General features: G+C 36.1%; 6 protein-coding genes across 9 annotated transcripts; 2 read left to right on the forward strand and 4 right to left on the reverse strand.

The window, feature by feature from the left end:
- The first annotated feature begins 12,581 nt into the window (after nt 1-12,581).
- Nucleotides 12,582-17,479, forward strand: CBTS3 (germacrene C synthase-like). Of its 2 annotated transcripts, none has more exons than XM_070155717.1 (7): nt 12,582-12,905; nt 14,821-14,860; nt 15,012-15,384; nt 15,619-15,837; nt 15,957-16,095; nt 16,209-16,457; nt 16,865-17,479. In XM_070155717.1, the coding sequence occupies exons 1-7, from the start codon at nt 12,660-12,662 to the stop codon at nt 17,156-17,158; spliced, it is 1,560 nt and encodes a 519-aa protein (XP_070011818.1). In that variant the 5' UTR covers nt 12,582-12,659; the 3' UTR covers nt 17,159-17,479.
- Nucleotides 17,480-18,214: 735 nt separating this feature from the next.
- LOC104224253 (transcription factor UNE12-like) lies at nt 18,215-20,583 on the reverse strand. Of its 2 annotated transcripts, none has more exons than XM_070156308.1 (4): nt 20,263-20,583; nt 19,012-19,131; nt 18,824-18,889; nt 18,215-18,431 (listed from the first exon to the last, which is right to left on the reverse strand). In XM_070156308.1, exons 1-4 carry the CDS (start codon nt 20,503-20,505, stop codon nt 18,357-18,359), a joined length of 504 nt encoding a protein of 167 aa, XP_070012409.1. In that variant the 5' UTR covers nt 20,506-20,583; the 3' UTR covers nt 18,215-18,356. The 2 variants fall into 2 exon arrangements, with proteins under 2 accessions (XP_070012409.1, XP_070012408.1); XM_070156307.1 differs by having other exon boundaries at nt 20,254-20,567.
- Nucleotides 20,584-22,033: 1,450 nt separating this feature from the next.
- Nucleotides 22,034-34,355, forward strand: LOC104224252 (acylamino-acid-releasing enzyme-like). 2 transcript variants are annotated; one of them, XM_009775860.2, is made up of 18 exons: nt 22,034-22,213; nt 23,693-23,868; nt 24,024-24,330; nt 24,415-24,636; nt 24,893-25,105; nt 25,257-25,331; nt 25,794-25,932; nt 26,046-26,197; nt 26,301-26,383; nt 26,470-26,591; nt 26,714-26,792; nt 27,266-27,443; nt 27,754-27,814; nt 27,946-28,068; nt 28,419-28,616; nt 28,741-28,809; nt 33,614-33,690; nt 33,796-34,355. In XM_009775860.2, the coding sequence occupies exons 1-18, from the start codon at nt 22,071-22,073 to the stop codon at nt 33,857-33,859; spliced, it is 2,481 nt and encodes an 826-aa protein (XP_009774162.2). In that variant the 5' UTR covers nt 22,034-22,070; the 3' UTR covers nt 33,860-34,355. The 2 variants fall into 2 exon arrangements, with proteins under 2 accessions (XP_009774162.2, XP_009774163.2); XM_009775861.2 differs by having other exon boundaries at nt 24,027-24,330.
- Nucleotides 34,356-36,056: 1,701 nt separating this feature from the next.
- LOC104224251 (CBL-interacting serine/threonine-protein kinase 7-like) lies at nt 36,057-37,623 on the reverse strand. The gene has a single exon (XM_009775858.2). It carries the CDS (start codon nt 37,558-37,560, stop codon nt 36,208-36,210), a length of 1,353 nt encoding a protein of 450 aa, XP_009774160.1. The 5' UTR covers nt 37,561-37,623; the 3' UTR covers nt 36,057-36,207.
- Nucleotides 37,624-44,090: 6,467 nt separating this feature from the next.
- LOC138878762 (uncharacterized) lies at nt 44,091-45,512 on the reverse strand. The gene is made up of 2 exons (XM_070158455.1): nt 44,580-45,512; nt 44,091-44,234 (listed from the first exon to the last, which is right to left on the reverse strand). Exons 1-2 carry the CDS (start codon nt 45,510-45,512, stop codon nt 44,091-44,093), a joined length of 1,077 nt encoding a protein of 358 aa, XP_070014556.1.
- An 18,273-nt stretch (nt 45,513-63,785) lies between these two features.
- LOC138878763 (uncharacterized) lies at nt 63,786-64,223 on the reverse strand. Its single transcript, XM_070158456.1, has one exon. The coding sequence runs from the start codon at nt 64,221-64,223 to the stop codon at nt 63,786-63,788; it is 438 nt and encodes a 145-aa protein (XP_070014557.1).
- Between the last annotated feature and the right edge of the window lie 7,866 nt (nt 64,224-72,089).

The following is a 72,089-nucleotide window of genomic DNA, read 5'->3' on the forward strand; positions in this document are numbered from 1 at the left end:
ATATTTGACCGCGTCGCATGTATAATTCATGAGCGGGTTAATAGATGCATCTATGGCTCTTGTCGTTCGACCCTCGGCAGCGCACAATTTAAATATTGTTGGATCGGGTCGTACGACCTCAGCATTATTTGCGCATGCTTGTATTGTTTGCCTTGAGATATATTGATATTGATATTTGCTCTCCCCGACTTGAGATAATTGAAAACTAATGGATTATGAATTCGGAGACCTTTAATATTAAAAGGAACTTTTACCTGTTCGTGACTTATTTGAAATTACTGTCATTCCTAATAAATCCATGATTATTCGCATTAATAATATATCATTATTGGACCACTAGTAAGTGTCGATGTCGACCTCTCGTCTCTACTTCTTCAAGATTAGACGGGATACTCATTGGGTACACGTTGTTTTCGTACTCATACTACACTTCTATGCATTTTTGTTGCACAGGCACATGAATCTCTAGTGGCCTAGTGAGCGTAGCAGTATGGTTGATACGGAGATTTAGGTGAGCTGCATTTCCGAGATAACCTGCAGCCAGCAAGTCTCTTTCAGATTACTGTATTTATTTTCTGACCAATATTGTATTCCGACGGTTGTTGTATTACATTATTTCTTAGAAATTGCTTATGCACTTGTGATACCGGATTCTGAGATATCTATGGGTTTATTGAGAAATTTTAAAAATTGTTAAATGTTTCATTATTTATTCAGAGGAATTTGCGATGTACTGTTTAAACGTGTAAAAGAAGCGATTTCAGAATATTTTAATTGAGAATTTAATTAAGTATTTTGGTTGGCTTGCCTGATAGCGGTGTCCAGCGCCATCACGACCCTCAGTGGATTTTGGGTTGTGACAGTTATGGTGAAGAAGTTCTTCAAAAATCGCTCAAGAGGTGTGGAGAAGAAGAAGTTTGTGAAAAAATAGGTTAAATCCCGTAATGCATTCTGTTTCTGGACTTTTAAAATAATTGGGCGGATTTGGTCATCGAGTCCGCGATGAGTTAGGTCTGACAGACCTTCGCGTTCACGGAAGATGGCTCGCATTCGCGGAGAAGCAACTCCTCGAGCTTTTGCGTTCGCGTCCAGGTGGTCGCGTTCGCGTAGGTATAAGTTTCCCTCGCCCTTGACCAGGCCATAAGCCTTCGCGTTCGCGATACCAGGCCCACGTTTGCAAAGGGAAACCCCCCAAAGCTTCGTGTTCGCGACCTGGGTCTCACGTTCGCGTAGAAAGAATTTTCCTTCAGCACAATTAACTCATCGCGTTCACAAGGGTCCTCCCGCGAACGCGAAGAAGAAAATACCAGAATACCAGCAACTGAAAACCTGCAACTTTTTAAGAGTTTAAAACCTTTCGAAACACATCTGAAACTCACCGGAGCTCTCGGGTCTCCAAACCAAACATACACACTAACTCAAAAACATTACATGAACTTATCCGTGCGATCAAATCGCCAAAATAACCCCTTAAACAACGAATTAAACCTCAAAATCAATGAAATATTTCCAAACTTCTTAAAACATCAAATTTTGCATTTAAGGTCTGAATCCCGTCAAACGGATTCTGTTTCTTACCAAACTTCATAGAATTATCTTAAATCACATATAAGACCTGTACCGAGTGTCGGAACCAAAATACGAGCATGATACCAACATGTTCTAATTAAAATTCATTTCCAATTCCTTTAAACAATTTTAGAAAATAATTTTCTTCAAAAATTTATTTCTCGGGTTTGGGACCTCAAAATTCGATTCCGGGCATACGCCCAAGTCCCGTATTTTCCTACGGACCCTCCGGGACCGTCAAATTATGGGTCCGGGTCCGATTACCTAAAACATTGACCGAAGTCAAATTAATTCATTTTATAGTCAAAACTTATTATTTTTCATAAATTTTCACATATAAGCTTTTCGGCTATGTGCCCGTACTGCGCACGTAAATCGAGGTGATGCTAAAAGAGGCTTTTAAGGCCTCGGAATACAGAATTCAATTTAAACGCAAGTGATGACCTTTTGGGTCATCACACTTTCCTAGCAATTTCATAGGGTTCTAAGGTCTTTCATGAGAAATCTCCATATTCCACTGGAATCTTCTCACATGTGTTAGTCTATTTCATATGTACACTTTCAATATATATATATATATATATATATATATATATATATATATATATATATATATATATATATATATATGCCAAGTGGCACCTACCCAGCATGATTATGTAGCGGACCATGACAATTAGCTACAAAACTCGGGATTCTTTGTGCGGCGTTTCTCGGATCCTACTTGAACGCGGGATATTTTGTATGTAAGATTATTAATTAGAAGCCCTAGTAAAGACTAAAACACCATCCACAATCAATCTTGAGTTATAGTCTAAGGAAGCATAACGTTCAACTCCATTGACACATGTACAACCCGAAGAATTGGACTGATGGGACGCCTACCGCTACCATATATTCAAGAGGCAGAGGTTTTCTAATAGCTAGGGAAAAGGGGATTGGCCTCTATTTATCAAGAATACATTCCCATCATATGTCAATTGTTATTCGGCCTCACTTATCATTACACATAATATTTAATATTAGGTCTTTTATTTATCTACCATTTGGACTACGTCACAGTCTTTTTAAGCTACTAGCTTTAGTGTACGTGCGTTGCACGTTTTTTTTGCACCTCTTAATAAAAATGTATAAAATTTGGAATAAGAATAAATTATGTGTATATAGAAAGTGACCAAGAGATACATAATTCAACATTCATTTAAATTTAAAATAAATATTACATTGATAAAATGGTCAAATGCAGAGCTATTGAAATCTATCTTTATAGGGGGGGGGAAACGAACGATATTTCGCTAAAGGCTTCAGGCTTTTAATATAGTATAGTATAGATAGATAGATTGATAGATAGATAGATAGATAGATAGATAGATAGATAGATAGATAGATAGATAGATAGATAGATAGATAGGTGTAAATACGAAAAAGAATTAGGCTATGTGCTTTATGCGTGTATGCATATCAATAATTATAAAATTTTTAATATTATATAAACATTATAATGCAATCATCGATTATCTTTTTGAAAGTTTTTCTAGAATTTGATATTAGGTTGTGCATTTACATTTTTATACGTAAATTCTTCAGATCTAATGGTAGAATTTAAATGGGAATCTACAACCTTTATATAAACTAAACATAAAATAATGTAAAATAAATCAAAAATAACGAAATCAACCTAACGAAAACAAATTAATTATGAAATAAATAAGGAAAAAATTATTTAAGTAAAGTCTTACTCAGTTCTAAATTCCTAAATATTAGGAGTTTTATATAATTCAAATAAGGAAGAATTTTATAACCAAAACTTTTGTTGATTTTAAAATAACAAATATTAGGAAAATAAATTAATTACAATTTTTTCCAATGAGAAATCTACTTTTAAGGGGTAAAAAAAGCGAACGACATTTTGCTAAGAGCTTTCGTGCTTTTAATATAGTATAGTATAGATAGATAGATATAAATATTAAAATTTCTTAATATATATGTACGTGCACGTGTACTTAGTTTGTTTGATCTATACTAGTACCTAAATAGCTGCCAAACTCCTGCAGGTAGCCGTGTCTATTAACTAGTCTATTTAATATAGTATAGATTAATATACTAGTCTTTAGTATAAGTAATAAAATTTTGTGTTTAGGGGCTAGTTTGTACCTCAATCAAACAGTTATATGAGCAATAAATTAAATATATTAAAACAATTCTATACAAGTAGAAAGAACCATTGTAAAGTAATTTACATGGATAAAGTTCAATAATTTTTTAAGTAGTAAAAATCAATATTATTGTAGTATATAGTACTTGAATTTAAAATGATTCAACACCGATTGAACCTACAAAGATGATCAATTTAGCTAAATTAGATAATATTTGTTTTTGTAGCATAGAGATGTGCAACTTTGTCATATCTTGCCTACTATTTCTTTGTGAACAATATCTTGGTGTATCTTCATTTAATTTTGTGTCACTTTAATTTAACTGCTCTGTGGGACATAATTTTAACCGATTTGGCTGCTATCTCTTCTAGTGCATTTTCTTCTAATAAATCAGAACTAGGACATGCAGATTCTTTATTCAATGTTATTGTCCAAGTAAAATTAGTATTACACGATCACTAATATTACGATTTCATCCTTTAGGGATGATTCCTTTTAAAATTAATTTAGCTTTCAAAGGGTGTAAAAGTCGAGTAATATTTTGAGGATTTTGGTCGTTCAATATTTAGTGTTCTTACATTCGTGCTTTTATAATAATATAGATATAAATATAGATATAGGTCGAAGACGACGAGCTCAATTCAGGGACAGTCGTACAACTCATGAGGTCGGTAGTTGAAGAAGATCACGCCGAAATAAACTCTACAAGCTTGACTTGGGATTGGAGAAACAAATATGTAGAATATTTGAATACTGGAAAACTGCCCTCAGATCCAAAAGAATTGAGGACCTTGCGCACAAAGGCAGCCCGATTCAGCTTGTCCGAAGATGGGACATTGTTCAGAAGAATGTTCGATAGCCCACTAGCAATATATTTGGGACCAGGAGATACCGAGTACATTCTAAGGGAAGTCCATGAGGGCACCTGCAGAAATCATTCAGGCACCAAATCATTGGTTCGAAAGGTAATCAGAGCTGGCTATTACTGGATCGATATGGAAAAAGATGCCAAGGAGTTCGTACGAAAATGTGATGAATGCCAAAGACATGCTCTGATGATTCACTAACCCAAGGAGTTGTTGTATTCAGTCTTGTCACTATGGCCGTTCATGAAATGCGGAATGGAAATCGTTGGCCCTCTTCCATGGGCACTCGGTATGGCTCAATTTATATTGTTTATGACTGATCATTTTTCCAAGTGGGTTGAATCCCAGGCTTAAGAGAAGGAAGTCATCGACTTCATTTGGGACCACATCATATTTCTGTTCAGAATGTCATCCGAAATCGTATGTGACAACGGGAAACAATTTATTGGCAACAAAGTGACCAAATTTCATGAAGACCATAAGATCAAAAGGATCCTGTCAATGCCTTATGACCCTAGTGGGAACGGACAAGCAGAATCGACCAACAAAACGATACTCCAAAACCTCAAAAAGAGGTTAACCGACGCCAAAGGAAAATGGAAGGAAATCCTACCCGAAGTCCTATGGGCATACTGCACGACCTCAAAGTCCAATACCGGGGTCACCCCATTCTCATTGGTTTACAGTGCCGAAGCTCTAATAACGGTCGAAGTACAGTACCGGGGCCACCCTAATCTCACTGGAATATAACCCACTTGAAGCGATACTACAGCTAAGGTACGACCCCATTCATATCTTTTTTACTTATTTTTGAACTAACACTTGCAGGTAACCAACAAGGGGCGATACAAATTTATAGGTCTGAAAGCATGCGTGGCAATCTTTTTCTCTAGAACCGTTTTTGTCCCAAATTAATTTTCTGGCAAGGTTTTTAACGAGGCAACAGTGGATAGTGCTAACTTAGAATAGAAGGTCGGTCATGAATCAGTGTTAAGGATCGCGTCAACAGTATCCAAGGCTTCTCTCTATGATAATCCTCGAATATTGAGGGGCATTACCCTCGGATATCAACTATATCAAGAAAAGAAACTTTGTGATGAAAGTGTCTCTATAGGTAGAATTTATTGTAAGGGCCAAATGGTCAAACGAATCCATGTGATTTCTCGAGCCCTAGCACAAAGCATGTAAGCATGTACAACTATTTTGCACAAGAATAAAAAGAAGTCTTTCCCTCACGGATAAATTTTTTTCCTTTTAAAACTTTTCTTGCATTTCTCAAGGAATTTCCTACACCATATCTCCTAAAGGTATCAAGCCCGAGGGCCACCTTAATCCGAGTTCAAACAATCACTCCCACTCAGGAACTACCGTCCAAAAACAAACTCGGATCGTCTGGGCTATCGGAGCTCGATGGCATAAGACCTATCAAGCAATACCCGAATCTTAAAGGCCATGGCCATCCCCACTCGGGGATTGTTATCCTAGGCAAGCCCGGATAATTCGGGTTGACACCCGAACTAAAATGGCCACGACCAAATTAAAATGGCTCGGAGACATTCGAGGACCCATAAAGACAACAAGGCCTTTAAATTTTTAAACCGGTTCTAAAGGCTACCCTCGGCAAACTGTGACTTAAAAAAGTCTAAGTACTTTGGGGAAAAACTATCGGTCACGCTGAACCCCCACAATGCCTTAAAACGAAACAAAGTTGAAGGCAAGGTTTCTTCGAGTCCCTGAACAAACCCCATCTATTTCTTGCTAATGCATTTAGATCTTTGCAAATAAAAGTAAATAGGGCAAAGAGAAAATTCGAAAGTTGTTGAAGGGAAAAAGCCTTATATTCATAATCAAAAATTTCTTTTTACGAGGGCCAAATAGCTCAAAACAAAATTTTACAAAGGCCAGACGGCCTCAACAAAATTACATAAAATGAAAACACTTAAAGACCTAAGTGGCCCGGTCTTCATTGGGAGAAACATCATCACCTTCGATATTTTTGCCTCCCTTGGACTCGCCCAAATCTTTGGACTCCCCGTCATTTTCGGGATAGGCCAGTTTTTGGCCTCGACTTTGAGCTCTTTGGCGCCCTCGATCTCAGTTGACAAGTTGAAGCCCCGAGCGTGAATTTCCTCGAGGGAACCTATTCGAGACTACCACTTAGCGTGCTCAATGATGTCCTTTGCCCGGACCCGAGATGCCTCAGCATCGGCCTTATAAATAGCCATCATTTCCTTGGCATCAGCTTAAATAACTTTGGCCTTTAACTAGACCATTTCGAGATCCTTGGCTAGATTTTCCGGATCAGAGGCGGTGGAGTTCAGCTGGGACTAGAGCTCCCCAATATTCTTGGAATGTTCCAAGGACTTCTCCTTTAAACCTCGAAGCTAAACCTCAACGAAGCCAGTTGTGCTCGGGTAGTCTCCTTTTATGAGGCCAGGCGGTCCATGTTCTTTTTCCGTTCTTCTGCCTCGACTTTTACCACGTCTACCTCTGCTTGAAGCTGTTTGATCTAGTCAAGCTTCTATTGGACCTGCATATTTGGGCCATTAGCCACCATATCTGACTTATCGTCATTATCCTCAAAGACTATTCTTACTTATACGACCAGGTCAGCAGGCTCCTTTCGGGCCGCTTCCAACTCAGCTTGGAGTTTCTTGACCTCCCCCTCATATTGTTCATTGAGAAGATTGTATATATCCCTCTTCTCGATGAGCTCCCGAGTCCCAGCCTCGTGGTGGTTTAATTCCTCGTAGAGTCTATACCATCAAAAAAATTGTGAAATGGGTCTGCCACCCCATGGGTCCCTTTGCTAGGGAGAGGTTTCGCTACCTGAGCCTCGTTGATAATTGACTTAGTGAATAAAGGTGACTCGGTGATGTCTATCACACCGAGTACATCCTTCGACGCTCCACCCTCATCATGAGATGCCCCGACCCTGGCCTCTGCATCTGCCTCGATCATGGCCACAACACCGACCTCGGCCACGATCTCCTCGTTGACCTCCCTAGTTCGAGGCAGATCAACCGTACCTCTCTCTAACTCGAAGGATCCTCGAACCCTGACCTCGCATGGGCCACCAGTTTGGAGGTTTTTCTTATTCTGACTCATCACTCAGCCAAAGGAGTGAGTCCGAAGAGGGTGCCCAAGCACTGGTGCTACCCTTAGATTTTCGCAGCAGGCTTCTTTTTGTTCTCTTCTTTTCCAAGCTCGGGGAACTCGGGGCCCTCCTCCTTTTCTTCTCATAACCCTGCCTCGGAGCAGGGGACTGGCGGTTATGTCCTTATCACCAGATGGAGGCCTCATAGCAACATCCATGGAAAGACCTACAAAGGAAAAAAAATAAGTAAGAACTTAACAGCACAAAGGGTACCCGAGTGTTGCTCACTCAAGAAAGTAATCTCACCGTGAGAACGGGCCTCCCATCGGCCCTTCAAAAGTTTGTGCCAAGCGGGCCTGGAATATGTTTCTGTGAAGCAATGTCCTTAACTCATTCCATGAGTCGAGGAACTGCATCTGGAACCTGAGCAACAGCTACATTTACACTGAACATCGATTAGAAAGGGGAAAAAGAGAGTAGAAATAAAATTCTGAAAAAATGAAACTTTACTTACATTTTGTGTTGCACTCCTCGGGGAACGACATGTCCTTGGCCGGGATCAGGTCCGAGTTCCTCACTCGGACAAATCGGTCTATCCAACCTTGTCTTGATCTTCATCGATGCTCGAGAACGGGGCTTTAGAGACCCGAAGCGCAAGCTTAATCAGTCCCTCTCCTTCCCCGGAAGAATTAGGGACTGTACAGGCGCATCAGATGGTCAACGGTGAATGGCATCCGTCGATCTTGCTCACGAAGAATCGGAGGAGAATGACTATCCTCTAGAATGAGGGGTGGATCTTACCAAGGCACACCTCATACCTTTTTCAGAACTGGATGGTCACCGGGTCCAACGGACCCAACGTAAAGGGATAAGTATAAACACTTAAGTATCCCTTAACGTGGGTAGTGATATCTTCTTTGGGGCCAGGCACCACCACTTAAGAAAGCTTTTTTTTTCTTGAATAATATTTGTTTGAAGAGTCAATTTGCATAAATGGACATCAAACAAATAACAAAACTTTGGTTATACAATTGCTATTATTAATTTCAATTTAGCACATTCAAGGAATTGAAGGGTATAAGCTGAAACCCCTTCATTTAGTTGTAGTCAAGCCAATATTGCAAGGGTATAATACTTTTTTCATTGAAGAATATTAGTTTTGAATCATTAGATTATGTGAAAGGTTTTTCTTTTCAAACTTAACAAGAGATAAATTGGTTTTTAATTGATAATTTCTATAGAAACTTTTAAGTGTAACAAAGAGTATATATAAAGAAAAAATTTGTATGACGTGAAATATTTTTTTTTTAAATGTAAACAAATTATTTCGAAAAATCTATTTACTTTATTTAATTCAAAGATAATAAAAAGATAAGATATTTTTGAACATTAGTAGAGAGTTTTAGTTATAATAGAAGTTATATTATGGATAAACTCAAAAAATTAAAATCTTATGAAATATTTACATAATATCCGGCCATATTTATTGTTTACTTTTTATAGCTAATATAAATAGATGGTATACCGACAACATACAATTATACACATATTAGATATGGTTATATATAAATTACACATCATTCAATTTTTTAATTTAAATGATCCGGTGAGTACCTACTCAGGCTGATTAGATAAAGCCAAAAGAAAAATATTAAATAATTTCAACCAAGGACTAAAAATATAATTAAAGTTCATATGTAGACAATTTTTATTAAAACTCATCCTTTTATAGTGAAATAAATTATTTTTTTGTAACAACAGAAATAATGAGATAAAAAATAAGATAAAAAAATAAATATTGAAAAAAATGTTAGAAAGATCTAAAAACGAGAAATAAAAAATGTTAGAAAGATCAAACTTTGTGCTTTGCCATAAATATGACTTATTATTTCACTTTGTGGCTATTTTAAGTTCCAATTACACCTATGAGAATATTGCAAAAATAAAATTATCACTACGAAAATTGAGAAAATGTTAGTCTTTTTTCATATAGTATTTCTTAATTAATATCTGACGATTAGTTATAATTATTTAGAAGGTTTAAATATTAAGGTTATTTACATATAATTCAAATAATTCAGATATTTTACATGGTTAATATCAAATATCAAAATGGAAAAAATCACTAGCTAAAGAATTTTTTATATTTTTAGATAGCCAACTAAAATGAACTTTGAATTAAGAATAATATTTTCAATTACATTATTATAAAAATAATTATTATTGAAAAATAATGTTTTAGAAACTGAAATTTTAAGAAAGAAATATTTAAGAGATGTCAACACACCAAATAAGAGTTCAAGTAGTAGTAAAAGAGTTAAGTCTTATCCAAAGAGTCATTCATTGTCTCAATATTTGATTATTTTGCCATAAATATGAGTTATTATTTTGCTTCCTCACTATTTTTAGGATCCAATGACTCCGGCAAGAATGGTATGAAAAAATAAAAATAGAAGAAATTGTTAATTTTTTTCATGTATTTAATATCCAATGATTATCTACATATACTGAAAAAGTGTAAATTTTAAGATTATTTATATACAATCCAAATAACTTAAATATTTGACATGATTAGTGTCCGTGCATCCGCGCGGGTACTAATACTAGTATTACCTTAAAAACAACAAAAAATATATGTAATTAACATTAAACAGAATAAACTAAGTTAATTACTCCTGTGAAAAAAATAGTATTCCGAATATATAAAAAGAAAATATCAAAAAAAAAATTAAACTATTTAGCAACAAATATTAAGTCTACTAGTTTAGTGATGACTATAATTGCATAGTTATTTAAAGTATAACTATAACTCACATGTAGTAATACTTTTATGATATTGAATTATGATATTATTTTTTTTGTCATAGGCTCATATTTGAATTTTATTAAATTGTTAATTTTAATGTTTCTTTAGATTTATTGTAACTACTAAGTCATTAAAATTGTATTGGATCAACATGAATAGCTTTTTATGCTTATTTATATTGAATATAATTAGTTATCAATATAATTACATACAAGAACATATTTGTTTAAATGTGAGATAATTAAACATTTAAATTTAATTAAGTAGATCACATAGTTAGTTAAATCATGTTAAAACTTACAAGGAATAATTTATTTAATATACAATTATAATATTTTAGTTAGTTGAATCATATACTTTAATATCAAACATATTAAATTCTTATTTTTTGAAAAAAACTTTATAGTCACAAAAGAGATGAAACCTAATCTAGTATGCAAACCATGTTAAATTCTCAATTGTTTCGATAGATAATGAATTTTATGATAATTAATAAATTATTAGATTATTAAAGGACCAAATTTATATGACTTTTGTTTTTTTATCATCTTGATCATATATACAATGTAATGGATACAAGCTTATAGTTGTGTAAATTCTATATAATTAGTTATTCATACATTAATTAAATATATTCAATTGTTCTTTATAAATATAATTCAAACCTAAAAGTAATGCTTATTTTGTAAGAATTGCAATATTGTTATTTTTGTTATGGACTTAAATATTAACCATGTTATAATCTTAAGTTATATTATTAGAAAAACTTAGTTTTTGAAAGACTAATATGAACATTAGTACTTATTTCAAAAATAAGCGCTTAGATATATGAAATTACTTTAAGTACTTATTTAAAATAATTAAGTACCACACATACATACATATCTCTACAAACTGTTAAAGTTTTCTATATGAGTACTTATTTTAAAATAAGAGCTTAAATATAATAAATTGTGTTAAATTCTTATTTAAAATAATAAAGGACCAAATATGCATAAAATAAAGTATGAGCTTAATAAGTCAAGAAGCTAATTGATAAGCATTGATGCCAAATGCACTTACTAACTTTTCTATGTTGTAGGAAAAATCTAACTTTTATATTTAAAATTTATTTTCGTAAAATTTCTCTAATTTTTGGACAAACTCTTATATTGATTTTTTTAATCAAAGCCAAAATATTTATTTAACTATGAAAATTTTTTAACAACTAATTTATTATGGTAAATAATATTGATATGGTAACTTCAAGCACATGATAAAAATTATAACTAACTGCAGAAGTTTACTGTCTCTTTGAATCTTGTGGTTATATCATTCTATCATAACAAATACTTGTAGCTAATAAGCCAACGATGTTCTCGGTTTCATATAATTTGAATTTTAAAATAGTTTTTAAATTTAATATTTATTTCAAATTATTATTGTGGCTAACATGTTATAACCGCAGTAATATTTGGAGATGCAATACTTATATTTAGCTTGAAAATTTTATTGTATCAGAATAAGTTTGTAGCTATTAAGTTAGTTTTTGCCACAAATTTTTATAATTGAAGCAAAAATACCTATTCAGCTACAGTATTTTGTATCGAGTAATATTTTGTGACTAGAAGATTAATATTGCTACAGTAATTTCAGACGTGTGGCAAAAACTCATAATTAGCTACAAAATATTGTCGTAGCAATAATTTTTTATATCTATTAATCCAATTATTGCTACATGCTTTTATAACTTGAGGCAAAAATATCTATTTAGCTATAACATTTTATTAAAAGTAATTTTTGTGGCTATAAAGTTGTTATTGCTACAGTAATTTCAAATGCGTGGCAAAAAAAATACGATTAGCTACGAAATTTTATTGTAGCAATAAATTTGTAGCTATTTGGGTAATATTGCTACGACAGTTAGCAATTATAGCAAAAATGCTAAATTAGCTTTGTTAATTTAATTTTGTAGCTAAACTTTTTTATGAAATTTTAATTTTTGTGGCTATTGTTAGGTATTAGCTACAATTTTCATATATGTAGCTAAGAATTTGTAGCTATATATACATAATGTTGTAGTGGCAAATTCTAACATTGTACGCTTGGCTGCCCTTTTTTTTTTGGCTACAAAACTCTAAAGTAAAGGAACTAGAAAACTCGTTTGGCGAGAGAAAGAGAGAGAGATGAGTCAATCAATTTCTCCATTAATCTGTTCTCACTTTGCGAAATTTCAGTCGAATATTTGGAGATGCAATACTTCTCAACTCAGAGTTATACACTCATCATATGCCTCTTTTGGAGGGAGAAGAAAAGAGAGAGTAAGAAGAATGAATCGAGCAATGGATCTTTCTTCAAGCTCTCGTCATTTGGCAGATTTTCCCTCAACAATTTGGGGTGACCATTTTCTCTCCTACAATTCTGAAATAACAGTAAGTCACAATCCCATGCTTATATTCTACCGTCAAACTTCTCTATAACAACTTCATTTGTTGCGATCGTTTTTTATTGTTATAGTGAAGTGTTGTTATAGAGATTATATATTATAATATAACATAGTAATCGGTTCCGAGAAAACTTGACTTCTTTAGTGAATGACTGTTATATGGGGATGTTATAGAGAGGTCTGACTGTGTTACCTAAAGGAATAATGACGATGTTATAATTTTATTAGAGACGGATCAAGCATTTAAACATGAAAGGTTCAAGCTTTAAGATTGGTCTTTATAATACTTTTGAAATTATGAGTTTGGAATTTAATACTTCCTCCGTCTCAAAAAAGAATAAACCTTTTACTATCTGGGGGTCAAATAAGATTTTCTTTGGCCATATTTTTTGCAAATGTATTTCAAATATTTTGAATTTTTAATTGTTGTGACTTACAATACCTTTTATGCAGTTTCTAAATGTGTAAAATTTATTTCAAAACATTTAAAGAATATATGTTCATCACATTAAAAAATATTGAACTTGACTCTCATACTCCGACAAGGTTTAAATAAATTGAAACGAATGGAATATTACTATTTTGTAAAAACTTAGGTAGGTTTTCACTATATATCTAATAATGTATTCAAAACTCATAAATAATTATCAAAAGGAGCCTTGTGACCGGGAGGTCACGGGTTCGAGCCGTGGAAACAACCTCTTGCAGAAATGTAAGGTAAGGCTGCATACAATAGACTCTTGTGGTTCGGCCCTTCCTCGGACCCCGCGCATAGCGGAAGCTTAGTGCACTAGGCTGCCCTTTTTAATGATTAACATATGTGGATCTAGGATTTAAATTTTATGGGTTCAACCTTTAAGGATCTGTTACAATTTTAATAGAATGTTAAACATAAATTTGTGCTTCGTGTGAAAGTATTGAGTCAGATGAACCCGGTATTATACATGCGGATACGCCCCTGATGCTCAATTTCTGCCTGCAGGAAATTACTACCCAAGAGAAAAATGAACATGAATTGCTAAAAGAAATAGTTCGAAAAATGTTGGTAGAAACTCTAGATAATAGTACACAAAAACTAGTCTTGATTGACACAATTCAAAGATTGGGATTAGCATATCATTTCAATTATGAGATTGAAAACTCCATTCAAAACATCTTTTATTTGTCTCAAAATAGTGAAGATAACGATGAACACAACCTTTATGTGGCTGCTCTTCGTTTTCGACTTGCGAGGCAACAAGGAAATTACATGTCTTCAGGTACCCTACATTTCTGTCCTTTCCCGCACAACTTCATTTTTTTTGTTGTTAAAAGGCAGTTTGGCGCATAAAATATGTTGTGTATACGCAGGGTCAGGACGGGCCACCCCCAAGGGGTGTAAAGTATGCAACTTACCCTAATACTAAATATCTCGTGTATACACAGGGTCAGGACGAGCCGCACCCAAAGGGTGTAATGTAGGTAACTTACACTAATGCTAGCATTAGTAACTGATTTTATGGCTCGAACACATAAATTGTAGGTCACACAGTAACAACTTTACCGTTGCTCAAAGACTCGCCTTCCTCTTTTTTTTAGTTATCGCACCTTATTTGTGCAGAGAATAGCAAGTTTCGAGATCTGCTTCTATATAGAAGAATTATGCACTATACTTTTTTATTTTGTCCTTATACTTAAATATCGTAAAAAACTATAATGTTGAAATTGTAAATTTCTTAACTAGCTGTGAAATCAAATAGTTATTATAGGAATATTATTTAAGACTCCACTTGTCGAAAACTACTGGGTTGCTGTTGTTATTGTCAATAATAACTTGGGGTACAATTTACTTCTTTTACCATGGCTTCTCCACGACTATATTTCTTTTAACACTGTTGCGATTATGTTTTCCTTGAGTCTAGGGTCTATTGATAACAGGCTCTCAACCTTTACAAGGTAAAGGTAAGATCTGCGTACACACTATACTCTGCAGACTCCACTTGTAGGATTTCACTGAATTTTTTGTTTGTTGTTGTTGTAATAACTTAGGGTTTAATTTCTTGATGCTAATGAAATTCTTTTCTTTCAAAATATAAACATGGTGTTCAACCAGATGTGTTCAAGCAATTCACTAACCATGACGGAAAATTCAAGGAAAATCATACTAATGATGTTCAAGGATTACTGAGTTTGTATGAAGCAGCACATATGAGAGTGCACGACGAGGAAATTCTAGAAGAAGCTCTTATATTTACCACGACTCATCTCGAGTCCGTGATCCCGAATTTGAGCAACTCGCTTAAGGTACAAGTTACTGAAGCCTTAAGCCATCCTATTCGCAAAACTATACCAAGGGTGGGAGCAAGGAAATACATATACATATATGAAAACATTGGAACACATAATGATTTGCTTTTGAAATTTGCAAAGTTGGACTTCAACATGTTACAAAAGCTTCATCTAAAAGAGCTTAACGAGCTAACAAGGTACATCTACTATTCTTATCATCTTCATAATTATGGTACAGTTAGACCTCTCTATAAAATACATCCTTTATAACAACAGTTCACTATACGGTCAAGTTTTCTTTAGAATCAATCTTTTATGTTACCAAAAGAATTTGAAAGAAACGAGACTATTATAGAGAGGTTTGACTGTAACTCGCGCTAATTAATAACACCTAAAGTTTAAGTATGTTAATGCTGTTATGATATCTATAGCTGGTGGAAAGATTTGGATTGTGCAAACAAATTTCCATATGCGAAGGACAGATTAGTAGAAGCTTACTTTTGGACGGTGGGAATATATTTTGAACCTCAATATAGTCGTTCAAGAAGTATGATAACAAAAGTAGTCAAAATGAACTCCATTATTGATGACACTTATGATGCTTATGCAACTTTTGATGAGCTTGTGCTTTTCACGGATGCGATCCAAAGGTAAAATTATATATAATAAAATCTTTCTATAACAACGTCATTTGTTCTGACATTTTTTTAAAATGCTATAGTGAAGTGTTGTTATAAAGAAATATATTATGACAACTTAGACTTTGCAGATGGGACGAAGGTGCCATGGATTCATTACCGACATATCTGAGATCTATTTATCAAGGTCTTCTCGACGTTTTCAATGAAATGGAAGAAGTATTGGCTAAAGAAGGTAAAGCAGATCGAATCTACTATGCAAAAAAAGAGGTAATCCTTGATTAAGTTACATTAATTACTACTTAATAGTTAATTAAGTAAACCAAGTTGTAGGGAAGAATCGCAATTTTGAACTATTAGTACATTTTCTGTTACTTTTTTAGATGAAAAAGTTGGTGGCAGCCTATTTTAAGGAAGCTCAATGGTTGAATGCTAACTACATTCCAAAATGTGAGGAGTATATGAAAAATGGAGTTGTAACCTCTACCGGTACGATGTATGGAATAATTTCTTTGGTTGTTATGGAGGAAATTATAACAAAAGAGGCTTTTGAATGGTTGGCAAATGAACCTTTGATTCTTCGAGCTGCATCAACAATCTGTAGATTAATGGATGATATGGCTGATCATGAAGTAAGTATAACAATATAATTTTCATTTTATATAACAATAGTCATCGTAATTCGCAAATTTTGTCCCTAAATACAATACAAAAACCACTACAATAACAAAAATAGCATATTCAGTGTATTCTTATAGTACGGGTCTAGGAAGAGAGATGTGTACGCAGATCTTATCCTACCTTGTGGAGGTAGAAATATTGTTCCCAATAGACCGTCGACTCAAAAAAAGCATTTCTCAGTCTGATTTCGAGTCTAGGTGGCACTTTTGCATGATATAATAAATAGACATGCTTGATAAATTACAACTTCAATGATCACATTTACTTAAAGTAAATTATGGAACTTTAGAAACGACTGATTAAAATGGTAAAATATTGTATAATATTAATGAAGAAATTGAAATATATTATGTTGTAGGTTGAACAACAAAGAGAACACGTTGCTTCATTTGTTGAGTGCTACATGGAAGAATATGGAGTTTCAAAGCAAGAAGCATATGTTGAGATGCGGAAAAAAATCACAAATGCGTGTAAAGATATAAATAAGGAACTCCTGCGCCCTACTGCAGTACCAATGTTTATCCTCGAACGAACTTTAAATTTTATCAGATTGGTCGGCACATTTTTGAAGGATGATGATGGATACACAAATCCCAAATCCCAAGTTAAAGACTTGATTGCTTTGTTGTTTGTCGAATCTATCGACATATGATTATATATAACAATGCAGACGCACCTTCAAAGCTGAGTATTTGGAGCAAATATGGAAGCATTTTGTATATTGTCCATGTAACCTATAAGTCACGTGTTTGGGCGATGGAAACATTTACTAATATTTGCATTATGGTAGATTGTTTACATCACACCCATTGGGGGCGACCCTTCCTAAACCTGGCATGAATGTGGGATGCTTTGTGCACCTGGCTGCTCGTTTTTACTATTTCACTGTTACAACTTATTTGGACGGTTGTTACCTATTGTATCATATAATATTGTTACTTAAATACAATGTTTATTTTAATTATTACTTAAATTTTATTCTATCGTATCGTTAAATCCATCATTACGTAACGATGAAAAGTGCCACTTTATGGAATGACGGATTTGGTGTGGTAGCGTAGTTTCCTTGCGTTTTTCTCTCATCTTGCCCTTCCTTATTATTAAATAATCATCTTTTATCATTTATCCTACTTTTTATACAATAATTCTACTCCATATCCTATTTTTTCTTAGTAATGTTGCAAGTTTATTCTTCATATTGTTAGTGCGTGACATCACGAAACGATAACAAACGATACAATATCCAAGTGTTGTATTCATCAAACAATACAAAACAATACAATATAATACAATACGATACATTATAAAACGACATGCAACAACAATCCAAACAAGCTATTAGTTATGTTTAGAAGGGACAATAGTTGATTTGATTCATGAATCTTGTTCTAGTTTTGATCCCTATGTTATTTGACTTGACACATTTGACATTTAATTAGGCCAAAAACGTGGCTGCCTGAAGGGCAAGCGGGATCAAATGTTAAAACCACCCCAAAAAGTATCATATTTCTGCAATTTTTTTGTTTAAATTACACAATTGAGCTCCATCATTTTTACTCAAAGCTCCCTGTGCTATTTGAACGCACCAGAGACAAAAAGCACAGTAGAGGCATAAATCATATTTCACAAGAGCTTTTTATGATTCCATGCCAACAGAGCCAGTTCCCATTATCCAAAACCAGGATGGAAGCATATGGGAAAGAAAGGGTAAGAAGAACCAGTGCCATTGTAGATTAGTCAAAATTGAAAGAACATTGGAAATGTTTGTCCTAGAATATAGTGGCTAGAGTAATCGGCTAAGCTAGTAGTTGACATGAAAATTAGCTGATGTTACCTATTTTTTTACACTGTCAAATTACCTTAACTTGAAGCCTTAAGAACTTCACGTAGTCCAGAATCTCATCAAGCATTGCTGCCCTGTCGGTCTGGCAAGACAGAAAAAATAATATCAATACCACAAGTAACGACATCTTTTGAATTGCATAAAAAACTAAGCAAACCAATCTTAAAAAGTTGCCAATTACAATGAGCTTTAGGAATTACTTGTCTGAAAATTGCAACTATTTTTCATTTTCAGTAACTTGAATCCAATTAACAATACTCAACCGCAACAGGAAGTTATTATTACCTTTTTTTTTTGAATTTTAAGTACAGGTACTTTAACATCATGGTAAAGCGACGGATCAGCACAAAAGTTAATATTTCCATTTTTTTGAATATACAACTTTAAGATTAATGAGCATGAGTTTTTATATGTTGCTACAAAAGAAAGAATGCTCATCAAAGGAATTTGTGGCAACAAGAGAATGGAACAGACCTTGTTGCAGCTGGGGACAAGTTCCTGTAAAGCCTTTATTCTTTCCGATATCCTTTCTCTTCTTAACTGTAAAAGAGAGAATACATTACTCAGGCACTTGTTTCTAGAGCATTTTTTGCAGCCCTTGCATTTCACAACATAACTTATAATTGTCCTACAAAATTATCTGCATATATCAATCCTATTACCCGCTCAGCAATAATATGTGGATCTGTGGCCTGTCCTCTTCGTGCCCGAGCCCTAGGACGAATTGCAGGTGGGTGTGGTACAGTTACCGCTGTGCTTGATGTTGGCTGACCTTGAAAAGGCTGCAAGAACCAAAGAGAAGTTAGGAGATCGATTAGTGAATCCTAAAACTGAGAAAGAGGCATTTTATATCCACATAAGTTTTATGAAGCCAGTGGCATGCAATGAAACTGGATTTTGAAATGAAATACATAAAAATAATTCAGAAACAGTACGGATTGTAAATGAGTCGATGTTAACCCATATTTTAAATGGGCGGTATAGATACAGTTTTAGTATTAGAGGTTGGGCGAGTCAAACAATTTGCGGCTGAAATTGCAACCACTACTCAAGATTATAAAAACTAGCATATGCACAACAGGGAACAACAAAAGAATATGATATAGGAAGGCCAAAAAAGATTCATGAACCTGCCAATTTTTATATTGGGAGCTGATGCTTCTTAAAGACAATTCCACCATTTCCATATTTGCCTAGTTACTGTGTTGTTCAAATAACTCTGCTTCCCTTGTCATCATCAAATTAAAACTCCAGAACCAATAGTAATCTTACTAAAAAAGGCCCCATATCAAATCACCAGAAAAACTGAGTTTCATATACTAGGGATTAAATCTTAACAGTTACTTTAGATAAAGTATTTAAATCAAACTTATCAGGTTTGCTGGTATTATATGGAAATGATATTTTTCTTAAATTAGAACTATTTAGGTGACGTTTGCTTCAAAATTTGAAGAAGAGTTTCAGCCAAAAAAGTGATGCCAATGTTTTTTTCAATTTTTTGCAAAAAACTGTTATTTTAAACCAAACAGTAGTTTTGCAAGAACGGAACTTCTATTCTGTTGGTTGTTGGTTGAAAAACAATTTATGCAAAAAAACAAAAATAAAAAATTCCTAAATTCAGACAGAAAACTACATTCAAACTTTAGACTTGATCTCTGAAGTTAGGCTTTGGCTGGGCGCGATTTCAAATTTAGACCGTCGAGTCTGAAGTTGATTATACGGCAGCTAAACTTTAAAGAATTTATAAATAAGGTTCTAAAAACAGATATTTGTATATTTCACCAGACCTCAGGTCTGAAGTTAAGTTTTATGTAGGTTCCTAAAATCGGCTAAATACACTTGCCTTACGGATTAGGACGGAAGAAGCATAAATTCTAAAATTCCACTAACAAATTAGTACTTACTACACTTACGTGCTTCACTGCAAAAGCTCCGGATCTGCTGACGTCATCACGGCCATTATCTAAGCTTAACCCCAACGGCTGCGGCGGCTGCTGGAGCTGAGAGGCACCAGATACTGAATCGGACGACGTCGTTTTCGATGAAGCACAGGCACCAATATCAGTTACCGGGAGGCTAGAGTAAGAAGGAATAGCCAGAATTTGCTCGAGAAAATCGTCGCCGGCGGCGTAGCCCTCCGGTGGATTGCCAGCCATGCCGGAGATTTTCAGAGGAAACTAGAAAATGGAATTTATGTCTGTTATTGTCTTTCTTGCTTTTTGGCTCTTTGCTTTAAAAAAAAAAATGTGATATGCTTTTTAGATAAATTTGTCTTTCTTCTTTCGCCCCACTAAAGTTTATTATAATGTTGTATTGTACTCCATAATTTTGTAATTGGTATATTTGCCCCCGTCCCAAACTTGTATTTCTTGCAAAATCTCGTTTCCTCGTTTTACAACAACAACAAACCCGGTACTTTTCTCATTTTACAAAGGATAAAATTTTAAATCACCATCCTCTAGTAAAGACAAGTTATGTTGAGATTAGTTGTTGTGACAGTATTAGCATTATTTCTTATTGTTGTTTGATATGTTATATTAATTCTGAGATTGTCAATTTTATTGCTTTATCATGCGATTATTATTTCACCCTCTGGCACGTAAGTTATCCTAGTACTATTCCACCCAAGTTTAACTTATCCCAGGATTAGTAACCAAACAAATGATAAAGTGGTACTAAATTTTTATCCCAATTTTTTTTATCCATCATAGAAAATAACCCTTAGGAGTATCTTCGACACATAAATGTATGTTAATAGTAGAGGTGTCAAACGGGTCGAGTTGACCTGGGACCGGCCCGACCCAGGCCGATTGAAACCCGAACAAGTCCGGCACTTAGGGGGCGGTGTGGGGTGGGTTACCGGGGTTAGGGGGTTGTCCGTTCACTTTAATTTATTCGGTTATCGGTCAACCAAAAATCCCTGTAGAACCGGTTAACCGGCCCGGCCCGACCCGGTTTAAAGGCTAGATTTCAATTATTTTTTTTAAGGTTTTAGAGTCTAAGGCAATGCAAAACCTTTGAATTTACCTCTTTTTCGTTAATTTACTTGTTAAATGTAAACATTTCAATTTGTAAGTTTGAATTTTATAATAAATGTAGCACTTACAATTTATAAGTGCAAAGTTTTTCCATCTTCATTGTATTCTTTATATTTTTACTTTATATTAATATAAATTATAATAGTTGTACAAAATATAAAAAAAAGACACTAACCCGACCCCTTGGACCCGTAACCCTTACAGTTTATTTTTTATCCGGATAAACCCGAACCCGTTAAGCCCGGTAACCCCTAACCCGTAACCGGCCCGGTTCGAAACCCGGACGATTTTAACTTTTCCCTACCCGGCCCAGCCCATAAATTAGACACCCTTAGTTCATACATACTTTCATCTCATATTTTTACTTAGAAAAACCTACTAATTGTGGTAGATTTGTTGGTAAACTACACTTAGGAACATAAAGTCAAAAGTCAAAGAGTGTTCTACACGTCACAACTGTCAGAAAAATGTGTCTGATTGGTCAACTTTAGACTTATTATAGGTGTTCAATCCGAACAAGAGATACTTAAGGTGTCTAAATGAAAATAGTGATAACTTTAGGTGTTTAATTATCTATTCAGCCAACATATATGTACCTTGAGTCTCATTAAAAGGGACCAATCTGAAAAAATTTAACTTAAAAAAAGGGAGCCAATCTGATTGAATAGTAAAAATCATATTCTATGACGAATAATATATTTCTTCCCTTAGCTGCAAAACACACCTACTTCATCGGCTCAGTGCTACTACGCCCTTTCTCCTCTGTAAAAAATCGCTTTTCCAAGCAGCCCAAGTCTCTTTCCTACAGACCCAATTGGCTAAACTCGTAAAATTCTCTTTCATTATCTGTCCTAATTTTGCAAATTTATGCTTATAACTTTGTATAGTACTGTAAATTACATTCAGATAGCACTTATTGAAGCCTAATTAATTTTTTTTTGCAAGTTTTCATTTTGCAGAAATGTGTTACTTTGAATTTGTGCATATTTTGTTTCATATGGTACAAAGATCGGATTTATACTTTGATAAGTATTACTCCCTCAGTCTGAATTTATGTAGCGATGTTTGACCAGCCACGAAGTTAAAAATAAGACTTTTGAAACTTGTGATCTAAAATAAGTTATAAAGATGTGTGTGGCTAGAAATAATCTCATTTAGGGTAATTTGAGATGTTTAAGTTAAATTATCATTCATTTTTAGATATATGGAGTTAATGAGAGAAATAAGACTTTTGAAATTTGTGATCTAAAAAAAATTAGACTTTGTGGCTATACATTTTCTCAGTAAAGGTAAACTGAAAAGTTTAAAGTTAAATTGAATTCTAAATATATAATTGGGTCTATTTTTTTGGGACAAACTAGAAAAGAAAGGATGTTACATTTTATGTGACAGTGGGAGTAAAAAAGATAAAAACTTTATCCGTATTATTAAAAAAAGTAAATACTTTATCTGTTCTATTAAAAAAAACCACTTTATTTGTTCTAGTATGACATTTACAATTGACCATTTTGCTTATATGAATTAACTAAGAAGTGTATATTGTTGCTTGTTAGTGAGGATACATATAGCTATAGCTGAACTTAACTTGTTTCGAACTAAAGGGTAGTTGTTATATATTGATGTTAGTCTTTCGAAATCAAATACAACTATTCATTGACCTTAGCATATTGTAGGCGTTTGTTTTTAAGAATTTTTTCTTTTCAATATGCATGGGCGAGTATACTGGGTTTGTTGTTGTTGTTGTTGTTGTTGTAATATGCATGGCGAGTATTTGCTAAATGTGCCATCCAAGAAGGAAATTACAACAATGAAATTTCGAGCAAGTGTTGATTCTTGTGAACTGCTTCTGAAGGTCTTAGTTTAACTTGAAGCAAGTTGTACATTAGCCAAAAAAGGATACAAAAAAGAGAGTGAAAAAGGAAGTTCCATTTATCCAATGCATAGTGGGAAAAGAAGATTCACTTCATGTGGTATTTAGTTATTTGTTTGACTTTCTTTAGACCCCAATGACCAGTCAGGAATTTTACCAAGTGGATATTCAAAAAAGGCTCTGCCACTGTCGATGACGGGTCTCAAAACTTGCCCCATTTTTGGTCATTTGAACTTTCATTAATCCAACTTCAGATACTTGTTTGTTTGTTTCATAGTCAGTTACCCAATCTTTTCATGACAATATGTAAACTGTCAAGATGAAAAATGTACACTCTCTTCTTCTGTATGTATCAACGCTAGGGATGGGTGAAGAGGGGGTCTATGCTTTCATATTTGTTTTCTTGAATGGTCCCTTTTTTATGTTATTTTCTAGACGAAGTTTCTCAGATTTCTCCACAATGAACAATGTAAGAGCCGGCTCCCAGAAAGAATTTCCTTTGGGGTTGGATGCAAGTACTGAGGAAGAATACTCTTCTCAATCTAGTTTGCTCCAAGATTTCACTAGCATCCCCACCATTGATAAGGCATGGACTTTCACATCTGATGGTGGTATGATTTCTTTAATTCTTCATTCCCTTTGTTTGGTAGATAAAAAACTGATGTAGTTCTAGTTAAATTATTGCATTCCCACTTAATATATTTCTTTATTCTTTAACTGCTGCTAGATCATAACCATTTTTTTTGGTTACTTTTCACTGCACAAGAAGGTTCCCAGGGTATGTTCTCGATAAGCCAACCAAATCTCCTAGCCAACAAGAAGAGAAGATACATATTATCTTGTCATATTTCAAAAGAAAGTTCAGATGGTGTGGACTTTCAATGGGCTGCATTTCCTATTGAGATGTCCAATGTTTCTGTGATGATCCCATCACCTTCAGGTTCAAAGCTTCTTGTAGTTCGAAATCCTGAAAATGATTCTCTGACCAAATTTGAAATTTGGGGTCAATCTCTGGTGGAAAAGGAGTTTTTGGTTCCTGCCTCTGTCCATGGCTCCGTATATTCAGATGGATGGTAAGTTATTATATGAACACTTAACTTTACTTACTTCACTTCCGGATTCACATACTCAGTGTGCATTAATATTTGATAATGCAGGTTTGAGGGAATATCGTGGAACAACGATGAAACTCTTATTGCTTATGTCGCTGAGGAACCGGCTCCCTCGAAGCCTACATTTACTACTTTTGGTTATAAGAAAGAGAATTCTACAGAAAAGGAATGTGGTAAGTGGAAAGGTCAAGGGGACTGGGAAGAGGAGTGGGGGGAAACCTATGCTGGAAAAAGACAACCTGCTCTTTTCATCATCAATGTCAACAGGTCTGTTTATTTATTATATTGCTCATATATAAGGGCAGCCGGTGCTCTAGCTCCCGCTATGCGCAGGGTCAGGTGAAGGGTCGACCACATTAGGTCTTACCGTACACAGTCTTACCTTATATTTCTGCAAGAGGCTGTTTCCGTGGCTTGAACCAATGACCTCTTGGTCACACGGCGACAACTTTATCTGTTGCCCCAAAGCTCCCCTTTAGTTTTGATGTTTTTAGATATCAATTCTAATTATGAATTTGTGCAGTGGAGAAGTACGTCCTGTTGAAGGAATCGGGAAGTCACTGAGTGTCGGACAAGTTGAATGGGCTCCATCCACTGAAGGATTTCAACAATATTTGGTTTTTGTTGGGTGGCCTTCAGATGCTAGAAAGTTGGGCATAAAATATTGCTATAACAGGCCTTGTGCCTTATATGCTGTTAGAGCTCCATTTTCAAAGTCAGACATCCATCAATCTGGGTAATTACTTGTTAGTTGCTAGAAAAGAAAATGTTATGGATTAATGTCTTTTTCTAGATGAATGTATATAGAGGACTTAGCTAGTGGAGAATTCCTTTATATTTGATATATGCTATTTTGCTAATTTCTATTGACATTTTCTCACTTTCAGAACTCATGCAGCTGACAATGTATCTCCAATTAAGCTGACACAAAGCATAAGCAGTGCTTACTTTCCTCGTTTCAGGTTTGTCTTGAATTACTGGTCTCCAGAATAAAAGGAGAAAAATAAGCACCCAATGGCATGACCTAGTGGTAGGCCTTAGGTTCAACTCCCAGCCGAGCCAAAAACACTTGGTAATTTCTTCCATTATGTCCAAGCATTGGTAGACAGAGTTACTCGATACCTATGCTGGTCGAAGGTAGCACATACCCTGGGGTATTTGTCGAGGTGCGCGCAAGTTGCTCCAAACACCACGGGTAAAAAAAAAAGATAATGTAAAAAAACAGGAAGAGCAGATGTGTAGATGAATTTCTGAAATTGGTGGAGACATGTCCTTGTTACCTTGATTTTCTCCTTTAGATAACAATCGTTAAAACATCAGTAGGTTCCATGTAAGGAGTCTTGCAGCTTCCTCAGGTTATTTAACAGCTGCAGGTATTTTGCTTGATAAAATGGAACTAATTAATCTTTCAATAAAATTTCCAGTCCAGATGGAAAATTGCTTCTGTTTTTGTCCGCTAGAAGTTCAGTAGATTCTTGGGCACATTCTGCAACTGGTTCACTTCATAGGATTGATTGGTCATTCAATGGAAAGCCAACTCCAGATGCTAAAATTATTGATGTGGTACACTCACTTTTTGTGATTCTGATTACTTGCATCAGCACTTTGAAGCCAGTCATTGTTAGCCATTTAAAGTAGTATTATTATATTTGATTCCGAGCTTTATCCTACTGCAGGTTCCTGTTGTGATGTGTCCTGAAGATGGCTGCTTCCCCGGCCTTTATTGCTATAGTGTTCTTAGTAAACCTTGGATTTCTGATGGATATACTATGATCTTATCTTCTATCTGGGGCAGCACACAAGTAATAATTTCAGTAAATGTGATAAGGTAACCAAATATTTTGTTATTCAATGTGAATGGCATCACGACATTCTTTGAATTCTTTTCCCGTACCAACAAGTTTATAGTGTGTCTTTGTCAAAAATGATAGTGGAAATATATCACGCATTAGCCTTGGAGACTCTAGCTTCTCTTGGAATGTGCTCGCACTAGATGGTGACAACATCATAGCTGGTAAGAGTCGGTGTATATTTCAATTTATACTGGTTCCTGTAATAGTAGTCCCATTAATCGAAGAGTATCATTTTTTTGGGTTAAAGTCTGTAGTAGTCCCGTTGATGTTCCTGCAATCAAGTATGGGTCCCTTGTCCGTAAGGCATCCGCAGAGGCCTCATGGAGTTGGTTAGATGTTTCAAGCCCCATATCTAGATGCTCTGAAATGGTCAGTCTATTTTTTGTTGTTTCTTTTTTCTTTTATTTATTGTTTCATTTAGTCTGTTCTGTTAGGCATGTACTTGTTAGGAAGGCTTTTCTGAAATTGAATGTCCCCAATAATTCTCACAGGTTACATCTTTGTTGTCTTCTCGCCAATTTAGTATTATGAGGATTCCTGTCAGGGATATCTCTGGGAACCTTACTAAAGGTAATATAACTCATCGTAGTCTTCACTTGTCAGCGTAAAGCTTTGATTAATTTAATTTATTCCTGCAACTGTTTTAGTTAATATTCCAGCGTCCATGTAACTGATAATTTGTTTTCTATGATAATGATCTGAAAATAGGACATAGTTTTGACACTTTCTTAATGTGCTTTTCAAATTTGGTAATTTGATTGCATAATGTGCTATAGATCAGAAGCAGATCTATTGTTCAAATACTTGTTTCCTGCATTAATAATGTTAAATATGACAGTATATGGGCTACAACTCCCTTTCTGCTTTTCTTTAACACACTTACTTATATTTATCAAAAAGAAAAAAAAAATGTTGAACCTGATAACCATTTGAGTCTATGTAATACCAAATTATTTGCAGAACAATAGTTGCTTGGGTCCTTCCAGAGTACTAATCTCTGCTATATTTCTACTTTAATCTTCAATGTGTTTTATTAATGTTAGGTGCCAGCAAACCGTATGAGGCTATCTTTGTATCCTCCAAGTCTCAGAGCCGTAATGTGTGTGATCCGCTGATTGTAGTCCTTCACGGGGGTCCTCATTCTGTTCTACTGTCAAGCTTCTCAAAGTCCTTAGCTTTCCTTTCCTCACTTGGTTATAGCTTGTTGATTGTAAATTACAGGTAAGCAACAGAACTGACTTCTTTCTTCATGCCTCTGTTTCTTCAAATGGTTGCTGAAATTCATGGTAACTCCGGCTGTGAAATACTAGTAACGTATATGAGATGCTAGACTGATATTATAGGTCGTGAGATATCCCTTCCTTTTGTAATTTTTTATTTGGACATCTGTGTATTTATTCTTTTAGATGTAAGGTGACGTGCAACATGACGACAAAATGTAATGTATAATGAGGTGCTAGACCAACAGTATAGGTCGTGAAACTTTTCATGATATCCCTTTGCAACTTTTAAGTTTTGTCACTCCTCTCAGAGGCTCCTTGGGGTTTGGTGAGGAAGCAGTACAATCTCTTCCTGGTAAAATTGGATCACAGGTACTTGTTTACCGTCTTTTCATTCTCTTAACTTAAAGGTTTCATGAAATAGAATTGCTCCTCTTTTCATAATAATTCTATTAAGGATTTGGAACCTAAGACTTTCTTCCTCTTTTTTCCCTAATCTTCAGGATGTTAGTGATGTGCTTGCTACTATAGATCATGTCATTGAAAAGGGACTTGCAGATCCATCTAAAATAGCTGTGCTCGGCGGTTCCCACGGTGGATTTTTGACGACTCACTTGATTGGCCAGGTCTGTCAATTTCCTAAGATATCACTGTCATTATTGTTTCTAAATGTATCCATTTTTCTGAACTTATGGTCCTTGTCAAATTTGTTCAACAAAAACTTGTCGCTCTTCATAAAGGGAAGCTGGACAAGCTTATCTTTTTCTTTTAAAAGAAGAATTAACCTAAATAGCCGTCCACCCAATCGCTTAAACTAAAAATAGCTGGCAGATATATTGTATACGTGTAATCCATGTATAATATGTGTATAACCGTATGTACAATCTACGTATACCCGCTAGGAGAAGTAAACTGTGAATCCGGCTGGCTATTTGTGTAAAGATCCCAAAATGAGTATTTCTTGACATTTCTGCAGGCACCAGATAAGTTTGCAGCAGCAGTTGCGAGGAACCCTGTTTGCAACCTTGCTTTGATGGTTGGTACATCTGATATACCCGATTGGTGCTATGCCGAGACATTTGGAGATGAGGGAAAATCAATTTTTACAGAGGCTACTTCAGTTGAACACCTTGATGCTTTTTACAGAAAATCACCAATTTCACACGTCTCCAAGGTATGCTCTGTTAAATCGGGACTAGGCGATCTTCCATGTTAAACAATTTGTGTTTCTATCAGTTCTCTAGAAAGGTTTTGTTCTGAATCCATTTCCAACATCTATGTGTTTACGAATTTTGTAGGTCAAAACTCCTACACTTGTCTTGTTAGGTGCTAAGGACCTCCGTGTACCTATGTCTACGGGGTTGCAAGTAAGATTTCTTATCATCTTTCGAGTTACTTGTTTTATTCGTTGAACATAAGGTTTCATTGTTATGAGCAAGTTTGTAGTTATGAAAGTCCATCGACATTTCATAACATCTTTCCTAATTGCACCTTTTGTTGGTTGCATATCTTTGTTCATTTTTTAACGTGACATCTAGGATGGGAAAATTTGTATTTACGTATGTCCATCGTCTATTTCATTTTCCTTCTGATTCTCTTTGAACAACTATGAACCGATCCGTAATATGATCAAATCTTTGTGGAATCTAGTTGCTGGCTTTATTTTTAAGGCAAGCTACAAATTTCTTAGTTCTTACTGATCAAATGTCGTAAAAGGATATGTGTTAAGTGCCTATCATTTGTGGACCAAAAATTTCATACTGCAGATGCCCAATCAGCAATATGATTCAGTGAACCACATAAATCTGTGAGATGAAAGCGAGTGACTTTGTTGTTTATAAGCTAGTTAAGCTATTGTGGTCTAATGGTTGTTGTTAGTAGAAAAAAATTATATTGATTAAATTGTTGTACAACCCTATTTATATACAGTAATTACATTATAATAGGTATCTACTTCCCGATATGGGACACTAAACATGACTAACTACTTAACACTCCCCTCAAGCCGGTGCATATAAATCATATGTTCCGAGCTTGTTACAGATGTAGCTAACCCGAGAACCAGTAAGAGACTTAGTGAAAATATCTGCTAGCTGATCATTCGACTTTACGAACTTTGTAACAATCTCCTGACAAAGTGACAGTCGATCTCAATGTGTTTACTCCTCTCATGTAACATCGGATTTGACGCAACATGAAGAACAACTTGATTATCACACACCAGTTCCATCTTGCTGATTTCTCCGAACTTCAACTCCTTGAGCAACTGCTTGATCCAAACTAGCTCACACGTTGCCATTGCCATGGCCCGATATTCGGCTTCGGCGCTAGATCGAGCAACTACATTCTGTTTCTTGCTCTTCCAAGAGACCAAATTACCTCTTACTAGAACACAATATCCAGGCATAGAATGTCTATCAGAAGGTGATCCTTCCCAATCAGCATCTGTGTACCCAACAATCTGCTCGTGGCCCCGATCCTCGAATAGTAACCCTTTGCCTGGAGCTGACTTTATATATCGAAGAATGCGAACAACTGCATCCCAGTGACTATCGCAGGGAGAATCCATAAACTGACTTACAACACTCACCGAAAAAGAAATGTCAGGTCTAGTCACTATGAGGTAATTTAATTTGCCAACCAACCTCCTATATCTCGTAGGATCTCTAAGAGGCTCCCCCTGTCCAGGCAGAAGCTTAGCATTCGGATCCATAGGAGTGTCTACAGGTCTACAACCCATCATTCCCGTCTCCTCAAGAATGTCTAAGGCATACTTCCGCTGTGAAATAACAATACCTGAGCTAGACTGAGCGACCTCAATACCTAGAAAATACTTCAATCTGCCCAGATCCTTAGTCTGGAAGTGCTGAAAGAGATGTTGCTTCAGATTAGTAATATCATCCTAATCATTGTAGTAATAACAATATCATCAACATAAACCACCAGATAAATACACATATTAGGAGCAGAATGCCGATAAAACATAGAGTGATCAGCTTCACTACGAGTCATGCCGAACTCCTAAATAACTGTGCTGAACTTACCAAACCAAGCTCGAGGGGACTGTTTCAAACCATATAATGACATGCGCAATCGACATACAAGACCACTAGACTCCCCCTGAGCAACAAAACCAGGTGGTTGCTCCATATAAACTTCTTCCTCAAGATCACCGTGGAGGAAAGCATTCTTAATGTCTAACTGATAAAGAGGCCAATGACGTACAACAGCCATGGACAAGAAGAGATGAACAAATGCTACTTTAGCCACGGGAGAGGAAGTGTTACTATAATCAAGCCCAAAAATCTGAGTGTATCCTTTTGCAACAAGACTTTGATTGTCACTCCGGGTCATCCGGGCCGACTTTGATTGCATAAACCCAATGAAAACCAACAGTAGACTTACCTGAAGGAAGAGGAACAAGCTCTCAAGTGGCACTCGCATGTAAAACAAACATCTCCTCAATCATAGCCTGTCGCCATCCTGGATGAGACAGTGCCTCACCTGTAGACTTTTGGATAGAAACAGTGGACAAAGATGATATAAAAGCATAATGAGGTGATGGCAGACGATGATAACTTAAACCGACATAATGGGGATTAGGATTAAGAATGGATCGTACACCTTTGCGGAGTGCAACTGGTTGACTAAGAGGAGACAAGTCCGCAGTAGGTGCAGAATCTGATGCAGGACGTGAATCACCTGGGCCTGATGCTGGACGTGGACGACGATGATAAGTCAGAGTGGTGGAGCTGCAGAAGGTTGAACTAGACTAGGAGCTGCAACTGGAGCAGTAAGTGGTGGAGCTGGAGTTGTAGAGGAAGATGAATGGGAGATAGTGACTGAATCTCCAAAAGATGAAACTGGTAGCACCTCAGAAATATCTAAGTGATTACCTGGACCTGTGAAGTATGATTGAGTTTCAAAGAAGGTAACATCAGCAGACATAAGGTACCGCTGGAGGTCAAGAGAATAGCATCGACACCCCTTTTGCTTTCTCGAGTAACTCAGAAATACACACTTAAGAGCACGATGAGCTAACTTATCTTTTCCTAGAGTATGGTTATGAACAAAACATGTGCTTCCAAAGACACGGGGTGGAAGAGAGAACAAAGGTATGTGGGGAAACAAGACAGAGAATGGAACTTGATTCTGGATAGCTGAAGATGACATACGATTAATAAGATAGCAAGATGTAAGAACTGCATCCCCCCCCAAAACGCAACAGAGCATGAGATTATATGAGTAGGGTACGAGCAGTTTCAATAAGATGTCTATTCTCTTTCAGCTAACCCATTTTGTTGAGATGTGTACGGACAAGGTGTTTGACGAATAATCCCATGAGAGTTCATAAACTGCTGAAATGGGGAAGACAAATACTCTAGGGCATTATCACTACGAAATGTGCGGATAGAAACCCCAAATTGATTTTGAATTTCAGCGTGGAAGGTCTGGAAAATAGAAAATAACTCAGATCGATTTTTCATCAAAAATATCCAAGTGCACTTGGAATAATCATCAATGAAACTCACAAAGTAGCGGAATCCCAAGGTAGAACTGACCCGGTTAGGACCCCAAACATCTAAATGGACTAAAGTAAAAGGCGACTCTGCTCTATTATCAAGACGCTAAGGGAAATGGGAGCGGGTATGCTTACCGAGCTGACATGACTCACTCTCGAGTGGACAAGTGAGGTAAACTAGGTACCATTTTATGAAGTTTTGACAAACTGGGATGTCCTAACCGTTAATAAATCTGGTGAATCGGTAACAAGATAAGTTATTGAAGGAAAACAGGATGCGAGTCCATGTGATTTTGCAAGGATAAAGTAATAAAGTCCATCTGATTCACGTCTGGTATCAATGATCCGCCCCATATTGTGTTCCTGTATAAAAACAAGGTCATCAAGAAATAAAACAATGCATTTAAGTGATTTGGCTAAGCGACTAACGACTATGAGATTAAAAGGACTATTGGGAACATAAAGGACTGAATCTAAAGGTAAGGAAGGAAGTGAGCTTGCTTGACCTATTGCAGTTGCCATGGTTTGAGACCCATTGGCCATTGTGACTGTTGGAAGAGATTGAGAATATGAAATACTAGTAAAAAGAGATTTGTTACCAGAAATATGATCAGATACACCTGAATCAATGACCCAAGACTTAGAGGTTGAAGATTGAGAGACACAAGTCATGCTACTATATGTTTGAACAACGGAAGCTATCCCTGAAGATGTCTGTTTACATGCTTTGTACTGAAGGAACTCAATATAATCCGGTAAAGAAACCATCTGGATTGGATTCAATGCATTAGATCCAACGGATTGTGAGTTAAAGGCTTCTGATATGAATGTCATTATAATATTGTGCCGGAAAAAGCAAAAATTTTCTTCACGCCGGAAAAAATAAAAAGGTTGTCGGAATTTGATGAAACTTAAATAACAAGACTCCGAATAATCTCCTGAATAATCTGTCCAAAAGAAGCTTGTCGGAAAAATCACTGTAGCTGTTGGAAAGCCCGTGTAGTTGCCGGAAAAATCTCAAAGTGATCGGAATAAAGAAAAATGACACGGGTAGGCTCGGAATGGCCACGCAACAAGCTGTCTGAAAGAAAAAATTTGAAATCTGACCTGGAAAAGGCCACACGCGCCGGCGCGTGGGGAAGAACTCGCCGGAAAATCAGACTTCCGATCCGCGCGTGAGGGCGCGTGAGAGGTCGGTTGTCGGATATCTTTGGTGGGGTTTGGTCTCCGAAGCCTTGGGGATCCATGGTGGTATTGGTTTTTGCACAACACCAACGGAAAGTGATTTTGTTACAGACAGCCTCTTAAGTCGCTTGAAAATTGCATGGCAACAAGGTCTTTCTTCCCGGAAGTCGCTGGAATGATGATGCACAGCGATAATTTTCTCACTGAAGCTCTGATACCATGTGAGAATGCACGGGAGAAAAAAATTATATTGATTAAAGTGTTGTCCAACCCTATTTATATACAGTAATTACATAATAATAGGCATCTACTTCTCGATGTGGAACACTAAACATGACTAACTACTTAACAGCTGTAATGTTTGTTGCAGCAGAATGACTATTGGCTTTTTAAGTTTTGGTTTTATTTCTGTAAAATGTATAACTTAAGAAAGTGTATGCTTTTTTCGCTCTTATTACGTACAGTATGCACGAGCCCTGAAGGAGAAAGGAGTGGAGGTTAAAGTCATTGTGTTCCCTGAGGACACGCATGCAATTGATAGGTAAAGTGGTCTTATGTCCATCAAATTGCAGTATCTGGTACTTGAGTTTCATATTTCACTCTTTCACTTTCATATTTTGAACTTATGTTTACATCTCTTTTGCAGACCACAGTCTGACTTCGAAAGCTTTTTAAATATTGGAGTGTGGTTTAAGAAGTACTGCAAATAGATTGATTCTATTCATGTCTTAGCCAAGACTTTCCACATTCATTCCTGCTGATATTGCCAGTAGAGCAGAAGAGCAGAGGAGCAGGGTATTTAAGTGGTGAGAAGAGCAGAAGGGGCGAGCCCATTATTCATCAAGTTTTGAACCGTGCCTTCTGGTCCTCGTGAATTTCTTGGTTATTAAGAAAACAAATATTAAACCGGACCCTTGTGGTCCGGCCCTTCCCCGGACCCTGCGCATAGCGGAAGCTTAATGCACCGGGCTATCTTTTTTTTTTAAAAAAAATTGGAAATTGGATGAGATGTTTTCAGAAAATCAAAAACTTGCTCCTTTAACCAATGACAACGGAAGCAAAAATAGTTAAAGGAGTAGAGATTTCTATACAACTCCTTCGACAAGAATTTTTTAAAATCTTTGCAGAGGATTTTTTGGTTTATTAAATCAGTTTGTTTCCTTTAGCTAATTCTAAGATATATAAAAATGAATAATCTTTGTGTCATATACTTTGCAACTCAAATAGTGTAACTTAAATCAATCACTGCGGACGAACAAAAAGTTTGTTTTAGCAATCAGTGCCTGACATTTTAAAGTTATGGGCGCCTAAATGCTTTTAATTGTGGAGACGGGATAGGGTAATAATCACATAAAAAGAAAAGAAAAATGTTTATTTTTAGCCGCTCTAAAAATAATAATTGGTATATATTATATGTAAAATATATACATATTTTATATATTTTTTGGCCAATTCTAAACTTCAATACGATAATGTCTTCCATGCCAAATTAACTTTTCTATACAACTCGAAAAGGGTAAAAACACTATTTTGTTTTAACATGTTCCAAAACATGTTAAAAGCAACGCGCTTTACCACTGAGCTAAGAAGACCGATGTTGGTAACACATTCTTTGCCTTTTATATTAACACGTAAATATTCAATGTGGTTAAAAGCCACGCGCTCTACCACTGAGCTAAGAAGGCCGATGTTGTTAAAATATTCGTTGCTTTTTATATTAACACGTAGATATACAATGTGGTTCCCTAATTCAATGATTTTTGCCCAAACTCGGTATACGTATTAGGAAATTTTCTAAATATTTATAAATATTTAATGGAATCGGTGGTCTTCCTTGAGCTTCTGAGGTCTATTGATAACAACCTCTTTACATTTGTAAGGTAGGGATAAAGTCTGCGTATACATTATTTTCCCCAGATTTCACTTGTAAAATTATACTGGTTATATTATTGTTGTTGTTTTTCGCCAATCTCGATAACACAATATATTTTGCTTTATTTTTTTCCTCATCAATTGGTAAGTACACATTCATCTTTGGATATTTTAGCTTTTCACTAAGAACATATTGCTACTGTCATTTTGAAAGTTCATTATATTTTGAAGAAATTAAATTGAACTTTCTACGGAAGTGTTACGAATTGCTCATGATTCTTCTATTGGCTTACTCAAAATTTACTTTTTAATAAGTTTGTTCTTGAATTTGGACAAGTAGAAATGACAATTATTTCTCATCATTGAGGGTGATATCATAGGTTCAACTAGTAAGTATATCTTAATATAGGAAAATTTACGTCCGACACATCAAATATATACATTGTATTTACCATTCTTAGTTATACTCTTAGAAAATTACCATTCGAGAATATATTTGAATTTTATGGCAAATCTACCTGAAAGTACTGAAACAAGAAATCAAATGTTTTGAACTGAAACAATAAAGCAACAAGCTCTTGCATCTCAATTGGTTAGACCACCTGCTTAAATAAGCAGAGGCCTTGAGTTTGACTCTCAATGAAAGCATTCTATTTTTTTTTGCATTTTCGTATTTAAACTTGCTTTAGTAACCGATATTATGTTCCGCATATTATATTACGATGATGTTACGTCTTGCAGTAATATTACGATGATGTTATGCTTTGCAATATAACATTACGATGATGTTACGCTTCGCAATATAACATTACGATGATGTTACGCTTCGCAATGTTATATTACGACGATGTTACACCTTGTAGTATTATACGTGAAATTGTTGTAAGATAATTGTTGCAAGTGGCACAAGTTGGTAATATTGAACAATAGGTGCGAATAATAGTTGGGCAAACTATTATTACAAGTAGTAATTAGGATCTAAACTGTAGTGTTTTATGAAAATTCCTATCAAATATATATACGAATATGAACAACTAGAGAAAAACATTGTGCAACCTCAAGAAGAGAATTTTTCATTTACAAAATCATATTCAAAGACTAAATAAAAGATTTTTAACTCTCAAGCAGAACAAAGTTGCTATTACTAGCAATGTGCCTAAACATTTAAAAGTACTAGAGATGGCTATCAATGTACAACTCCGCCTCCGGCATCCGCCGCAACGGATCCATTAGTGTACCATGAAACTACTATATCCTGCAACCGAACTTTTAATTCCTCCCATTGAAAATCCTCAAATTCCAATCCACCATTAACAACCTTAATCTCAACCAGCAACAACTCCATTGCCACCTCCCAAATTTCCACCATTAAAACAACTCTCCCTTTAACCAATTCAATTCCCCCACCTTTCCCTCTTTCCACTTTATACCCTCTTTCTTTTCCAATTTTCATCAATTTCTCTTCAACTTCCCCAATTTTTGCTCTCGTCGTAAACCTCATCTTTTTATTACTCATTCCAACTTCAAATAAACCCGATAAATCCAACCCAGATGACATTGATATTATATCAAACGCATTAACCCTGCCCAAGTTTTTACACTCTTTTTCATACATACATTCATCGAATTTCTGCTGACGATTGGATTCTCCTTGTTTCAGCCCGGATTTCTTGAACCACGAAAGATTCATTAATTCCTCAATACTTAACCTGGTACTTGGGTTAGGATCAAGTAGTCGCTTTATTATATTCCGAGCTGGTTTTGAAACCCAATCAGGAAACTTAAATACGCGACGGTGTATTGCACGGTACATGTTTGATATATTGCTATCATCAAATGGTAGGAATCCAGAGAGAAATGCAAATAAAATAACCCCACAAGACCACGAATCCGCCTTTGCGCCATCGTATCCTTTTCTATAAGCTACCTCTGGTGCCGTATAAGCTGGAGTTCCACAAGCCGTATGAAGGAGGCCATTGTTTAATTGTTCGGGCAAGGCGGAGAGCCCGAAATCGGAGATTTTGAGGTTGTTGTTTTGGTCGAGGAGAAGGTTTTGAAGCTTGATGTCGCGGTGAGTCACGCCATTTTGATGACAAAAGTGGAGGGCTGAGACCAACTGATGAAAATAAAACCGCGCGGTCGAGTCAGAGAACCGACCGCGACGGTTCAGCTTAGCATAGAGATCGCCGCCTGTGGCGATCTCCATGATTAAGTAGATTTTGGTTTTTGTAGCCAAAACTTCGTCGAGTTGGATGATGTTGGGATGATCATTGACACGTGTCATAACGGAGACTTCGCGGATGATCCGAGGCTCCATTGAAGGATCCGAAATGGAGGTTTTGTCAATAACTTTAATGGCGATGTTACTATTATTGTTTAAACAACGGCCGTGGTAGACTTTAGCGAAGCTACCACGGCCTAAAAGACGGCCAAGTTGATACTTGCCGAGTATGATGGTTCCGGTTCCACTACCATCGGCGCTGGTGGTTCGTCGGAGTTTCAGGGCGGAGGAGGGTGGTTGGGTGCATTTTGCGTCCATGCCTACGGCGGCGCGTGGATGGAGGAGAAATAGAAAAACTGGGGTGGCAGAGGAGGGGGTATTTGTGTTGGTTTTATAGGAGAAAAGAGTATCATCACTGGATATAAGCTGTTTTACTTTATTTTCCAGATAATAATTTTTCAGTTTTAACCGCGTTTCTTCAACTTGCTTTTACCAAAAACTATAAATAAAATTAAAAAGATATTTATGTGAAAACTTTTAAAGTCCTAAATAAATAAATAAAAAATAATCTTTTAAAAAAAAACTTGACTTGTTTCAACAAAAATACACAGACTGATTTTTATTTAAAAAATCAATCTTTTTAAAGAAGAAAAATACTGCATGCTTGTTATTTTATATTTTTATTACAATGTCTAACTGGACACAGAGTTATTTAAATAAATGTTTTCCAAACATAAGCTTGCGTATAATATGCTTCAATAAACTTATACTCTTAAATATGTCAGTTATTTCTATAAGACGGTTATTAATGGCAAAATGTAAATAATAGAATCAAGGAATTTTAATTTTAAAATATATTGATCTTTTTGGAAGACAAGAGGGGTTGCTCTGATGGTAAGCAATCTCCACTTCCAACTAAAAGGTTGTGAATTCGAATCTCCCCAAAAGCAAGGTGGGAAGTTCTTGGAGGGAAGGATGTCGACGGTCTATTTGGAAATAGCCTTTTTACCCCAAGGTCGGGGTAAAGTCTGCATACATACTACCCTCTCCAGACCCCCAATAAGTGAGATTATCGACGTCTAATTCCACTCGCAAATAAATTAATTTCCTTAAAAAGGCAAAAAAGTGACAAAATAAATAGTGCAAATTTTTAATTTCCACTTGTTGGAGTTATTAGAACGGTAGCTTTTAAGTAGAAAAATATTGCACAAGGCATGATAAGAGCAAGGTCATCACTCAAAAGTTGTGGCGGAATAGTAAATATCTCTGAGATATAAAGTCACCTTTGATAAGGAATGTTTTATCCCAAAATAAAACCTTTCGCGACGAATCTAAATAGTCGAGCCCTAAAGTAGATATCAAACACGGATAAAAAAACAGATAAGATCATGGATGTAAAAGATTGATCTTAGTGAATTACATAGCATCATTAATAAAATTATTGGTGTAAATCCATATTGGAGCAACTTGTCATTTCTTATGTCCAAATCATGTTGTCTTTACATATCTAACCAAAAAAAATGTTTGTCTTTACAAAAGATGTACGTTTTTAAATAAAAAGATTGGGCTATTTCTTAATAACAAATAGAGCACATGATGTTTTTAATTATCTCTTGATTACTTTAACTTGAATCTGATATCTTCTTACATAATATGCACTTATTTTTTAATACATTTTTTAATAAATCATCTCCACTTCCATAATAAGTTAATCATCAAAGTTCTAAGGTAGATATTTTTCTCTGAATATATTCTTTAAAATCCGTCACTTTCACTTTTTTTTAAATAACGTATGTCACCAGCTTCATTTACTTTTTAAAGTTCAAGTATAAACAATTTGCCACTGAAAGTTGGTGACAGATAAGAATATGCAAAGTAGATAGTGAAATTACAAATTCTTTTTTTATTTATTTTATAAACATGAGATATGCGATAACTATTGACTCGACTAATCCGGTGAAACGCTCCCTACCAAAGAATTTTTATTTTTCGTGCTAAAACTCGAGAGTTCTGATTAAGGATAGAGGCAGACGCATACTATAAGAATAGGGGTCACATGCACCCAGAAACTTCGGCAAAATTTTTATATACTTGCAAATGTCTTCAAGAAATAGTCAGATATAATTAGCGTAGGCTCCTGTACCAATCTTTATAACCAGTAATAAATTTACATTGAATGTCATGGTGTCCTGCGACCGCCAAATCCTAAGTTCGCCTCTAATGGAGGGATAACATTCATCCCGCTACATCTCTTGATGGTTCCTTTAACCAGTGGCGAAGTCATATGGTCATAAGGGTGGTTAATCATCGAAAACTTACATTGTGTATATTAATAAAATATTGCGTTTTAGAAGTATATAACACATATTGAACACTCTATCGGAATTTTTTTTCGCTTCTTCTAAATTTGAACACTTTTAAAAAAATTCCTAATTCCATCCCCGCCTTTAAGCCTTTTTCAAGTCGTGACAAATAGACATGCAACACCTTTACGTGACTCTAGGAGATATTTATAGCAACTTTAATTAGCACTATGGAAGGTTTCGTATTAGTTTCCATTGTTCAACTTGCTTTTTAGTAATGGTCAAAGTCATAAGAGAATATGTTTGCTTTTAATTAATTTGAAGAGTAGTTGTGGGACTTCCCTGCCTATTTCCTTTATGTTCCTTTATCAGAGTCACAACATGCACGCCGCACATTTTATTCCGGTACATTAATTCCCTGTTATGTGCGGGGTTCGGGAAAAAATCGAACCATAAGGATCTATTGTATGTAACCTTTATCCCGTATTTTTGTAAGAGATTGTTTCCACTGTTTGAACTCGTGATCTCCTGGTTACATGCATTGCTAATTCCAGCTTATAATTTCAGATGCTTAGTTGGAGTAATCAAATGCAGAATCATAATTTAAATTTTATGGGTTTTAGATGACGTGGTTGCATGGGCGAAGCCACCTTGAGCAAAGGATGGTCAACTGACCATCCTTCGCCGAAAAACTACGAAAAATTACAATGTATATAAGTAAAATATTGATTTTAAATATATAAAACTTATATTGAACACTTTTTGTCGGAATTTTTTTCTACTTCTTTCAAGTTTGAATACCCTTGAAAACATTTCTGGCTTCGCCACGGCGTGTTTGAGCATGCAAACTGTAACTATTATAAATTAATATGCAGATCTTTAATAGTAATTGTTAAATGTTGACTGCCCCTTTGTTCTCTCTCTACTATTTTAATTAAGTAAAAGAACAAGGCCCGTATGTTTTTGGCTGATATGTCGAACCATCGACGCGGCTGCTTGTGAAAATAGAATAAACGTTTGATAATAGCTAGTATTAAAAGGGCAGTTCGATGCACTAAGCTCTAGCTATATGCGGGATCTGGAGAAGGGTCAGACCACAAGAGTCTAGTGTACGCAACCTTACCCTATATTTCTATAAGAAATTATTTTCACGGCTCGAACCCGTGACTTCCTAGTCACATAACAATAACTTTACTAGTTACACTAATACTCCACTTCAGCTATTAATATTAATAACTATATCTATATGTAACTTTTTCTTCTTATCAACTTTCTAAACTAGACTTTGTTTACGAGCCCAACACAAAATCATTTGTTGTACCCCATGTAACACCCTTCACCCCCACACTTGTCTGTGAATGAGAGAGAGAATGTTGGTCTTAAGAAGGGCGTAGGTACTTTGTCCCATGCGATGTCACGTAAAACTGCTTCGTCGAAAATATGTGTATAAATATAAAAATTAATACCATTTATCATTATAGCGATTTATTTCACTACAGGAAAAGAGGGCTACAACGACATTTAATCAACGACATGTGAAATAAATGTCGGAAAAGGACTAATTTTATGACACTTATTTACAAATGTCGTAAAATCAATGACATTTGGTAAGAAATGACACAATTATTGTGACTTTTAATTGAAATGTAGCTATATTAGTCGGTATTTACTGACATTTATAACTAATGAAGGAAATTTGCTTACATTTAAACTTAAAATATATTAAGTATAAGGGCGTCTACTATTTTATCTCGAAAACGCTACAAAACTTCCCCTTTTCTCAGACCCAAATAACTGATGTCGTCGTCTCGCATTCATAAAATTGGTAAGGTTCTCATGAAATCGCAGCAATCTTCTAGGAATTTTTGCCATCTTCTATTGGACTCTTTTCATATACCTTTCTACCATTAGGATCAATTTATCAAATTCAGAGTCGGTGCTTAATTAGCAGATACTACTGATTATTCTTAAATTGTTCTTAGATTGATTTAGAACTCTAAACATGACAGATACTACTGATAATTCTCAAAATTATATGAATAACTGAAATGTATGAAAAGCTAATGTTCTCTATGTATATAAAGAAAAAAAGCTGTTGACCAAAGATAATTTACCGACATTTCTATATATGACGAAATGACGAATAATATTTGGTGACATTTCTTTATATGTCACAACTTTATTGAGCTTATATTCAAATAGGTGACATTTTGATAAAAGTCGTTGATAAGTGTTACTATTTATTTGCCAACATTAATTTAAATGTCGGAAAATTCCCGATATCAAAATTTACGACATTTAATATAAATATCAAATAAATGTCGGTAAATGATTTTGTGACATTTATGTGACTTATGACGATCGTAGTCCTATTTTCTTGTAATGTTTATTTGTTCACTTTTTTAAAATTTGACACTGCTTACAAAAATGCTTGCATACGCCAATTAGAACTAAATTAACATACTCCAAATGGTCCAGACTTTATTAGTAAAAATTACTTTATGTGGAGCCAAAACATAATTCTTTATAGCTATCAAATCTAATTTTACTTGGCATATAGATAGAGCATCTTTTGGTGCCTCTCAAGAGTCACTAATATGTAAATTATTAAAATTTAATTATGGTCTTTTCCTTTGTCTCCATTAAAGTTGTTATACTCGAATCTAATACAACTTTTTTCTAAAGGACATATTCTTGACATTGACAAGAAAATCTAATTTCGTTTGTTTATTGGCCCAAATGGTCACTCCCCTTCCATGAATATAATAACCTTTATTATATTTTAGTGTTTAAAGAAGAAATCATCAAGTCTTGTTTTGTGCTCATCACTGAGGGCATAACTAATGTTAAACCTTTACTATTAATCAGTGTCCACTATGAAATACAACAACAACATTCCAGTATAATCCTACAAGTGGAGTCTGGGGAGGGTAATATGTACGCAGACCTTACTCCTACCCCGAGAGGAAGAGAGGTTGTTTCCAGGAGACCCTCGGCTCAAGAGAGCAACAAGAGACAATATATTAGTACTATCAATAGACTCATAGTAAATAACATAAAATACATAACATAAAATAACAAAATAGCAACAATATAAGAAATATAGGAAATACGAAAAGGATGTAAGGTATACTAATATCCAACAGATATAGCCCTGCATTAGTAGCTGATCAGTAGCATCCTAAGTCTAACTCCTAAATGGCTAGTCTGCATCTAGTGCGCTGTAGTAATATTCACAAACTTCCCCCTAACCTACAACCTTAATGCTCGACCTCCACAATTCCCTGTCAAGGGCCATGTCCTCAGAAATCCTAAGTCATGCCATGTCCTGCCTGATCACCTCCCCCCAATACTTCTTATGTCTCCCTCTACCTCTCATCGTGTCCACCACAGCCAGTCGCTCACACCTCCTCACTTGTGCATCAATGCTCCTCCTCTGAATGTGCCCGAACCATCTGAGTCTTGCTTCCCACATCTTGTCCTCCATGGGGGCCACACCCACCTTCTCTCGAATATCTTCATTCATAATCTTATCCATCCTTGTATGCCCGCACATCCACCTCATCATCCTCATCTCTGCTACTTTCATCTTCTGGATGTGTGAATTTTTAACCGGCCAACACTCGGTCCCATACAACATAGCAGGCCTAACCACTGCTCTATAAAACTTACCTTTTAGTAACGGTGGAACTTTCTTGTCACACAAGACTCCCGTTGCTAACCTCCACTTCATCCAGCCTACCCCTATACGATGTGTGACATCCTCGTCGATCTCTCCGGTCCCCTAAATAACTGACCCAAGGTACTTGAAACTATCCCTCTTAGGGATGACTTGAGAGTCGAGCCTCATTTCCACTCCTGCTTCCGTCGGCTCGGCCCCAAATTTGCACTCGAGGTATTTCGTCTTCGTCCTGCTCAGCCTGAAACCTTTAGACTCAAGGGCATGTCTCCAAACCTCTAGCCTCTCGTTGACGCCGCGTCATGTCTCGTCAATTAGGACTATATCATCAGCAAATAACATGCACCATGGCACCTCCCCTTGAATATGATGTGTTATGGCATCTATCACCAGGGCAAATAGGAAAGGGCTGAATGCAGACCCTTAGTGCAACCCCGTAACAACCGGAAAATGGTCGGAGTCGCCTCCTACTGTCCTAACCCGAGTCTTAGCTCCATCATACATGTCTTTAATCACCCTAATGTAGTCAACCAGGACCCCTTTAACCTCTAGACATCTCCATAGGACCTCCCTAGGAACCCTGTCGTACGCTTTCTCTAGATCGATAAATACCATGTGGAGATCCTTCTTCTTATCCCTGTATTGTTCCATCATCCTCCTAATAAGGTGGATAGCTTCTGTGGTAGATCGCCCGGCATGAACCCGAACTGTTTATCTGAAATAGACACCGTCCTTCGCACTCTCATTTCTACCACTCTCTCCCAGACTTTCATGGTATGACTCAATAATTTGATACCCCTATAGTTGTTACAGCTCTGAACATCGCCTTTGTTCTTATATAACGGAACCATTGTACTCCACCTCTACTATTCAGGAATCTTATTAGTCTTGAATATAATATTAAACAACCCAGTAAGCCATTCCAAGCCTGCTCTACCCACACACCTCCAAAGTTCAACCGGAATTTCGTCTGGCCCGGTAGCTCTGCCCCTCCTCATCTTACGCATTGCCTACATGAGCTCATCGACCTCAATGTCCCTACAATAACTTAATTCATGGGGGTTGTTGGCATTCCTCAATTCACCTAGCACAATATCCTGATCCTCTTCTTCATTTAGAAGTTTATGAATGTAGGTCTGCCATCTCCTCTTAATCTGGTCATCCCCCATCAAAACTTTGTCGTCATCATCTTTTATGCACCTTATTTGGTCCAGATCCCGAGCCGTCCTCTCTCTAACCTTAGCGAGTCGGAATAACTTCTTCTCCCCTCCTTTGTTCCCTAGTTCCTCATACAGACGAGCAAAATTTGTCGTCTTAGCCTCCATTACTGCCATCTTCGCCTCCTTCCTAGCTACCTTATATCTCTCACTGTTCGCTCTCTTCTCCTCCTCTCCAGAGCTCCATACGAACTGCAGGTACGCCGCCTTCTTCGCTTCCACTTTATCTTGGACAACTGCATTCCACCACCAGTCTCCTTTTTGGCCACCGGTGCGGCCCGAAGATATCCCTAGCACTTCTCTCTCCGCCTTCCCTATACAATCAGCCGTCGTCAACCACATAGTGTTTGCGTCCCCACTACTTCTCCATGCTCCCATTGCCGATAACCTTCCTTCCAACTCCTGAGCTTTATCCTTAGTCAAGGCGCCCCACCTAATCCTCGGACGGCCTCGTACTGGCCTCTTCTTCCTCCTTATCCTAATACCAATGTCCATAACCAAAAGCCTATGTTGCGTTGCTAGGGTCTGACCTGGGATAACTTTGCAATCCTCGCACAACCTTCTGTCGCATCTCCTGAGGAGGAGATAGTCAATCTGAGTCTTCGCCACCGAACTTTTGTAAGTAACCAAATGCTCATCCCTCTTCGGAAAACTTGAGTTCGCAATCACTAGATGGAATGCCTTAGCAAAGTCCAACAGCGAAGTGCCCCCTCCGTTCCGTTCCCCGACACCAAAGCCGCCATGCACCTCGGTATAACCAGCTGCAGACGACCCAATATGACCATTGAAATCTCCTCCTATGAATAACCTCTCCGAAGGCGGAATACTACGAACGATGTCATCCAACCCCTCCCAAAAATGCCTTTTAATCTCCTCATCCAAGCCTATTTGCGGCGCGTACGCGCTAACGACATTTAAAGTACACTCACCCACCACCAATTTAATAGTCATTAGTCTATCATTCACCCGTCTGACCTCTACCACCAAATCTCTAAGATGGTTATCTACCAGGATACCCACTCCATACTTACCCCTCAGGACTCCAGAGTACCATAACTTATACCCATCCATATTTTTCGCCCTCGATCCAACCCACCTAGTCTCCTGGACACACGCTGTATTAATATTTCTCTTCCGAAGTATCTTCGCCAACTCTATAGACTTACTCGTTAGCGAACCTATGTTCCATGACCCGATTCTCAACCTATAGGCTCCCTTGCCCCCTCTACCTTCCCTACCTCCCGTCCCACACCCTGAGCCCGGCCCCACACTCTGCCCCACCCGAGGACATGCCCTTAATCTATCATCCCAAATTGCAGCCACTACACTTACGACAAATCTCAAGAAGACTCACTAGTGCACAACGAACAACGAATCAAACTAGAAGGAAACAAGTGATTACAAGTACACTAGTTGAATGATTGAACTATTGTGAACCAAAGTAACATCAATTTAGCTAACACCAAAAGAGAGACAGTAGAGCGGGAGGTACCAACTCCCGAGAACCAAACCTGTGTTGATTTGTTGTACTTGGTGTAGTTGTACACTCACGCACCGCTTCCCACCGCCCGTTGCGGACGCTCGTCCTGGTTGCTCTCCTTTGCTAGTGCTCGTGCGCCCAACTTGTATCCACAACTTCGAGAATTTCCCTGAAAACACAGAAAATACCACGACCCGGACACCAAAAAGGGATGTCACCGCTACCACTGGTGTAGCCCTGATAGTAGTAGGGGGAAATGTAGGGAAAAAGCCGAGAACTACACAAATATCTAATGAAATATATTGCCAGAACACTTGATAACTACTATAAATTAAGAAATAATCAGTACTCTTCTATAAATTAAAACAAACCGAACCTTAAAATAGAACCTTAAAATATATTAGATCAACGACAAGAGAACCTAAATAAATTAAAACAAACCGAACCTTAAAATAGAACCTTAAAATATATTAGATCAACGACAAGAGAACCTAAATAAATTTTGTGTTGGCTCCATATATAGTACCAAATTAATTGCCTTGTTTTAGTCACACTTTACTGTTGGGAATAAACCCCTTACCAAAATAATATTCACGGTAATAAAGCGGAATAATAATGTAGCACCGAGATACGGTAATTAACAATAATAAAAGAGTAATAATGACACCAAGATTTTTACGTGGAAAACCCTTCTGAATAAGGGAAAAAACCACGGCCCCGAGAGGAGCAACTGATATCACTATAGTAAGGAATTTTACACTTTGTAGGTCGGAGATAAATACTCCAAAGACCACTACAACACTCAAAAGAAATAACCCTCTTTTGATATTCCCACCTCACTACAATATCGCTCACTCTCTATTTTCCTCACAGACTATTTTCTTATACCTTGTCTGTGAAACCTCACTCTTTCTTTCTCTCTTTGTTGGTGTGTAGAAATGAGAGTTGAAGCTCTCCTTTTATAGCCAAAGTTTCACTCTCTAAAGCCTACCATATTTGACAATTTACACACACTTTTCACAATTCAACAAAGTTGGCTACCAAACCAAAGAAATTCAACAAGGTTGGCTACCAACCAAACCAAGTCAACAAGGTTGGCTACCAAACCAAAGAAAACTCTTATTAGGCACATGCCTAATACTTCTTCAATGAGATGGACATCATCAATCTCCCCCTCCAGTCTCATTCATCCAGAGGAGGTAGCACTGTCTTCTAGTTTGAATGCATGCCGACAAGTTCTTTGCATAGCTCGAACTTGTTCCTTGGTACCACCTTGGTCAGCATATCTGCGGGATTCTCATTTGTAGAAATCTTCAAGACTTTTAGAGATTCATCATCTACCATTTCTCGAATCCAATGATATCTCACATCAATGTGTTTGGTCCTTGCATGGTACATAGAGTTCTTGCTAAGGTCTATTGCACTTTGACTGTCACAATAGACGACATACTCCTTCTGATGCAATCCAAGCTCTTGAAGGAATCGTTTGAGCCATACCATCTCCTTGCCAGTTTCTGTAGCGGCAATGTACTCTGCTTCAGTTGTTGAAAGTGCAACGCACTTCTGCAACTTAGACTGCCATGATATAGCTCCCCCTGAAAATGTAAACAAATATCCAGTAGTGGATTTTCTGTTGTCAATGTCACCCGCCATATCAGCATCTGTATAGCCCTTCAAGATTGGATCAGATCCTCCAAAGCACAAACAATCTCCCGTGGTACCTCTCAGGTACCTGAGTATCCACTTGACTGCTTCCCAATGTTCCTTTCCAGGATTTTCAAGAAACCTACTGACAACACCAACTGCGTGAGCAATATCAGGTCTAGTACATACCATTGCATACATTAAGCTTCCGACTGCTGAAGAATAAGGAACTTTAGCCATGTTTCCTTTCTCCTCCACTGTTGTAGGACACATCTTCTTACTCAACTTTAGATGACCAGCAAGAGGTGTGCTGACTGGCTTAGCATTCTTCATGTTGAAGCGTTCTAGTACACGTTCAATGTACTTCTCCTGAGATAGCCACAACTTTCTACTTGTTCTCTCTCGAACTATCTTCATCCCTAGAATTTGTTGTGCTGGGCCCAAGTCCTTCATATCAAATGACTTGGACAGATCTCCTTTCAACTTTGCTATCAACCCCTTGTCTTTTCCTACAATTAACATGTCATCCACATACAACAACAATATAATAAAGTTATTCTCAGAAAATCTTTTGAAGTATACACATGGATCAGAATAGGTCTTTAGGTATGTTTGACTTTTCATGAATGAGTCAAACTTCATGTACCACTGCCTTGGTGCCTGCTTCAATCCATAAAGACTCTTATTCAATTTGCACACCATGTGTTTCTTTCCAGCTACTTCAAATCCTTCTGGCTGCTCCATATAAATCTCCTCTTCCAAATCTCCATGAAGAAATGCAGTTTTCACATCCAACTGCTCCACTTCAAGATCTAGGCTAGTTGCTAAGCTCAAAATTGTTCGAATAGAAGTCATTTTGACAACAGGTGAGAAAATTTCATCAAAATCAATACCTTTCTTTTGTTCGAAGCCTTTAACCACCAATCGAGCTTTGTATCTGACCAGCTTGCCATTTCCATCTTTCTTGAGTTTAAAGACCCATTTGCATTTGAGTGGTCTTTTACCCTTTGGAAGTTCAACCAGCTTGTATGTGCCATTTTTCTGTAGAGATTCCATCTCTTCTTGCATAGCTTTCATCCACTGGTTCTTTTCTGGATGGGACAACACCTCCTTAAGACTTTCTGGCTCCCCCTCATCACTGATGAGGACATACTCTGTGGAAGGGTACCTGCGTGACTCTACCCTTGGCCTCTCTGATCTCCTCAGAGGTTGAGGTTGTTCTTCTCCCTGAGTGGGGTGCTCCACTTCCTCGACACCTTCATCAAGTTGCTCCCCCTGCTCAATAACCTCACCAGGTTGCTCCCCCTGCTCGGCAACCTCGTCGGTCGTACTTTCTGCACTTGTGGGATTGTTAGAAGTAGAAGGAATAGTAACAAAGTTAGGAATTATACCATTCTTCGCCTTTTCTGACATATCAGCAGCAGTTCCAACTTCACTTTCTCGGAAGACTACATCTCTGCTTCTGATGACCTTCTTCTTTACAGGATCCCACAGTCTGTACCCGAACTCTTCATCTCCATATCCGATAAATATGCAGGGAACAGATTTATCATCCAGCTTTGTTCTCTGCTCTTTTGGTACATGTGCAAAAGCTCTGCAACCGAACACCTTCAGATGCGAGTAGGACACCTCCTTGTTGGTCCAGACTCTCTCTGGGATTTCAAACGCCAACGGAACTGATGGACTCCTATTGATCAGGTAACAGGCTGTCTGAACTGCTTCACCCCAGAATGACTTAGGCAGTTTAGCCATTCTGAGCATGCTTCTCACCTTCTCCACAATGGTGCGGTTCATCCTCTCGGCTACGCCATTGTGCTGTGGGGTTCCAGGAACTGTCTTTTCATGTCTGATCCCATGACTTGAACAATACTCTTCAAATTCCCTTGAAGTGTACTCACCTCCATTGTCACTTCGGAGACGCTTTAGCTTTCGATCCGTCTCCCTTTCTACTAGAGCATGAAATTTCTGGAAAACTTGAAACACCTGATCTTTGGTTTTCAAAATATAAACCCATAATTTTCGTGAAGCATCATCAATAAAAGTAACAAAATATTTGTTACCGCCCATTGATTCAATTTCCATTGGGCCGCAAACATCAGAATATACTAAATCAAGTATATTCAATTTTCTTTCAGACGATGTCTGAAATGAGACTCTATGCTGCTTACCAAATAAACAGTAGTCACAAGGTTTTACCGTTGTACCTTTGGCATAAGAAATGAGTGATTTCTTGGCAAGAATCTGCAATCCCTTCTCGCTCATATGACCCATTCTTTTGTGCCACAAATCTACAGAAATCTCATCTTGTGCCGCGTTCAATTCACCTTGGCATATTTCTGCATTTGTCCTGTACAACGTGCCACGAGCAACTCCCTTTGCAATCACCAATGATCCCTTAGTGAGTCTCCACTTTTGATTTGCAAAATAGCTCTCGTATCCATCTCGGTCTAAAGCAATTCCCGAGATCAAGTTCATCCGTAAATCAGGTACATGCCGCACATCCTTTAGAACCAATGTGCATCCGACATTTGTCTTGATACAAATGTCACCAATCCCCGCAATCTTTGAGTAACTTGTGTTACCCATTTTCACTGTGCCGAAATCACCTGCTACATATCTGCAAAAAAGATCTCTTACCGGTGTGGCATGGTGAGATGTCGCTGTGTCAACCACCCATTCCGACTCTGAACCTGACAGGTGCATGCATTCCTCTTCCTCATTTATAAAGAGGACAACATTATCATTATTTTGCACCATGGCGGCTGTGTTGTCGTCATTCTTCTGGCCACTGGTTTCACCTTTGCCCTTCCTTGGATTTGGGCAATCTCTTTTGAAGTGACCTGGTTGATTACAGTTGTAGCAATTTCTGACTCTTGATTTGGATCGGTTCTTTGACTTCCCACGAGCTCCGGATCTACCATAGTTGTTCGAACTCCTTTGATAACTCCTGCCTCTACCTTCTGTGATGAGAGCCTGTCCTTGATTTTCAGGCTTCTTTCTCATCTTCTCATTGAGTAGAAGAGCCGATGTGACATCTTTCAACTCAATAGTAGTCTTACCATGCAGGATGGTTGTTGCCAAATTATCGTACGAAGATGGCAACGAGTTCAATAGCAAGATGGCTTTATCTTCTTCCTCGATTTTCACTCCGAGGTTGGCAAGCTGTGTGATTAGTCCGTTAAACACATTTAAATGTGACAAAAAATTCGTACCTTCACTCATGTGTAGGGCGTATAACTGCTTCTTCAGGTACAATTTATTTGTCAGCGTTTTGGACATGTATAGGCTTTCCAACCTTGTCCAAATTCCTCGTGCAGTGTCTTCATCAATGATGTTATTTACCACATCATCTGATAAGTGCAACCTAATTGCACTAGCAGCTCTTTCATCCAAGTCAGCCCAATCCTCAGCTTTCATGGTATCAGGCTTTTTGGAATCAACATCTAGAACCTTGTGTAATCCTTGTTGGATGAGCAGATCTCTCATCCTTCTTTGCCATGTTGAGAAACCGTTATCTCCGTTGAATTTTGCTACCTCGTACTTTACTCCGGACATTTTTATTTTTCACCAAGTATAGTACTACCGACAGTGAATAGTATTTCAGTGAACGAGCAGAACCTGTGCTCTGATACCAGTTGTTGGGAATAAACCCCTTACCAAAATAATATTCACGGTAATAAAGCGGAATAATAATGTAGCACCGAGATACGGTAATTAACAAGAATAAAAGAGTAACAATGACACCAAGATTTTTACGTGGAAAACCCTTCTGAATAAGGGAAAAAACCACGACCCCGAGAGGAGCAACTGATATCACTATAGTAAGGAATTTTACACTTTGTAGGTCGGAGATAAATACTCCAAAGACCACTACAACACTCAAAAGAAATAACCCTCTTTTGATATTCCCACCTCACTACAATATCGCTCACTCTCTATTTTCCTCACAGACTATTTTCTTATACCTTGTCTGTGAAACCTCACTCTTTCTTTCTCTCTTTGTTGGTGTGTAGAAATGAGAGTTGAAGCTCTCCTTTTATAGCCAAAGTTTCACTCTCTAAAGCCTACCATATTTGACAATTTACACACACTTTTCACAATTCAACAAAGTTGGCTACCAAACCAAAGAAATTCAACAAGGTTGGCTACCAACCAAACCAAGTCAACAAGGTTGGCTACCAAACCAAAGAAAACTCTTATTAGGCACATGCCTAATACTTCTTCAATGAGATGGACATCATCATTTACCTATAAGAGAAATCATTTCTTAAGAAATACTTCTTTGACTTAGTTGGATTGACATGATAAAATGTTTGAAATTGGCAGCTCATTCCTTAATCAGTCTTCTCAAATTTTTCTGCAGCGAGCGGTGAGTGACGGATCCAGAAATTTATACAAACGGGTCCGGACGGAGACTAAGTCATCGATATCATCTCATAGTAAAAATCGACATTGGGCATAACAAATTAGTTTTGCGCTCCGCACTTTATTTTGGTTCATAACCTCAAAGGGGTTATTCCGCTATTCTTTATTTTGTTTTGAGGTCGCGTTCTTAAAAAATTTAAATAATTACTTTCCCAAGTTTGACAATATATTAAATTCACAACTTTTTGAAGTTTTACTTAAAAAAATCAATTCAATAAAAAACTGAAAACTCACGGTAAAACTAAGACTAAAGCACTAGGAAAAATGCAAGGCTGAGATTCGAACTCAAAACATATTATTCATACTGAACTCGCATGAACCATCACATCAGAATTCCATATTCTGTCCAGTGAGTTCAGTGTTATTAACTTAATTGAAAGTTTGTTTCTTAGAAAAATAAATTCCACATAAAAATAATATTTTTAATAAAGCGGGTTCAACTGAACCAACGCGTCTGCCCCTGCCAGCGGCTCATAGTGGACAACTTGGCCTTTATTGAGATTTTGTAATTTTGTTGTTCATTACTAATATTTTTTATTATATGATCGTTTAAAAGGAAAATAGTAATTAATAACGTATGAGATTGGTAAATTAAATAAAATACATAAAAAATTTATAGGGTCATTTTTCTAAATTTAAATAATAACTGATTATAGGAAATTATTTCCTAAATTGAGAATAATGTTGGAGACAAGAGGAAGGAAACACGAAATTGAATAATTGAGGGACACAGATTTCTGCTCTGTTTCATATGTAGTGGACATTCAATAGGCGTTAATTTTTTTATTTTTCCTATGAAGGTAACTCTAATGTTAACAGCTGGAATATGCCTGGTTTATGTAAAAATGACACCAAGTAGTTACTCTAAAGGCTGCTATTTAGGAATTAGTTATTACATTTTGAATTAGTTATTACTCTAAAAGGCTGCTATTTAAATAATAATGATTTTTCAATTTACCAGGACAAAAATGTAATGGATTGTCCTGAAATTAGGATTTTTCGTTTAAAATTTAAGGACAAAATAAGTACTAGCTAATTTCTGAATAGCATCCTTGAGAATGACTATTTGTGCACTTACCCCTTGGTTTGTTGACATATAATCAAGGGAATTTTTACGCAAATAGCCAGCCATATTTATTATTTTTTCTAGCTATATATATACATAATTTATACAATAAATATTCACAGTTATACATATATAATACAGAATCTATATATATATATATATATATATATATATATATATATATATTATACCTCCATAAATTATTTTTAGTTTAATTGGTTAGGTGAACGGCTACTTGGATGAATTCTTCTATAATCAATTAATTTGGCCCTTTAGACTAAATTATTGGCTTTCGTTCAAGAAAAAATTGTCGTTGCTTTTTAAATTTATATTTTACAGCAGGTCGCCACTCTATAAGCGATACTCTTTGGGGTCGTTTGATATGAATATGACTTATGCCGGGATAAGTTATATTGGGATAAGTTATGTTGTGATTAGTTATGCTAGGATTAGTTATTCTGGTATTATTATTTATCCATTGTTTGGTATGTTGTATTAAAAATGACAATTGCATAATTTCTAAGAAGAAGATATAAGTTATTCCGTCACTAATTACCCCACTCTCTACAAGGTATAAGTTATCCCGGTACTAAGTTTATTCCTCGGATAACTTATACCAGGTTTACTAACCAAATAAAGTATTAAGGTGGTGTTAAATTTTTATACCAGCACTATACTTTCTTATACCTAATACCAAACGACCACTTAAATATTTAAGTTTTGCCCGGGCTGAAGTTTTTGGCAGGGACGAAAATCACTATGAGGCAACTGCCCATTTCTTTTTTTTTTTTTTGGTTTTCTACGTGTTGTTCAATTATTCACGTTGGGACCGACTAAAAAAAGTTCCACATTAGGACTCAATAACCATGGCACGAACTCGAAGCCGATCATTCTGAATTCCTATTTTGTGATTCTAAAATGTTGCAAAATGAGGGACGGTCATGGAGAAATAATAATAATTCTTCATTAGGTCATTTCTGATTGGCCTATAAAATTTAGGTTGGTCGAAGCCCGTCACCCGAATTCGTGAAGATGACGTGGACATTAGCACACAAAAAGTTAGAAACCATCCCGAATTCCTATTTTATGGCCATATAATGATAAAAAATGAGGAACGATCATGACGAAGCAATGACTATTGTTCATTATCAATAGGAATTCTTTTTCATATTCTCACTATCTTACTTTACATAATTTCTTATTCTTTATATTAGGAAAAGTGAAACAAAAATTGGTTATTAGAAACCCAAATTATTCTTTTATTTGCTTTGACACAAAACTATTTTTTGGTTAAATAAAAGCAGAGAGTATTGTTTATCAGGTTGTTTTGACGGGCCCAGAAAAATTTAAGCAATTCGGAGCCCGTCGCCTGAATTCATGAAGATGACGTGGACATTAGCACACGAAAAATCGAAACAACAACAACAACCCAGTATAATCCCACTTAGTGGAGTTTGGGGAGGGTAGTGTGTATGCAGACCTTACCCCTACCCTGGGATAGAGAGGCTGTTTCCAAATAGACCCCCAACATCCTTTCCTCCAAGAACTTCCCACCTTGCTCTTGCGGAGACTTGAACTCACAACCTCTTGGTTGGAAGTGGAGGTTGCTTACCATCAGAGCAACCCCTCTTGTCACACGAAAAATCGAAAATCGTCCCGAATTCCTGTTTTATGGTTTTAAAATGCTAAAAACGAGGAAAGATCATAGAGAAACAATGAGTATTGTTTATTATGTCATTTCAGATGGTGCACAAAAATTTAGGCAATACAGAGCCCGTTGCCCAAATTCATAAAGATGGCTTGGACATTAGCACACAAAAAATTTGAAATCGTCATGAATTCTAATTTTATGGCCCTAAAATAACAAAAAATGAAGAAAGTCATGGTGAAGCATTGACTATTGTAGATTAGGACGTTTCTGTTGGGCCCAAAAAATTTAGGCAATTCGGAGCCTGTCGCCTGAATTTATGAAGATAACGTAGACATTAGCACACGAAAAATTAAAAATCGTCTTGAATTCTTATTTTATGGCCCTAAAATTTCAAAATACAAGGAATGGTCATGACCAAGCTATGACTATTATTGATTAGGTCATTTTTATGGGCCCTAAATTCCTATTTTATGGGTCTAAAATGCCAAAAAATGAGGAACAATAATGGATAACAATGATTGTTGTTCATTAGATCATTTTTTATGGGCCATCAAAATTTTAGGAGATTCGGAGTTGATAGCCCGAATTCATATATATGGCATGGACTATAGCACACGAAAATCTGGAACTCATTCCGAATTCCTATTTCATGGCCCTAATATGCCAAAAAACTAGGAACAGATATGGAGAAGCAATGACTATTGTTCATTAGGTCAACTTTTGTTGGCCCGTAAAATTTTAGGAGATTTGGAGCTGGTTGCCCGAATACATGCAGATGGCATGGACTATAGTACACTAAAATCTGGGAATCGTCCTAAATTATTGATTTATGCCCTTAAAACGCCAAAAAATGAGGAAGGGTCATGGAGTAGTAATGATTGTTATTCATTAGGTCATTTTTTACGGGCCCATAAAATTTTAAGAGATTTGGAGCTGGTCGCCCCGATTCATGCAGATGGCGTGGACTATAGCACACGAAAATCTGAGATTCATCTTGAATTCTTATTTTAAGGCCCTAAGCATCAAAAAATGAAGAATGGCCATGACAGAGTGCTCCCTATTGTTCATTAAATCATTTTCTATAGGTCTGCAAAATTTTAGGAGATTCGGAACCGCTCGTCCGAATTCATGCAGATGGTACGGACTATAACGCATGAAAATCTAGGAATTGTCCCGAATTCCTGTTTTATGGTCCTTAAATGCCAAAAATGAGTAATGGTCATGGCGAAGCGATGACTACTGTTTATTAAGTCATTTTTAATAGGCCCACAAAAGTTTTAGGAGATTTATAGTCGGTCACCCGAATTCATGCAGATGGCGTGGACGCACACTAAAATCTGAGAATCGCCTCCAATTCCTGTTTTATGGCCATAAAATGCCAAAAACCGAGGTACGATCATTGTGAAGCAATGTCTATTATTCATCAGATTTTTGTATGTGCTCGCAAAATACTCGAAGATTTAGAGACGGTCGCCCGAATTCATGCAGATGGCGTAAATTATAGCACACTAAAATCTGGGAACCGTCCTGAATTCGTATTTTATGGCCGAAAAATGCTAAAAAAATAAAGAACTTTCATGGCAAAGCGATGACTATTGTTCATTAGGTCAATTTTAATGCGCTCGCAAATTTTTGGCAGATTCAGAGCTGATCGTTCGAATTCATGCAGATGGCACGGACTATAGCACACGAAAATATGGTAAACATCATGCGTTCCTATATTATGGCCCTAAAATGCCAAAAAATGAGGAATGATCATGGAAGAGAGCTCACTATTGTTCATTAAATTATTTTTTATGGTCCCGCAAAATTTTAAGAGATTCGGAGCCGGTCACCCGAATTCATGCAGATGGTGTGGACTATAGGATCGGGCTAAAATTTCGTGGATCCATAGAAAATGGCCTAGTAAACAATACTCATTAATTGTCCACAAGTTTTGGGTTCATTTTATGGCGTTTCGTTGTCATGCAGTACGAATTTATGATTATATTCACTTTCCGTGTGTATTAGTACATGCTAATTTTGTAAATTCTTTTTTTGATTGACTCCAATTGGCCTGAAATTTTGTAGGTCCATAGAAAACGGCCTAGTGACCAATACTCATTGCTTCGCCATAACTTTGGGGTTCATTTTATGACGTCTCGGGTTATGCAACAGAAATTTGTAATTATATCTATTTTTCGTGTGTATTAATATATGTTGATTTTATAGAATTTTTTAACGGATTCCAATTGGTCTGAAATTTTGTAGGTCCGTAGTAAATAGCCTAGTGACCGTAGTAAACAGCCAAGTGATCAATACTCATTTCTTTGTCATCACTTTTGGGTTCATTTTATGGAATTTCGGAATCATGCAATACGAGTTTATAATTATATTCACTTTTTCGTGTCTATTACTACACAATGATTTTGTACAAAAACAAATTGATGGAATACGATTAGCGTGAAATTTTGTAGGTCCATAGGAAACGCCCTAGTGACCAATACTCATTGCTTCACTATAATTTTGGGTTTAATTTTTTGGTGTTTTAGGGTCATGCCACATGAATTTATGATTATGTCCACTTTTTCGTGTGTTTTAGTACATGGGAATTTTGTAAAAAAAAAAAATTTACGGACCCCGATTAGCCTGAAGTTTTGTAGGTCTGTAGGAAACTGTATAGTGACCAATCACATTGTTTCGCCATGACTTTCAGATTCATTTTATGGCATTTCGAAGCTGCAATACAAATTTTTAATTATATCCATTTTTTCGTGTGTGTTAGTACATGCTGATTTTGTAAAAAAAATATTAACGGACTTCGATTGGCTTGAAATTTTAGGTCCGTAGGAAACGGCCTAAGTGACCAATATTCATTTCTTCGCCATGATTTTCGGATTCATTTTATGGCATTTCGGGATCATGCAATATACATTTATGATTATATCTCTTTTTTCGTGTATATTAGGAAATGTTGATTTTATAGATTTTTTTATGGACTCCGATTGGCCTGAAATTTTGTAGGTCTGTTAGAAACGATATAGTGATCAATATACTAAAGTTGCAACAAATATTATGTTTGCAACAAATACTAAAATCCTAAAAATTAAACCCATAAGATTTAAATTTTGAGTATACATGTGTGTTCGATAAAGGAAGCATGAACTTGAAGAAACTTGTGGAACCATTTGAAGCTTCTGCCAAAGACAACCGACTCTATCAGGCCGAATAAATGAGGAATACAGATTTCTGGTCTAACTAGTATTATGACATAGCAATTTATATTATTTTTTGGAAGAAGAGGATAATTCTTCATAATTAACTTGTGTAATTAAAATGATATACATGAGTTTCAGTTACTTATTGTGATGATATGCTAATCAAAATCCCAAGCTCACCGAATCAAAACATGATTTGATATCCAAGAGGAAGTAGTGGATTATTTGGAGAAATGGTGCACGTCTATCCTATATAGTATTGAAATAAATTTTTTTTTCGAGCTGATAACTTTCTGGAATTGGCAACAAACCTTTTAAACTAATATTATATATGAACCATGCTTAGCTACAAATGTCTACTAATGAAATCTTCTGACTAACATTTATCATCATATGATAATCGTTAATGCTAACATTTTTAAAAAAACACAATGATAGACAACTTCTTTGCATATCTCTATACCCCTAACATCCGTACGATCAACATTCCCTTGTATCAATGGTGTAATTTACCTACCCCTAAGTACAAAGACTAAAACAAAACAAAATTCAGAGAATCTCTCCTGCTGCAATTCCAGCAAACCATGTAGCAACCCCTTTGGGAGAGTGCTACTTAGGAAACAAATCTAACTCACTAATTATAAAACAATAAAAAGATATTAGTTAGAAATATTCAGAATAATTTAGTAGCGGAAATAGGCTCATGCGTAAAGATTCAAAGTGCAATATTTTTTTTTGTTTTGAAAATATACCATAATTTTATTTTAAATGAAATACAATGTCAAAATATTAACATAAGGTGATATAACCCTTCTTGAATAATCAACAGATTAAAGCAACTTCCTAACAAATTTATACTTTCATTCAACATCACTGCAAGTTTGTATTGTACATAAATTTTAAACTATCGGGTATATAAAAAGGGAACTAGTTTTCTTCTTTGTACATATTTACAAGACAAAGTGTACATTCAACATATTACAAGACTTGAGTTATTAACACAACCTAATACAGTAAAATAGGTTACCAAATTTAAGTTACAAGATTTTTGTCTTTAAAATCCAACAAGCCTCCAAATAACATACATAAATGTGACACATATATATATATATATATATATATATATATATATATATATATATATATATATATATCATGTACACGTCCCAAAACTATGCAAAACTAAGGTGCATATGCAAATGTGATCTCCATAAGTTCTCCCAAAAAGACTACTTCATCATGGCCATCTTCAGATTTCATTCCGAACATTACCTACGATAGAAAACAACTATCGCTAAGCATAAAGCTTAGTGGTGTATAAATTTTACGCTTGGAGTCATTAAATTCTCCAATTCCCCTTTTAGTTATAGTCAGCTCAATTTAACATAATTTAAAACAAGTGAACAAATATATCAAATATATCAAATATCAAACTTTGAAGTGTTTCCAAATATCAATAACAATGTTCAAGAGTCGAGAAAGCGTATACTATCAATCTAAGAAAGTATACCAAATATCCATTTTTCGCCCAATATGTACGTCATGCCATCATACTAAGCATAATCAGATATCAAGATGGACCGAAGCCCCAAATCAAGTAGGGTCAAAACTCAATAGACAAGAGAATCAAGAACCATATTAAAAATGGCTTCCTAGTTCGTACTTAACACGGACAAGTTCCATAATTCAAGATGAACTACAAATCCAAAGTCAAGATGGCAAAAGATCCGAATCAAGAGGCTTGAGTGACAAAGTCACTGCCGCAAGAAGGACAAAGTCCCAATAAAAATGCAAAATAATCAAACAATCCATACGAACGGGCGATTTAGCAAATATCTTACAATACTTGATATAATACGAATATAACAATATAAATTGAAGACAAGAAAAATAAAATATCAGGTTATTTCAAAATATTCCAGCAAGCAAAAAGAGTACATGTTTATATACAAACCTTGGTGTTTTACCACAAAACAGTTCAATCATAACTTGGGGACATTCGAATCGTCTACGCCGTAAACAAACCAAATCTGTCCACTTCCTCAAACACTTCCCCTTTGATTTTTCAAGGGTTTATATATCTTAAATACATAATCAGATATCTAAATAAGTTCAGTGATTTAACATGTCAAACTAAACATGATATTGGTAAAAATTACCCAAAAATATTTGAAACAGAAATTCTGGACAGTATCATTGTTTCGTGTTGTGACTCAGTTTTGAAGATCTATACGGACAAACTAGACTGTATAGTCTTCATAAAAGTTGTAGATCTATGTCTTAGAATTTCATAACATCTTGAATCACCCCATATCAGTTTTGTACAGAAAGTTATACTAAAATTACTAACGGTAGTACATGGAGTATTTCTAAAACTGGAAATCTGGGCAGCACCTGCCCTGTATTTTCTGATCCTTTTTCAGGTAAATACGAACAAAAATAGATTTTATTTTCTTTATAAGAGTTATAGATTTATGAAATACCTTTTCAGAAAGTCCTGGATCACTTAAATCGGAGCTCTGTATAAAAAGATATGTAGAAAATACTAATAGATGTCTAGTGTAAAAACGAGTTTAGAAACTTACCACAAAAGAGAGGAGCAACTTGATGTTCACTAAAAACAAAATTTGCTTGTTAATTTAGTAGAAATCTATGGTGATTCATGTTCAAATGCTAAGAAGGAGAGAGAGAGAGAGAGAGAGAGAGAGAGAGAGAGAGAGAGAGAGAGAGAGAGAGAGAGAGAGAGAAAGAGAGAGAGAGAGAGAGATTCTTCTTTGTCTTGAAGAATAGAAAATGGGGAGTTTATGGATAAATATGAAATAAAATGGTTCCCAAACTACTAAATATTCTTAGATAAATACAAAAGGTTGGAAACCCAAAAACTTAATTATATACTGTATTTAATAACAACTCGTCAAAATAATATTAAGTGTTACATATAGCAACACCATGGAACTTCATTGCCAATATTAACACAATCTAAAGTAAGAAATTTTCATATATTGACCATTTCACTTTTAGGAAGTGCAAAGTAAAGTATTTCCTTGTTATAAAAATACTCAATCAAGAATGCAAATATTATTAAAAAAATTTGGGGTGTTACAACTCTCTCTCCCTTAAGTAAAATTTACCTTGTACTAATCCCGAAATAATTGTGGATATTGAACTCGCATATCCTCTTCTCGCTCCCATATAGCTTCTTCGCCTGAATGATTTCTCCAAAGAACCTTCACTAATGTGATTCTGTTATTTCTAAGCTCTTTTATCTCACGCGCTAAGATTTGGATTGGTTCTTCTTCATATGTCAAATCAGGATTAACCTCAATAGACTCAATAGGAAGAACATGAGATGGATCTGAGCGGTATTTTTGAAGCATAGAAACATGAAAGACGTTGTGGATCTTACCTAATTCAGGTGGCAAAGCTAGCTTATATGCAACCGGACTAATTCTCTCAAGTATTTCATAAGGTCCAATGAATTGAGGACTAAGTTTACCTTTTTGGACAAATCTCATAATCTTCTTCCATGGAGAAACCTTTAAAAATACCTTATCGCCCACCTGATGCTCAATTTCACGCCTTTTAAGATCAGCATATGACTTTTGTCTGTCTGAAGAAATTTTCAAACGATCCTTGATGATTTTCACCTTATCTTCAGTTTGTTGCACAATCTCAGGACCCACAAATTTTCTTTCACCAACCTCGTTCCAACAAAGAGGCGTTCTACATTTTCTCCATATAAAGCTTCATAAGGAGGCATGCCTATACTTGATTGGTAGCTATAATAGTAAGCAAATTCTATGAGGGCTAAGTGTTTGTCCCAACTACCCTTAAACTCAATAATGCAGGCTCGAAGTATATCTTCCAAGATTTGTATTACCCTCTCAGACTGGCCGTCTGTTTGTGGATGGAAAGCGGTACTAAAATTCAACCTGGAACCCAAAGCTTCTTGCAAGCTAGACCAAAATCTGGATGTAAACCTCGGATCTCTATCAGACACAATAGAAACAGGGATTCCATGCAACTTCACAATCTCATTAATGTACGATTCTGCTAAATATTCCAGTGAGTAGTCCATTCTGATTGCCAAGAAATGAGCACTCTTACTTAGTCTATCTACAATGACCCAAATTGCATCATGATTTTTTTTGAGTGTGTGGAAGTCCAGAGATAAAGTCCATCATTATCCTTTCCCATTTCCATTCAGGTATTGACAAAGGTTGCAGTAAACCAGCTGGGACTTGATGTTCAACTTTTATTCCTTGACATACCAAGCATTTAGAAATGAACTCTGCAATGTCTCTCTTCATACCACTCCACCAGTAGTGCTCCTTAATGGTCCTATACATTTTAGTACCTCCAGAATGCATTGCATAAGGTGACTATGTGCTTCAATCAAGATCTTCTTCCTCAATTCATTATCATTAGGAACACACAACCTATTTTTATAAAATAAGGTACCATCTTTCTTTAATGAAAAATCCGATTCTCTTCCATTTTGGACTTCGTCAACCCGTTTCACAAGCTTCTCATCTAACTTCTGTGCTTCTTGGACTTGCTCAAGTAAGACTGGCTTGACTTGAAAATTATCAATGATAGAACCATTAGAATTAAATGAAAGGCAAACATTCATGGCTCTTAATTCAAGAAGCAAAGGCAAAGGACTTAGAGTTAAACTTGCAAGGAAATTGCGACTCAACGCATCTGCAACCACATTGGCTTTACCAGGACGATAATCAATCGTGCAATGATAATCTTTGATGAGTTCAAGCCATCTATGTTGCCTCAAGTTTAACTCTTTTTGTGTACCCAAGTACTTCAAACTCTTGTGATCAGTAAATATGTGACACTTCTCTCTGTACAAGTAATGTCTCCAAATTTTTAAGGCAAAAACAATGGCAGCAAGTTCAAGATCGTGAGTGGGGTAATTCAACTCATGCGATTTCAACTTTCGAGAAGAATAAGCAATTACTTTCCCTTCTTGCATCAAAACACAATCCAAGCCACGATGAGATGAATCACTATATACTACATAATCTTTCCCTTCAACTGGCAAAGAAAGTATTGGAGCTTGTGTCAAAAAGGATTTGAGCTTTTCAAAGATCTCTTGACACTTTTCATCCCATACAAACTTAGTATCTTTCCCCAAAAGTTTGGTCAAAGGAGAAGATATAATAGAGAAGCCCTTCACAAACCTCCTGTAGTATCCTGCTAAACCCAAGAAACTTCTTATCTCAGTTGAAGTTTTAGGGAGTTTTCAATCAACAATAGCTTGAATCCTACTAGGATCAACCTTCACACCTTCAACTGATACAATGTGCCCCAAAAAAGCCACTTCATTCAGCCAAAATTCACATTTGGAAAGCTTCGCGTAGAGTTATCTCTCTTTTAGAATTTGCATGACAATTCGGATATACTTATCATGAACTTCTCTATTATTGGAATATACTAAAATGTCATCAATAAACACCACCACAAATTGATCGAGATAAGGCTTGAATACACGGTTCATTAGATCCATAAAATGCAGTAGGAGCATTTGTCAAACCAAATGGCATTACCAAAAATTCATAATGGCCATACCTGGTCCTAAAAGCAGTTTTAGGAACATCTTGCTCCCTCACGCGCAACTGATAATATCCAGACCTCAAGTCAATTTTTGAGAACAAGCTGGCACCCTTCAGTTGGTCAAACAAGTCATCGATTCTAGGCAGTGGGTATTTGTTCTTGATTGTTACCTTGTTTAGCCTCCGTTAATCAATGCAAAGCCTAAAAGTGCCATCTTTATTTTTCACAAATAAAACAGGAGCTCCCCAAGGCAAAATACTGAGACGAATAAAACCTTTCTCAAGAAGTTCTTGCAATTGAGCCTTTAACTCTTTTATTCAGCTGGAGCCATTCTATAAGGAGCGATAGAAATAGGAGTAGTTCCATTGACAAGATCTATAGGAAATTCAATCTCCCTTTCTGGAGGCAACTCAGGAAGATCATCAGGAAATACATCAGGAAAGTCGCACATGGTTGGTATGTCCTTAAGACTTGGACTCCCCAATCGTGTATCGACTATATGAGCAAGATAGGCATCACAACCTTGACAAATCATCTTCCTTGCCAAGACCGCAGAAATAATATTAGATGTCAATGATCTTTCTCCTTGAACTACCATATGTGAATATGCAGGAGTTCTAAATGTCACTTGCTTCAACCTACAATCAACCAATGCATGGTGCCTATGGAGACAATCCATGCCAATAATAACATCATAGTCTTGGAAGGGCATTTCAAGCAAGTCGGCAGGGAAGACCAGATTTTGAATCATGAGTGAACAATCTCAGTAAATCCTGTTAACAATAACCTGATGATCTAATGGACTCGTGACCAGCACATCAAAGTCAAGTCTCACAGATTTAACAATATCAGGAAATACAAGTGATGAGCAAACATAAGAGTGCGAAGATCCAATATCAAATAGTGTAACAACAGATATGCCAAATAAGTGAAATTTACCAACAACCACGTCTGGGCCATCCTGGTCATTCTTCTGTCTCATAGCATAAACTCGTGCAGTAGCTCTTGACCCACTAGCTTAATTAGCTCCACTCGAACCTGATGCTTGCATATTTCGAGGTCTAGCACTGCTATTAGCTTGAGAATAAGTAGTGACAGGCTTTTGAACTGAGCCTTCTGTATGTGTATAAGAAAGAGGATTAGGATTAGGACAATCCTTCACTTTATGATCCATACTTCTACAATTAAAACAAGCACCAAAAGCTCATCTACATGCACCATAATGATTCTTCCCGCACTGTGCACAAGTAGGTGTATGAGTTTTTCCTTGGCCATAACTTGGAGTACCAACAGTAGAAAAATTTAACTTATTCTGCTTATGATGTGATGATTTATGTGTACTCTCGATCTTGGAATAGTCCAACTTTCCCTTTTTGCATGGACCGCCATAATCTGAATTACCCTTCCTAAACCTATTTTCTCTCCTACTAGCTTCTTCCTTGTCAACTCTTTCTCAAGTAAGTGCAGCTGAAGTTAGCTTGGGAAAATCCTCAAGTTGTAAGATTGCCACAGATTTTCGAATGTAACCATTCAAACCTTCTTCAAATCTTCTGCACTTGTCTCTTTCACCATCAATAATACCTCCAGCATAGCGAGAAAGCCTGAGAAAGTTTTGTTGATACTCTGCAATAGACATACTCCCTTGTCTTAAATTCAAAAATCTTTCTTCTTAGCATCACAATAGACAGGGGGAACATATTTTGCACGAAATAATTTCACAAAGTCATCCCAAATCAGCCCCAGAGGTTTTGCTTTTGCATTTGGAACACTTAACCACCAATCATAGGCATCTTTCTGTAAAAAAGAGATAGCATACTTAAATTTGGCAGCATTAGTACACTCCAGTTGTTCAAAGACCCTCTCCATGCGCTCGAGCCATTGTTCAACTACCGTGGGATCTGTAGTGCCTTCAAATTCAACTCCGCCCATTTTTCTCATCTTCTCAAAATTCATTTCACTAGGTTTTGACATTGTCCTAGCCAAGTGACGAAAGAACTCAGCCATCTGCTGGAATGGAGGAGTCATAAATGGAGTATTATGACTCATTGCTCTTGGATCACTGCCCACTTCATTTTCACTAACACGAGGATGATTTAGGTCAGACACGGGTTCCTCATCTCCTTCTTGAAGGTGAAGTATGGCATTATACTGGGCCTGACTTTCATCAACGGATTCAATAGCTCTATTCGAAGAAGAGGCCATATAAAATTCCTATAAAAGATAAGATCATACTGCATTAGGGACATGTACATGATGCATATGCACACAGAATACAATAAATTACATTATACAAGTATGCAAAAATTTATAAACTCCAAGTCATTTTCAAGAAAGGAAATATCAACAAATACTAGGTACTATCACAACAAAACAAATCCTATAATCATAAACCTAGGCTCTGATACCAAAACTTGTAGCAACCCCTTTGGGAGGGTGCTGCTTAGGAAACAAATCTAACTCACTAATTATAAAATATTAAAAGATATTAGTTAGAAATATTCAGAATAATTTAGTAGCGGAAATAAGCCCATGCGAAAAGATTCAAAGTGCAATATTTTTGTTTTGTTTTGAAAATACACCATAATTTTATTTTAAAAATGAAATAAAATATCAAAATATTAACATAAGGTGATATAACCCTTCTTGAATAATCAACAGATTAAAGAAACTTCCTAACAAATTTATACTTTCATTCAACATCACTGCAAGTTTGTATTGTACATAAATTTCAAACAATCTGGTATATAAAAAGGAAACTAGTTTTATCCTTTGTACATATTTACAAGACAGAGTGTAAATTCAGCATATAACAAGACTTGAGTTATTAACACACCCTAATACAGTAATATAGGTTACCAAATTCAAGTTACAAGATTTTTGTCTTTAAAATCCAACAAGCCTCCAAATAACATACATAAATGTGACATATATATATATATATATATATATATATATATATATATATATATGCCAAAACTATGCAAAACCAAGGTGCATATGCAAATGCGATCTCCATAAGTTCTCCCAAAAAGACTACTTCATCATGGCCATCTTCAGATTTCATCCCGAATATTACCTACGATAGAAAATAACTATTGCTAAGCATAAAGCATAGTGGTGTATAAACTTTAGGCTTGAAGTCATTAAATTCTCCAATTCCCCTTTTAGTCATAGTCAGCTCAATTTAACATAATTTAAAACAAGCAAACAAATATATCAAACATATTAGATATCAAACTTTGAAGTGTTTCCAAATATCAATAACAATGTTCAAGAGTCGTGAAAGCGTATACTATCAATCTAAGGGAGTTTACCAAATATCCATTTCGCCCAATATGTACGTCATGACATCACACTAAGCATAATCAGATATCAAGATGGACCGAAGCCCCAAATCAAGTAGGGTCAAAACTCAATAGACAAGAGAATCAAGAACCATGTTAAAAATGGCTTCCTAGTTCGTACTTAACACGGACAAGTTCTATAATTCAAGACGAACTACAAATCCAAAGTCAAGATGGCAAAAGATCCGAATCAAGAGGCATGCCAAGATGAGTGACAAAGTCACTGCCACAAGAAGGATAAAGTCCCAACAAGAATGCAAAATGATCAAACAATCCATACGAATAGGCGATTTAGCAAATATCTTACAATACTTGATATAATACGAATATAACAATATAAATTGAAGACAAGAAAAATAAAATATCAGGTTATTTCAAAATATTCCAGCAAGCAAAAAGAGCACAAGTTTATACACAAACCTTGGTGTTTTACCACAAAACAGTTCAATCACAACTTGGGGACATTCGAATTGTTTACGCCGTAAACAAACCAAATCTATCCACTTCCTCAAACACTTCCCCTTTGATTTTTCAAGGGTTTATATACCTTAAATACATAATAATATATCTAAATAAGTTAAGTGATTTAACATGTCAAACTAAATATGATATTGGTGAAAATTACCCAAAAATATTTAAAACAGAAATTCTGGACAGTATCACTGTTTCGTGTTGTGACTCGGTTTTGAAGATCTATACGAACAAACTTGACTGTATAGTCTTCATAAAAGTTGTAGATCTATGTCTTAGAATTTCATAACATCTTGAATCAACCCCATATCAATTTTGTATAGAAAGTTGTACTAAAATTACTAACAGTAGTACTGGAAATCTAGGCAGCACCTGCCCTGTATTTTCTGATCCATTTTCAGGTAAATACCAACAAAATTAGATTTTGGTTTCTTCATAAGAGTTATAGATTTATGAAATACCTTTTTAAAAAGTCCTGTATAACTTAAATCGGAGCTCTGTACAAAAAGATATGTATAAAATACTAATAGATGTTTAGTGTAAAAACGAGTTTAGAAAATTACCACAAAAGAGAGGAGCAACTTGATATTCATCAAAAACGAAATTTGCTTGTTGATTTAGTAGAAATCTATGGTAATTTATATTCAGATGCTAAGAAGGAGAGAGAGAGAGAGAGAGAGAGAGAGAGGGAGTGAGAGAGAGAGAGAGAGATTCTTCTTTGTCTTGAAGAATAGAAAATGGGGAGTTTATGGATAAATATGAAATAAAATGGTTCCCCAACTACTAAATATTCTTAGATAAATACAAAAGGTTGGAAACCCAAAAACTTAATTATATACTGTATTAATAACAACTCGTCAAAATAATATTAAGTGTTACATATAGCAACACTATGGAACTTCATTGCCAATATTAACACAATCTAAAGTAAGAAATTTTCATATATTGACCATTTCATATTTAGAAAGTGCAAAGTAAATATTTTCTCGTTATAAAAATGCTCAATCAAGAATGAAAATATTATTAAAAAATTTTGGGGTGTTACAAAGCATATTTAAACTTCACAAACAAGCCGGTCCTACTCCTAATCGTCCTTACACTATGTGCTAAGCTGCTGACAAAGCATACTTGAGAGGGGAAGGAGATACCACAAGCAAATGATGTCATCTTCAATATCCTATTTTAATTTTCCGGAGCATTATGAAGCACAGTAACTGTAAGAAGCTTAATAGAGAAAGATACTTAACCACAATAGTGGGACCTTTTCTTCCTCCCACATGTCCTGAAATAAAAACGCAAAAGGAAAAGAGATTTATAGAAGAATATTTGGTACTCTAAAAGTTCTAATTATGTACCCGGCAATTTACGAACCTAATATAGAGTTACAGACTACACATAGAACTTATCAATATGATCAATTAACAGTAAGGGTAATTGCCTTCAAGCAAATCTTTAGAATACTTAGCAGCAACCTAATTAACACAATGATGAACCTATTATCGCCGATCTACGTTTGAGTCTATAACTAAATAGATGCAATTCATTAATTATTTCCCTTCACTGTTAGTCTAAATTGATTAGTTGGTCTTGAATTCATCAATGAGCCAAGAGGATGTCATCCTAGCACTTGAGTTTATAGTGTCCCTTCATCAAGCACACCTAGTCTACATTGGTTTATTGTTTGCTATATGAATCTTACTTGATCGCTCAATTCTTTTGTTTTTCAATTAATGATCCTCATGTTGAGCATTTAAATGAAAGATCTTTACGTAAAATAAAAAGTTGCCACTCTTTCTAGCCAATTGTTCATAAAAGATCAAAATAAATACTCTAATAGATAGTCAAACATACTCTTAATATTGGGAAAAGAACACTCTAACAAACTTATAAAAACTTTCACCATTTAATAAATGTATAAAACATAATTTATGCTTTTCAAATTTAGCATGTAGCGTATATAGCAGGACAATCCTAGATTCTAGTGTTTAATGAGCCATTCGCGCTAACTGAGAGCAAAAAATTTGAGCTCATGTCTCAACAGTAATTAGGAGTGAACAAATTTAGAACTAATAGTGTATGCCCCAAAAGCATGGTGTATACCATTTCACCCTTTAAATCAATATTTGATGCTATTAATTCTCTAGAATCTAATCATGAAAAAAAATCTATAACCTTATCTTGTTTTCAGAAAGTGCATACATCATCAGTTGGAACTCTCCAATTCCATAGTTAGTTTGGTCACTTATAATATTCAAGAAAATCCTCATGAATTTTTTGTATCTACTCCTCTGATTATAGTTAGTTACTAAATATATTCTACCTTCTTATCATTTGGATCAAAGATGTCATGAAGCCAACATATCGTTAATTATTTTTCACAGTTAATGAATCTGAACTAAGATATAGTGATAAAGTTTCCACATATATATCTTCAAGCACTATAATTCTTAAATTGAGAGGGTATCTTGGAAGTGACAATACCTACCATTCGGAATATCAACATAAACAAAAAAAAGGCTTAGAAGACATCAAATAGAAGAACAATATAACTACCGAAACAAGAAAACTAAGTATGATTAGAGGTAGAATTTTAATAACCTTAAACTTCTTCTCTAGCTCTTCGATTTGTTTTATCAAGGCTTTAATTTCATAATTTATCATCTCAGTTATCTCATCATCATGCCTTCTTCTTTAACTAAAGCTGGCAGGAAGAAAAATATTTGTAACATACATGTAAAAACTACCATAAAATATTAGTAGTGTGATGGAAGCATAGAGGGAGAATGAGAAACTAGCAATATAATTATTTGGTTTTTGGAAAATGTTCAAGAGTTGGGTCAAAAATATCCGGACTGAAGGGAGCACATTCTCCATGTACGCATGAGCGCTCAGTATCAGATGTGCCTTGATGGCTTGTGATTCCCCGATCGAGGGGCGAGATGTGATCTCTGTGAGTTTGATATTGGGCCAGTCTGGAGGACTTGAGGTCGAATATTTGCCTATGGCTTGAGCACCGAGGTGCTGATTGTGTGAGCAAGTATTTTTGAACTTATATGTTCGGTAGTGTCCCTATTAGTGGGAGTGATGGCTGGATAACTATGTGATGAGTATGTTAGTACTGCAAGATATATCCATCTTGATTTGAGGTATAACCTCGAGTTATAGGTGTGCAAAGAGTCTTTTCATGTGTCCTAGTTGGGAGTGAAGTAAATTCATGTTCCGGTATGAGTTAAGACTCAGGAAGACTAAGTGACTGTGTAATGGTTCTGACGGTGGAAGGTATACATAAATGTTAGTTTAAGGCGAAGAAGGTGGGTTATCTCATGCGAAGTGTTTTGAGGTTGTACGATCCTTATGTGTCTGTTAGATTTGCGAGTGAAGGATATGTGTTGCAACTTAAATTGGGTCGCTTAGTGAGTGGGTGTAACTATTGCGAGAGTGGAATGCGAGATTTGCAGAAGATTTAAAATTCTAGATGATCTGTGTTTTCACAAACTTATAAAAGATTTGAGTTTAATCTCATTATGGTATCATGACATCAATAGAGTATAATCGTTATGAGTTATTGAGCGTGTGTTGATCTATGGCTTCGAGCCAAGTGGGGGAGTCCGCTATTGAATAGTTGATTGCACGGTTATGTGCTCTAATGGTTCCAGTTCGAGGCGTATTTGTAAATCAGTTGTGGCTCGAGTAAAGGAAATTTCAATAAAGGCTATGTTATGCTTTATGGGTGTACGAGAATCGGGGAATGACTTGAGTTGTGGTTGGTAACGAATGCTCGGTGCATAGAGCAGGAAGTTGCTTGGTTATATTGGAATGATGTCACATTCTGCAGTGTCGGAGTGCTAATGAAGCACAGGTTATTCGATTTGTTTAATCAATCTAACTACGGTTTGAGTAGTGTGAATGACTGTAGAGAATGGTCCTATTGTGTTCAAAACTCTACATGTAATAATTGGAGGCTTCTAAGTTGTACTTATGGATAGAAACTGAGTTTTCAGTGGAATATGGCAAGACTTGTGGAATTTTTTATATTAATTGTGGGATTCTATATATCAGTATCGGGAAGGTGAAAGTAATGGCTTTGGGGAATACTTAAAGAGTATTCAATGGCTTAGGAGCCTTAGACGGTGTAGATTTATGCTTGGGTTTCGTGTGATAAGCCTAGGTTGAGGAAATTGTGGTGCTACAGCAAGAAGAATATCAAGTTGAAGATGAATCAGAAGGAATTTAGATAGATGGGGTATCTTGATAGTAGACCAAATCAGTATGGTAAGGATATGATTAATTCCTTGTATGTGTTCTAGGTAATGAGTTCCTACAGCTATTTTGCAATAATGCTCTTGGGTTTTGATGGCTTGCTTAGCTTGGTCTAGTTAGAAGGATTCAGTCCTAGCAGTTGAATTTGTGCAAATGGAATTGGGAGAGCTCTTATTGATTTCTACCGTGGTTGGAGAGGTGCAATTTCTCCGAGTGTGAGAAGCATAAGATATGTAATGATTTTTCTTCTAGATGGGATCAATGGAATTTCTTGGCTAGATGAGTTACAGTTCAGTTCTGAAAGGAAGTTCATAAAACTCTTAGGCAGCGGGTAGCCTCAGATGATTAAGGAAATAGTACTACTAATTGGAAATGATTTCATGAGAGTTTATGTTTTAGTAAAAGGGCAATGTTATTAATTTGATAGAACTTCGGTAGTATTGCAGCACCTTCATTTTAGATCGACTGGTGATATTTGGGTTTGCTTGCTGGCACAGGGAAATTTTAGAGTATCTATAGTGGAATGACTGGGTATTAGAGGT

This window comes from Nicotiana sylvestris, chromosome 9 (assembly GCF_000393655.2).
Source record: "Nicotiana sylvestris chromosome 9, ASM39365v2, whole genome shotgun sequence".
In the NCBI taxonomy this organism is placed as follows: Eukaryota; Viridiplantae; Streptophyta; class Magnoliopsida; order Solanales; family Solanaceae; genus Nicotiana; species Nicotiana sylvestris.

Excerpts from the sequence above, each read along its gene's own strand:
- CBTS3 (XM_070155717.1), top strand. The coding sequence starts at position 12,660 with ATGAGTCAATCAATTTCTCCATTAATCTGTTCTCACTTTGCGAAATTT. Across the intron at positions 14,861-15,011 it reads TCAACCTTTACAAGGTAAAG|ATGTGTTCAAGCAATTCACT; the intron begins GTAAGATCTGCG and ends GTGTTCAACCAG. Across the intron at positions 15,385-15,618 it reads GAGCTTAACGAGCTAACAAG|CTGGTGGAAAGATTTGGATT; the intron begins GTACATCTACTA and ends TGATATCTATAG.
- LOC104224253 (XM_070156307.1), bottom strand. The coding sequence starts at position 20,505 with ATGGCTGGCAATCCACCGGAGGGCTACGCCGCCGGCGACGATTTTCTC. Across the intron at positions 19,132-20,253 it reads CAGTGAAGCACGTAAGTGTA|CCTTTTCAAGGTCAGCCAAC; the intron begins GTAAGTACTAAT and ends TGGTTCTTGCAG. Across the intron at positions 18,432-18,823 it reads TTGTCCCCAGCTGCAACAAG|ACCGACAGGGCAGCAATGCT; the intron begins GTCTGTTCCATT and ends CTGTCTTGCCAG.
- LOC104224252 (XM_009775860.2), top strand. The coding sequence starts at position 22,071 with ATGACGAATAATATATTTCTTCCCTTAGCTGCAAAACACACCTACTTC. Across the intron at positions 26,198-26,300 it reads ATTTCAGTAAATGTGATAAG|TGGAAATATATCACGCATTA; the intron begins GTAACCAAATAT and ends CAAAAATGATAG. Across the intron at positions 27,815-27,945 it reads CTGGTAAAATTGGATCACAG|GATGTTAGTGATGTGCTTGC; the intron begins GTACTTGTTTAC and ends CCTAATCTTCAG.
- LOC138878763 (XM_070158456.1), bottom strand. The coding sequence starts at position 64,223 with ATGATTCAAAATCTGGTCTTCCCTGCCGACTTGCTTGAAATGCCCTTC.
- LOC138878762 (XM_070158455.1), bottom strand. The coding sequence starts at position 45,512 with ATGGATGGGTATAAGTTATGGTACTCTGGAGTCCTGAGGGGTAAGTAT. Across the intron at positions 44,235-44,579 it reads CGAACAGTGAGAGATATAAG|GCAATGCGTAAGATGAGGAG; the intron begins GTAGCTAGGAAG and ends GAGCTCATGTAG.
- LOC104224251 (XM_009775858.2), bottom strand. The coding sequence starts at position 37,560 with ATGGACGCAAAATGCACCCAACCACCCTCCTCCGCCCTGAAACTCCGA.